This window comes from Cydia amplana, chromosome 6 (assembly GCF_948474715.1).
Source record: "Cydia amplana chromosome 6, ilCydAmpl1.1, whole genome shotgun sequence".
Taxonomy (NCBI): domain Eukaryota; kingdom Metazoa; phylum Arthropoda; class Insecta; order Lepidoptera; family Tortricidae; genus Cydia; species Cydia amplana.
The window spans coordinates 16,914,694-16,986,118 of NC_086074.1; the positions used below are offsets into that span (position 1 = coordinate 16,914,694).

Genomic DNA, 71,425 nt, shown 5'->3' on the forward strand with positions numbered 1-71,425 from the left:
CTTTATAATATTTGAACGATAAAATCAAAAGAATCTATGATTTAATGGGGCATACTCAGAATACTATGTTTGGATATCAGTATAAGAGCGTATTCACATTGTACGATCCGTTATCGGATGATCCTACGAGAAAATTTAGCTGCTAGTGAGTGCCCTATGACAACAAGTCCTTCGTTTTTGGTTTAAGATTATCTATTGGACCATAAACTTAACACATTCAGTGCCGAAAACCTGACTATCGGGTATTTCATGATTTCGTTCCCAGGCCGGACGACCCGATAGTCGGGATCGTGGTACTACAGCTTTATATGACGACATTTTTGTGGTCTGGCGCGGAGGTCTTGTTTGGCTGGGTGGCGAGGAATGTGTTAAATAAGGAATAGATTAGGTACTTCACTGGGTACTTCTTTTTGGTAGGTACCTACTACCGCGATATAATTTAATTGTTTTTACCTTTAATTCCGAAGTTTCAGCTGAGTTGTACCAGCATAAACAGCTGTTAGTCTTTCCGTGACCACAGCTGGTGCAACTCAGCTACGAAAGATTGTGCCTTTGTTCGTAAGCTCAAAATTTATTGTACTAAAATGGCCTACTACACGGTAAATGAGTTCCTGGAGAATTTAATGTGATCAAGTTCCCATGGTATATTAGATTAGATAAGATGTGTAATTGTATTGTCATTTGAATTAAACCCAATATGTTATTGTTATTAATCTCTTAATGAAGTTGAATTATGGAATTGTTGACATTATGTAATTTACAGCTTTGTACTTTTTTTTTAATTATTGACAGATGAATCTAAATCTATTATCATTTGTAACGAATTATTGTTAAATATGTAACTGACAGTGTATGATTAATACCAATAAAAATCTATCTATCTGAAACGTCGGAATTAAAGGTAAAAACAATTAAATTATATCGCGGTAAACCCGTTTGTGTAATTAAATATGTGTACAAAACGCGAGAGTTTAAAGTGGTATAGGTACCTACTATCCAACACCGGCCGCACCCGATACTTATCAGATCGGAAAATCTGAAAACGCTGTCGAGTGTCACGCATACATATGTCCATGCTAGGGATTGCTCCCGGTACTGAGTTTGTATGGCGAGAACCGGGAATTCCCGGGAATTACCGGTTCTCGCCATACAAACTCAGTACCGGGAGCAATCCCTAGTCCATGGCCGATGCACTGATATTAATATTAAATTGATGATATATTTTACCTTTTAAGTCTTTGGTAAAATTTGGCTGTTATTTGTCATTTTTCTTACCTAAAAATGAACCGGAATAGGTATATGGTAGGTACTTTTGCAAGGTTTCATGGTTTTAAACCAACAACGGGTTATCAAGAGATTTCTCAGAGAACAGCACAAAGTTATTTTATATTTCCTAAGATTAACATGCATAAAAAATCTAAAACGAAGTGCACTAAAAAAAATTAAAACATTTTAAAACAATCGGCATAAAATGTACACTAGTCTTAAGAAAAACAATTGGTAAACGTGGATAATAAAATAAACCATTTGACATTCCATTGTGTTTCATTTATTTTACTCAATGCGTAACCCAATTTTGTTTACATACCGTCAGGTGACAAGCAAAAGTCACTAAGTACCTCCACAAGTTCATAGCCATAGTGAACCATATTAGTACGAAAAGGTTGATTTTTGTTTAAATATTTTATAGTAATTAGTGACTTTTGCTTATCACCTGACGATACATACAGGTACGTAGTATACCTACATATATGTTATATAGGTACCTTAACTAAACATTATAAGGTGTATGTGGGTTTCCATCTTTCTATGGGAATTTCTGTTGGAATTTTAGATAAAAAGGTTCTTATTGCACTGCAAGACCCTTCTTTTGACTTTCGAGATCTCACGCGCTAGTGGCGCCACCTGATGGTAAGCAAGAATAGGGTTGAAATATTTTTTACAGTACATATGGGGCTACTTTTCCGCACTAGTGCGTAAAATAGCATCGTGCGTATGTCGAAACTTTAAAGTGCCATATGTACTGTAAAACGTTGTTCGATACACGTGCGAATAGGTCATTCGCAACTCGTGTCGATTTAAAACACTCCCTTCGGTCGTGTTTTAATTTATCGCCACTCGTTTCGAATTTCCTCTTTTTCGCACTTGTATCGAAAATAACTATTTTGTGATTATTGTATCTCAAATAAAACCCCAATTGACACGTAGAATGATTTATTATCTTACATTTAAATGAAGTGACACAATACTTCATTCTAGAGTTAAACAAATATAATGGAATCCAGTTTTAAAATGTATAGTAGAACTATCATAAATTAATAAGTTCAAGAGTTGCTAACGAATTAAATCGGGAAACTACAATAAATTGAGACGATTAAAGATTCTGCTGATTTTTAATCAGTAATAGTATGATACAGATGTAGTGCATAATTGTTTTCCATCGTATTTTCTCGGAAAGTTTCATATTTGTCATGCTACTTCAGTCAACCTCAGTAGTCTTTGTACCGAGACTGACTGAAATAGCAAGATTCGTACGTTTCCGTGAAAACACGATGAAAAATAAGTACGCACTAGTGTAGTTACAACATAATCATAAGGATTAACTTGTTGACTTGATCTAACTTACACAGTTAACTCATAAAAATTAAAATGATTATCAAATAACTCCTCTATATAATATTAAAGCCCTAAAGATCGGTTTTCCTAGGATAGCGGTGCCGTCATATAGCGGCCGTCCCATACTAAATAATACGGCTAAATATGGATGTCGTAGTATTTGTATGGAGACGGCCGCTATATGACGGCACCGCTTTTGGAGGAAACCAAAGCTTTAGTCTTCCCAGGTCCCAGATCCATTTCCCCAGTCGCCTCCGTCGTCGTTGCCGTTGCCTGCAGTCTGCTCATCTACAAAAAAAAAACCGGCCAAGTGCGAGTCGGACTCGCGCACGGAGGGTTCCGCACCATCAACAAAAACAAGCAAAAAAAAACGGTCACCCATCCAAATACTGACCCCGCCCGACGTTGCTTAACTTCGGTCAAAAATCACGTTTGTTGTATGGGAGCCCCACTTAAATCTTTATTTTATTCTGTTTTTAGTATTTGTTGTTATAGCGGCAACAAACACATCATCTGTGAAAATTTCAACTGTCTAGCTATCACGGTTCGTGAGATACAGCCTGGTGACAGACGGACGGACGGACGGACAGCGGAGTCTTAGTAATAGGGTCCCGTTTTTACCCTTTGGGTACGGAACCCTAAAAAATGGAAGCATGGGATAATAGTACATTACATACCTATTGCCTACCTGATCGCAGGTGTTTGTGCCATCTGGGGCCTTACGAATTACCGCCCGTGGTTTGTCTAAAGTTTTACGTCTTGCCTTGGCCAGGAAGTGAGATTATCTTCTCGAAGAAAATCCCACTTATGGGCCTAAGGGTGACGTAAAATAAATAAAATCATATGACGTTGTACAGCCTTGGGTTCTAAAGGCTCAGCGACGACATTGAGCGACTCGCAATGGCGGCAGCGATAACCATAGGTTGGAGCGAGACAGCGATCGGACCTTTCGTAACCTATGATTGTCGCTGCCGCCGTCGCAAGTCGCTCAATGTCGTGGCCGAGCCGTAAGCCTATTTTTACCCGTCTATAGCTATGACAAAAATAAGGAATATAGATAAAAATAGACAAGCTTTGATCACAAATATTTTTGTCACTTTTGATTTATGAGAGTTAAAACGTTCCGGTAATATTCGTGTGCGAGAATATGGAACTCTTATTGGAATAAAATGGCAAAGAACTGTAAGTTGTGACATTGTAAGTTGTTGTTTACCTGCAGCCTGTGGTTCTTCTTTAACCGCAATGTTGGTGATATTCTGCGACTCTGAAAAATAAATTAAATAATTGACTGAAGCGAAGCGAAGGTCTACGTTTTGACTCGGGCATTTTGCTTTTGTATGTCCGGATGTTCTCCTCTACAGGTCACAATTCTCAACCGATTCTTGTGAAATTTTGTGACCAGATTCTATGAGTAAATAATTTTTTTTGTCGATCCCGTTTTTGGAAGTTTTCAAGATACCTCGCGCTTAAACAAATAGTCGTATCGATATCATAAGAGTATTTTCTTTTTGAGACATATTTACATAGTAAATGGCAAAAAATGCAGAAAAATTGTATTGCTGGTTTAGGCGGTATTTAGATATTTAGTTTGTACTCGACAATGAGTAGCCGAATTTCGTCAGCTTAGCTAAGAACTATCATGGCGCATTTTGTAAACAATCGCTTTTTTTGTTTGCACACAGAAAGTCTGAGTTCGATCCCCAGTAAGAAATAACTTTTTGTATTTTTTTTTTCACTTAAACTTCGTATTTTTTTTTAATAAATTAAAATCTTTGTATTGTTGATTGATCAAACCGCTGTGTGGCGCTGTCATCGTGCACGGTCCCAATAAGCTATGCTCGCGAGGTCTACAGCTCACAGAGCCACTAGTTAATAATAATAATTTGAGCCTATATACGTCCTACTGCTGGGCTGGGCTGGAACAATAAATTAATCATGTAATTTAAAACCTATATGGATCTATTAACTGGCAGAATACAACTTTTTACCTCAGGAGGAAGTATAGGTACTTAATGAAAAACATACTCCCATTCACTCGTACAGCCATTTAGCCATTCACCCAAACACCTACTCACCCACTATCTAAACACCCACAAAATCGAATTTTGCTCACCGTTTTTAAGCATCATACTGATCGTAATATTCGTAATTAACTATAGCAGTCACCTATAATCGTAATTAATTAAAATTAAGAGGTGAAGATGATTTTATTTTGGTTTCACTGCGATCACGTTCGTGTGCAGTCACGCTCCGTGATTGTTACGCCAATTAGGGTTCTAGCTAAATTGGACATTCCATAGCGTAAGTATGGAACAACTAATTTAGCTAGGACTTTAAGTGGCGAGGTGACTGTACTTAGACCTGTCTTAGTGTTAAGTACTCTCATTAAGCAAAATGTGACGCAAATATAAATTTGATCAAATATTACAAATATTATACAGGGTGCTTCCTGTAATAGGAGCAATAAATTAAACCAAAGGCTGTACTCCTCAAACTGACCAACATTTGTTGAGCTACTTTTAAAAATTATGAATCCTTTAGACTTCCTCTTTTTCATACAAAATAAATATTGCCTTCAATGTACGCTGACATCAGTGTGTTTGACGTTGCTCGTCACGCTTTAAACAAAACAAAATTTGCAATACATTGCGTCTTCGAATAAACTTTAAAGTGTAATAAAAATCAAAACGAGTTATTTTCAAAAGTTGCTGAACAAATGTTGGTCAGTTTGAGGAGTACAGCCTACAGTTTAAGTTATTGCTCCTGTTACAGGAAACACCCTGTATACAACTTACGTTCATTCATGACGCGGATGATGTGCTGTTTCTCCTTCGACAGATGTTTCTTGCCGTTGAGGTGCATCGTCATCTGCTCCGAGCATGTCATGGAGGTCTATAAAAAAAATTAGTAAATGTCAACTCGTGGTACGGCTACTTTTTAGAAATAAGCCCATTCAAAAAGCAGCTTTGTTATCATCGAAGAGTGATCTGGTTATACCATAGAAAAATATAGTAAGACAAGAGTGCTCACTCCATACATCAGTTTTGGTACCAAAAAGACTATTAATTTCAGTGTCTACATCTAGCATCGAGTAGCGGAACTATCAGTACTGATACTTGACAATAGTTCAGCTACTCGATGCTAGATGTAGACACTGAAATTAATAGTCTTTTTGGTACCAAAACTGATGAATGGAGTGAGCAATCTATGTATTTTTTTCTCTATGGTTATACCTTGCATATATCGCAGTAGAGGTCGGCCTGCGGAGGCTTGCTGTCTCCCTCACTCACGGTGACCTTCGGCACGGTGATCGCCGGCAAATGTTGCTTCTCGCGGTTAATCAGTTGCTCACTGAAATATACAAACCACACTTAGCTAGTTTCTTTAAACCCGAACCCACCGCTTGTATAAGTGAAATATTTCCACACGCGTAGGAATCGAACAGTTGAGGGAATATTTAATTACACAAACGGGTCTACCGCGATATAATTTCATTGTTTTTACCTTTAATTCCGACGTTTCAGCTGAGTTGCACCAGCTGTGGTCACGGAAAAACTAACGTCCCAACAAATGTCAACGGAGATATTAATAAAACAACACTAAACTGCCGGGCTAGCACATGATTGGCGCGACAGTATCTCGCGGCGAGATAGACTACCCGTCCCTCTTTTATTATCACAGTTAGAAGAAGACGGGTAGTCTATGTCGCCGCGAGATACTGTCGCGCCAATCATGTGCTAGGGGTGCTGGACCCGAAATTAGTTTATAAAAAAACTAATAGCTGCAATTTCTTTGTCTACCCCGAACAATTTTTATACATTTTTATTTTTTAACTAATTTCGGGTAGTTTAGTGTTGTTTATTGTTGTGTTGTGTAATGTTTATTAATATCTCCGTTGACATTTGTTGGGACGTCAGTCTTTCCGTGACCACAGCTGGTGCAACTCAGCTGAAACGTCGGAATTAAAGGTAAAAACAATTAAATTATATCGCGGTAGACCCGTTTGTGTAATTAAATATGTGTACAAAACGCGAGAGTTTAAAGTGTTATAGTTGAGGGAATAACGTAAATAGGGTTTTGTAAATACATACGTGCGACCCTCCATTCCTTTTTGGAGTAGATACGGGTTTTTCGGCTTCTTCCGTCCTTCCACGATCCTGAAACGTCCATTATGATATAAAACAAATTATATTTAAAAAAACAGATAGTAGATAGGCAATATCATTGCTCCGTGTTTCGAAGCAAATTACGACGAATATTATTTTAAAACTATCCATCTTATACCTTTACGAGTAAACAAGCAATTCATACATATACATTTCGGGGATCTCGGAAACGGCTCTAACAATTTCGATGAAATTTGCTAAAATATTATCTCTGAGAAAACGCGCATTCTTTGAGTTTATATACATTTTCCGAGCAAAGCTCGGTCTCTCAGATATTAATAAGCAAAACGGCAAACTTGAAAATCCTCGGCGCGGAAAATTTCACCTAAAGAAATTTCGAGTTTCGCTATTTTTATTGACGCCGACGCTCCATTCTTGGGATCCACGCACCCAAAATCTAACTATACAAGTTGTTTAATAAAAAAAACATACAACCGAGTTGATAACCTCCTTTTGAGATTTGGAAGTCGGTTAAAAATATGGAAGAAGGCGTTATAAGAATAAGGAGAAGTAGTAACAATAATAAGGAGACTGTTGGAGATAGCTCATAACTACGAACACTGTGTGGCTTATAGCATAGAGAAAAAAATACATAGAGTGCTCACTCCATACATCAGTTTTAGTACCAAAAAGACTATTAGCATCTAGCATCGAGTAGCGGAACTATCAGTACTGCTACTTGACAATAGATGTAGCACCGACCGGAAAGTCTTATGCTGTTGAGATAAGACTTTCCGGTCGGTGCTACATCTATTGTCAAGTAGCAGTACTGACAATTCCGCTACTCGATGCTAGATGTAGACACTGAAATTAATAGTCTGAACTGATGTATGGAGTGAGCACTCTTGTCTTTATTTCTCTATGCTTATAGCCACAATTTGTACCTAAATTGGGATCTTATAACTTATAAACTATATAATATAAACTACACCAATGACTCCTATAAAATTATGTTAATTACCACACCCTCCTTGCTATTTAGTAATCAAATAAATTCTCTTTCTCGTTTCTTCGTTTCGTCTTTCTTCGTGACATTTTAATCTCATATAAAACACACGATACAAAGGTGTCATACTTATGTAAAAACATCCTTTCAATCGTGCACCATTAATTATGAAGATAAGATAAGCTGTAAACATAATATAAGATACCGCAGACATCTTGAAGTCTGTACAAGATACATTATATACTGCGATTACATAATCACTCCCTATACGAAATACTTATTATTTCCTGGTTTGGAACTGTCCTAATAAGGATATGATATAAAATAGAATAGAATAGAATATAATTTATTCGTATATGTACTAAATTTGCGATCGATTCAGTCATGTCATGTCCCTGGTTTGCCTTTCGGGCCTAAAAAGATATTTGCTGTATCAAATATACTCTGGCAAACCCAATTTGTCAGTAGAAAAAGGCGCGAAATTCAATTTTTTTTATGGGAGTACAACCCTTCGCGACTACATTTTTTAAATTTGCCGCCCTTTTCTAATAGCGGAAATTGCTTGCCAAACTATATTATCATTTATCAGTTTATCACATTCACATGTGACAATTATTATATCATGGAAAACTATTCTTAAATTAGTGACTATTCTAACATAAATAAGAAATAGTCACAATCATAAACATGTATACGATTTTGCACTTTATGCCACATAGAGGAATAAGGTAAAAAAATGTATGTATGTGTATAAATGTGACTGTTTCAAGTCAAGTTTAACAGACGAGATCATAAACATATATATAATTTTGTACCTTATTTGATTAAATAAGGCAAAAAATGTATAGTTGTTTATGATCTTCACTGTTCAAGTCTAACAGACAAGGCCATAAACATGTATACAATTTTGCACCGTACGCCACTCAGGTATAAGGTGAAAAAATGTATATATGTTTATAGCTTTGAATGTTCAAATTCAGTCTGATAGTGAAGGTTATAAACATGTATACAATTTTGCTCCTTACTTCATTGAAGTAAGGTAGAAGAATGTATATATGTTTATAGGCTTCACTGTCAGATTGATACATTTTATAAAACAACATTTAATAAAATGTATGTGATTATTTGTTTGTTGCTCACATCCAAGTCTGTACGGATCCAGAGTGACTCAGTCATGTTTATTATCGGCGGTACTTATTATTCCTAGCATATACTTATATTATATGTACTGATCACTTTAGTTCTTAAATTTAAGCGTCAATAAAAAGAGCCAAATATGTAAACGAATTAGCAATATGAAAAATAGAATTTTAATTTAGCACCATTTTCAACAAAAAGATTTTTAATATAACAATTACAAAGCCATTTAATGTATTTATATACATGTGTAAACGTCATTAAGATCGTACGTATATCGGAGTAGCAACGATCATTGTTTCATTTGTCAACAATTTTACATCTTTGGCGGTTTCTATTGATGTAAATATTCGTACAGAAATGGTGAGTGCTAGTGTACAATTCCGGTAGAAAATGCGGGAATCGATATACAACACGGTCGCATCGACTACTCGAATTGAATGTCGTAGTCCAACATTTAACTAAGAACTTGGAGCTTAAAGAAAGATGATATATAAGTGTAAACCAAATGTATATTATTTACGTTGAAGAATATTACAGAGAGAGCACACTCAATATTCTTTTAATTTAAATAAAAGTTGGGACAGTCACGGCCGTATATATTATATACACATTTTTACCTTGGGTAGTATTTAATACCTAAGGTAAAAAAATGTATATTTGTTTAAGGCCGTGGCTGTACCTATATAACGATCATGTTTAGTTGTTGACTAGAAACAAAAATAGTTACCGTTTTTTTTTTAACATTTGATGATATATTCAAGTAAAAGATGTGTAGTCAAATAATGTCTACTAGGTCTAGCTTTAGAAAGTGTTTAATCATTCTTAAAGCTCTCAAAGTACCCTAGCACTTATTACATACATACTATACTAGCTGTAGTTCATTGTGTGAACACAGCAGAGTAAGAAACAAACAAACAATCACACGAAAAATGGAAAACAGTGGATATCTTACGCTCGATGCGCTTTTCCTGAATAGTGCGAATCGGCGTGAGCCGTGGACGTTATTGTAACGTCGCACAGTTCACAGTACAACTCGCGCGACTTTATCGGTATCTAGAAAAATAATTGTACATCAAAAGGTTTCATTAAACTGTCCTATGTCTAAAAACCTGCTAACTTCTTCAGTTTGAGGCCGCGGACTGAACGCAGGCGGCGCGCGGCAAATCAAGGCCATTCATACATTGCGCTCGATCAAATGTATAGTCGCCATCAGATATATCGGAGCGGCCACGGTGTTCACAATATCTGAACAAGCACTCTAGTGCCTTGACAATAGAGGCATGCCCAGATATTTGTGAGCACCTTGGCCGCTCCGATATATCTGATGGTGATTGTACGAACGACCTCGATTCACCGCTCTGCCGGCCGCGTCGCAAGCGTCCAGTGCGCAGCCTTAAAGAATTTAGTGTTATTAGAAATACGACAGCGATGTTTAATATTGAAAATAAGCAATTTAGATAAATATTCTGCATATGAGACTTTGTGGAGAAACTTGACTTTTTTATAATTTATTATTTTAACGAATAACTACGTTCTATAAGCGTCTGGTGAGCCATTGCCCCAAGTTAACATACAAATGGAACGTGTTACATCCTGCACCATAAAAATATGTTATTACTCTGAAACTATATTCACTTTAGTTGGGGGTTCTTATTATAGACAAAATAATTTAATTGAGAGAAGTTAATCTACTCTGTCTGGTAATATGTCAATCTATAATTTACTTCATTAAATCATGGGTTTTATAAATACTGATCTCCGTAATCCATAGACTAGGAATCCTCTAGACTGAGTTTAGAGCAATTATTTCATGAAACCGATGCTGCCAAAAATACGGGGGTGCGGGGGGACGAGGTGAGCGAATCCCGTGCCGTGATTGGTCCGTTCAAAGACACGGACCAATCACGGCACGGGATTGACTCGAAGATCGAGTAAAACTACCGTATAAGTGGCAGAGGGGGTAGCGTTACTATGCTCAGTCTAAAGGATGTCTTGTCTGTGCCGTAATCTATGTCCATAGGTAATCAATTCCATGCAAAATTGAACCTTACCACTTTGAAATAAAGTTCGAAATCAGGTGGGAAATATATTCCCTCTGCCTTATAAAGATACTGAATGTTGTCTTACGAAATTCCTTTCAGAACGCCGAGGGTCAAGTTACCTGTTTCCCGGGAGTTGGTCTCTCAGCATTCAGCGTCAGCCATTTCTTTTGGTTCTTTTGGTGATTACGCGAAGTGTAATGCATCCGCGCTGCAAAAGCAAATCGTTTTAATTTCCTTTAGGATTCCGTACCTAAAGAGTAAAAACGGGACCCTATTACTAAGACTCCGCTGTCCGTCTGTCCATCCGTCTGTCTGTCACCAAGCTGTAACTCATGAGCCGTGATAGCTAGATGGTCAAAATTTTCACAGATGATGTATTTCTGTTGCCACTATAACAACAAATACTAAATACAAAATAAAATAAATATTTAAGTGGGGCTCCCATACAACAAACGTGATTTTTTGCCGTTTTTTGCGTAATGGTACGGAACCATTCGTACGCGAGTCCTACTCGCACTTGGCCGGTTTTTGTTTATTTTCTATACCTACACAATATTCTTTAATTGGCAGTCAGATATGAAACAAATGTCAGCCTATCTATACATTTTGGGGCAGTTAGGGTAGCGCTACCCTATATTTCACACAATGGCTGTAAATTTTCCGAAAATGCTGAGTAAAACTAACTAAAAGAGTTTTTCACAAATAAAATATGACGCCCAAATAAAGCTCTAAAAGTCTAGACTCTAGATCATAGTTCAAAGAATTATAGTACTCTTAAGTTAAAGAATCAGGTAATCAGACAATTTAATTCAGATAAATTCATCATGGCGAAACATCAGGGGAGGCCTTTGGCCAGCAGTGGGACACAATATAGGGTATATTTTTAAAATTTCCAATGTATTGTGATAAAATGCTCATTTTCTATCTATTTAGTTAAATAGATAGAAAATGAGCATGAAAAAATAGAAAATGAGATTTAGTTATAAATTTCAACATGGGGGTGTCAAATACCCTATTTATTGTGGGCACTATCTGGTTCAATCTGGGTAGGATAGGATGCGATTCTGCAATCAGATATATCTGTAGCGGCTCTTAAAACGATAAATAGGCAGAAGATTTCCAAAAGGATAACCAGACTTACACATAGTGAAGGATTCAAAGTCCAAGGCGCAAACGCCGCAGTGGTTAGCCTCCATGAGTTTCAGCAGCTTCTTGGGGAGACCTTTTAAGCTCTCCTGGGCAACACCACAACCTGTAGTTTAAACAAGACTGGTCTTAGCACCTTTCACATACTGATTTATAAAAAAAAATTATGTCTGCATGCAGGCAACCATACAATTTAGCCCTTTGCTCGTCGCGCCTAACGTGCGCGGCGCGGAGAATCGACGGTATTCTTGTTGGAATGCAGAAAGAATGCAATAGGGCAGCAGCTGCAGGCAGATGGCATCACAGGCAGAAAAAGGCTAAGATAAAAATCCTTTTTCCCAGACATGGCTAGACCTGGCCTTGATATGTCCAGACACCCAACAATCTACATGAAATTGCAAAACTAATAAAGACAAATGGCAACAGACTCCTGTCTTTTACCTTCAGGGATTCACAATTACAAATTTAATAATGAACATACATCGGGGTTTTCGGTGCGGGAATGATTTTGTGTATTTATAACTTTGTTTATGGGTGAATCAACTATTTCTTGTCACTCGTTGCCATGGTTACATTCTCCTGGGTCACTCTTTAAAACCTGATTTTTAGGCATTTAAATTTACCAAACACGCTTTTTTGTTATTCTAATAAACTCTTTCCATTGAGGGTCGTCTACCAAGCGTGTCAGAAGAAGGTGGTGTACAATGTCTTCTAACAAACTATGCTACTATTGTCTCTTGGCTGACCGGACAGAATAACAACAAGAAATAGTTGATCCACCCTTATTGTAAAATAATTACCAAACGATGAGTTAAACGTAGGTAGTAAGGTCCAAATGTGCTTAGAAATGTTAAATTAGTATCGTTTTTTTACAGTTTTTACCTGTTATTTGGCTAGTGTAAAACATTCCCACACCGAAAACCCCAATGTATGATAATGAATATCAAAAAAAACACAACACAAATACAGAGAGAATAAAGGCCTGGCCAAACACACGGCGCGACGCAGCGCCGCGTGATGCCGACACGATGCCTGTTCAAATAGGGCGCGCGCGGATCGCGCTCTCAACACGCCCTCATCGCGCGCGCGAACGCGGCGCGGCCGCGCGGGTGCGGCGCCATGCGCTCGCACTACGCACCGCTCGCTGCCTAACGTCCGATCCGACTGATGTGACCCAGCGCGACACTGCGGGCCGCGGCGTGGACGCAAGGGGCCGCGCGGCGCGGGGCGTGATACCGGCGGGACCCAATCTGTTTAACGTCGGTAACCTGTTAGCATGTGCAGCGGTCGCGCGGCGCGACCGCGGCGCTGCGTCGCGCCGTGTGTTTGGCCTAAGCATTAATAAATAAAATATAAAACATGTCCAGATTATAGTGTACTCACGAATAAGATATCTATAAGCTTGAGTCTCTGGAGCGACATTGCGGGGCATAGGCGGCCCCCCTTGTCCAAAACCCCGTCCAAACATTACCATGGGCGGTGGGCCGCGCGGCCCACGAGGGCCCATCGAACCCATAGGTGGGCCCATCATGGGTGGTGGACCCATGGGCCCGCCCATAGGTGGGCCCCTTGGTCCATACCCAAAGCCGCCTCCAGGCCCATAGCCACCACGGTAGCTGCCATAGGCATTGTTGTAGCGGTCATTGCTGGAAAAAGTATTTGTGAAGGTGTAAAGTAACTGTTTTCAGCAGATATTTTACAGATTCATATGAAACTGGGTCTCAAAATAAAACACAGAACACAGTATACTTACTTAGGCATTCCACGTTTAGGTGGCCTTATCGGTCGCATTGGCTTGTTCATTGCGAACCCGTTGCTGTTCCCAAAGTCTACATCTTCCACAAAATAACGATCTCCCATTTTTTCACTGTAACGTAAGTAAAAGTGGCGTAAAGGAGCGATCGCCAAGTAGTAATTATACAAAGTATTTTAGACTTGAGGCCATAGTAGCGCTTGAGTGCTTGTAGATTTATTAAATACTGATTTTTTGTGATAGAATAAGTAGTATTTACCTGGATTATATAAATAATGAATACTATTAGTAATTATAAATTTATTGATTGCAGTTTGCACCAAAGGTGTCGGCGAATCGGACAACTCGGCATCCGCCAGTGTTGCCAACTCGGAATTTGAAAAAGTGCCAGACTTATGTCTAGATTATGCCAGAATTATGCTAAGAAATTTTAAAAAGTGCAAAAAAAAAATGCTAAACAATATATAGGTAACTAAAAATGAGTGTCTTCCACATAAATCAAACAATGCTGTTTCTGAAATTTTTATAGAGTCAGACCAAGCTAACTTTGCACTGACTTGGTTAGCTATACTTGGTCAAGCAGATCTTGTCAGTAGAAAAAGGCGGCAAGTTTGAAAAATGTAGGCGTGAAGGGATATCTTCCCATAGAAAATTTGAATTTCGCGCCTTTTTTTACTGACAAAATTTGCTTGACCAGCTATAATGCCAAATTTCTTTGAAACGTAACGTTTATAGAGGCTCTCCACACTATGTAGCTGTTCTGTTGATGCAGAGAAGGCATAGCCCGATTCTCTCGATTTAATTGTGACAAGAATGGCATATATTGGAAAATTTTAAAACAATAAGTAAACAATTTAAAACAAGCCTTTGTGCCTTGGAGGATACAACTAAACGGAGTAGCCATTAACAGGCTTTCCCCTCTGTCGAAAATAGGCGGCCAACGGTCATACACAATGTATGGACTGACGTTTATCTGACATGGCTATTTTTACGTTACGCATACATTTGACGTTCCCCTCCCCCGCAAAAATCGGCAGACTGTTTTTGTACAGAAAATTACAGACATGGCGTCTCCGTTTGATTATATCCTCCAAGCTTTGTGCTGTCAAATGTAATGTGATGATGTGGCTCATGTAAAATAGGCACAACAAAATATATATAGATGGTCAACCAAATCTTGTCAGTAGAAAAAGGCGGCAAATTTGAAAAATGTAGGCGCGAAGGGATACCGTCCCATAGAAAATTTGAATTTCGCGCCTTTTTTTACTGACAAGATTTGGTTGACCGTCTATAGTTACACTCTGGCTGGGACACCCACTTTGTAAGTAGAAAAGGCGCGAGATTCAATTTTCTTATGGGAATTGAACCTTTCGCCTCATCATCACAAACCGGCCGTGAAAAAAGTAACAGATTTTGTTTGTAAACTAAGTTTATGAAAATTATGACTATACCAAATACCATAGATATCACAAAACAGATTCGAGCACCAACTCGTCATAATTCCTATAGGCCTCTACAGACGTACTGACCTTACAAGAAATGTCATGTGATTTTAAATAACTCTGCCCTGCTAACAGTAAGTGCAGTACTGGCATGAAAATCATCGTTCAAGTAAAGAACTTATTCAAAGAGAACAAGATAAACAATTGCATGACTTTTCAACTGCGATTACTGCGTATGTTGTTAGCACGGCAGAACTGCGGTGCGGTAGTCTGTTATAAGGTTCGTCGTATGTATAAAATTTCCTTTGACGGTTGTGCCATGAATTACACTGCCAAGTAGGTTTCAAATTTGGCTTAGGGACACAATTCACTAATTATGCTAAAAATTATGCCAGATGCTAAATGGATAATTTGGATGCCAAAGAGTGTGAAAAAGTGCCAGATCTGGCATCCATTATGCCAAGTTGGCAACACTGGCATCCGCATCCGTCACTTTTTTTTTCAACTAATAAGTCCCCTTCACACACGTGCGCGAATCGCGGCGCGAAGCCACGAACGCGAGTGGTGTGGAGTCGATTTGGAGAGATTTAATAAATTGGGCTCTACAAACCAAAGAATAGTGAGTTATACTTGGTCAATCAGATCTTGACAGTAGAAAAAGGCGGCAAATTTGAAAAATGTAGGCGCGAAGGGATACCGTCCCATAGAAAATTAGAATTTCGCGCCTTTTTTTGGTGACAAGATTTGGTTGACCAGCTATAGAATGAAATATTAAGTGTATCAAACGAGTTTCTTCTGATAAAGTCTAAATCATCGAAATCGAAGACAAATAAAATTATCATTACCAACCGTGTAGTAGAGACTTTATGAAATGCGTCTGACATATACTTAAAAAAAAACTATCCGAGTATCCGTATCCGACTGTCAAAATGACACTTTTCACGTCAATTAATGTCATATGTCATAAAATACTTTACTCTTTGAATTTTCGATTCACTTTCACACATTTCTTTCAATCTGTAAATTTTAAATCCCAGAGTAGATAAGTTAGATAACTACAAGTATAATGACACAGCCGCGACCCTGTGGATGCAAAGGATGCAGGACATGTCTCATTTGCGAAACCCAGTACGGGGCAGACAAGTACAAAATTCAGCTAGAGTTCGATAAGGCAAAAAGCTATGTTTATTGCCCGTTTTGCAACAAAGCGTGGCCGGGTTGGGACGGTAATGTCTACAAACAACATCCCAATCACGTTGGAACACCGATCGAGTACCCCGGCGTTTACATTCAATTGGACTTTATAACGGAGAAAGAAGAAAATGTGTTAATGAAAAACATAGACGAGGTACCTTGGGACATATCACAGAGCGGCAGACGTAAGCAAAACTATGGTCCTAAAACGAATTTCAAGAAGATGAAAATCAATGCTGGCAGTTTTGATGGCTTCCCAGCATTCTCCAAGTTTCTGCAAGATAGATTCGAAGATGTTCCTTTATTGGAAGGTTATGATGTGATAGAGCAGTGCTCTTTGGAGTATGATCCTAGCAAAGGAGCTTCCATTGATCCTCACATCGATGATTGTTGGATTTGGGGTGAAAGAATTATCACTGTCAACTGTTTGTCTGATTCCATGTTAACTATGACTAGATATCATGGAGATACTAAGAAATATAATCTGCATTGTGCAGAAAAATACTGCCCGATAGTTAAACCAGATGGCAGTATTAATTTGGAATGCAGCAATCTTGATAAAACGGCTTATGAAGCAAGTAAATCAGAAGATGATTTGGATGTTGTTGTCAGAATACCAATGCCTAGGTAAATATAATACTTATACTATTGTTTTATGTTTATTAACACATTCATTGCCACCCAGCCAAACAAGACATCGGTGCCAGGCCACAAAAAATTCGTTATACAAAGCTGTAGTACCATGATCCCGACTATCGGGTCATCCGGCCTGGGAATGAGATTATAAAAAACCTGATAGTCGGGTTTTTGGCACTGTATGTGTTAAAAGTGGGAAATAGGTCTTGTTTGGTTCTGTGGTTTCCTCACTATGGTTTTATTTATAGAATAGCTACTGGTAAATATAAAGTGATATTTCAGACATTATTAATTAAAAAAAATCTTGTTAACCCATTGACCGCCACAGTCGGCTGTGGCCGTGATCGAAAAGTCTTGCCACGGACACCAACGACGGCTACAGCCGACAACTTCGCCAATGTAATGCGATTTATGCGGGACTCGGTAAAGTTGCGATAGCCTGGCGTCGGGAGCATGGCATATTCCTTCGCCGTCTGGCGGTTAAAAGGTTAATCAAGAGTAACAGGGAGCTATTGAAACTTAACCTTTTAAAGTTCAGTTGGAAAGGTTCAAAATAATCTCCAGTTTGAAAATATTACCTTCATAATTCCACTGCCAAAGTAATTTATCATAATTTCAAATTTAGTTGCAAACATAATATTATCTGTAATTTCTTATTTCTTTATTACAGAAGATCACTCCTAGTCTTCTATGGTGAGCCAAGATACCACTGGGAGCACTGTGTGCTGCGTGAGGACATCTCGTCCCGCCGGATATGTATAGCGTACAGGGAGTTTACACCGCCATACATGCAGAATGGCTGCCATGAAGAGGCCGGCAACCTCATCAGACAGGCTAAGACATTTTGGGATCACAAGTTAAGGTATCAAATTAAGGCTTAAGTTGAAAAACTTAAAAGTCAATCTAAGGGTACACTGACATAGAAACAGAGTGTGGAAGCTCCCCTATAAACATAAATTTCCTATGAAAATATGACATTGATAGTGGCGCTACCACACATTCTTGCTGCTAAGTTGGCGCACAGTTATCTTAGACCATTTAGTGATATTTTATTCCAGTGACTTCTGTAAGTTGTAATATAAAAGAAATCAATATAATTTATTAACAAATTGAAACAACCAGTTATTATTTTGATGAGTTATGATTCTTAATTCTTATTTTATCTTAGGAATGTTAGCTTACACAAATATGTTATTAATAGATAGGTAAATACATAAAAAAACAGTTAATTTAATACCCTTTATTGATGCTAGAACCAATAAATCACGTAACATTCTCGTCTTGGATAGTAAAACTTCTTTATTGGAGTTTTAATTTTACTGTGGTAACTGTGCTCATAAATATTAAATGTTGCATATTAAGAAAACCACATTCTTCTTTTATTTCTAGCATAATTTGATTCTTGTTCACATATTTATGAGCAGGATACAATCTAAATGACCCTAATGCTACACAGAAGTAAGTACTACAATATTATAAAACTAATACAGAACTTATTTAATACCAGAATACAATACAACCTCATTTCCAAATACTGTATGTTATGCTGGTCCCTTGACAAGAACATCTGCAATAAAGGATTAGTCATGGCACTTAATTACATACTATTTACAATTCCATTACATTATAACTCTCCCTCATTTTGTATCGCAATATTTTTTACTACTTTAACATTTTTACAGTTGATTGAATCTAGTACAGAGTTGTAAATTAATACTTAAGTGCGACAGAGAGGCAAATCTTCGTTCACGGTTCACGGTATATAGGACCTCAGATATCTTGCTCTAGTTGTGAGTAGATTGTGCTAAATTCTGGTAGGTGTGAAGGTAATAATGTAGGTATAATGTTATATCGATGTATTGTCACCTTGTAGGCGGAGTGGAAAATTTCATTTACTCGGCGAAAAAGTAGACATTTGCGTTCCGATTATTATAAGCCTCTTACTAGAACATTTTACCCAAAGGTTACATTTAAAATTTAAATAGCAACGCCAAAGGTAGAGAGTAGCCACATATATCTTTGACATTGGTAATGCGAGTAAAAGCCATTTTATGTTAAGCGTAACTACATCGTTTTAGAACACTATGCGTTGCTAGAAGTGGGTTGCTCCAAAGACACCGTCATGACGCCCGTGTGACCGGCCTTGCACTCATCAGTGTGTTGGCGCGCGAGGATCATCTGCTCGCGGATCTTCCACTGGATTAGTGCGCGCTCGCTCTTACTCTTGCGTATGCAGCGGGCCAGAAGGAGAGCGAAGATGATGCCGAGGAGCTAGAATAGGAAGGTACATTCATTTGAGAATACGAAGTTCAGAAGCTTTTGTGAAACCAAATGAGAAAGGTCAGCTAACCCTTAGCTGACCTGTCTGAATTAATTTACTTGCCTCTGCCTTAGCTGCTCAGGCAGAGGCAAGTAAATTAAGTCATGACTAAGGGCTCATTTAGACGGTGCGAGAACTCGCATGCGAGTTTCATTACATTGCGTCATTTGATCGGTCGGCTGAATTGATGTAACCTCAATGGTCCGCAATGTAACTAAAATCGTATACGAGACGCGCGCCGTCTAAATGGGCCCTAGGGGTCAGTTGCACCAAACTGTTTGTCATCGTTAAAGAGTTCGCGAAAGTTTCATGCAATAAAACGCCGGGTGACGTTGATCAGTATGTCAAGTGCGGATGGTGCAACTCACACTAAGTAAATTTGCCACGTTTTTATCCAAGTACCACTGACCACTTTATGGAATACTTTACTTTATGTAACCCCAAACTTTTTCATACACTTTTGTCGGGTAGTTGCACAAATCTCTGTTTTGACATTTTGCTGGGACATCAGTTAGTCGCGACCATGACCAGTGAAACCTGTGTCGAAACGTCGGTAAAAAAAGTAATTGTAAAAATTTTCGCGTTAGACCCGTCTATAAATGTGAGTTAATATGTGTTTAAAACGCGAAGGTTTTAAATATTACACTTTATGGAACGCTACGCATTTGGAAATATGGCCATTATGGCCAAAGTATGTCAGAATGTAGACAGACAGTAGTTAAATAGGCGTTTATGCCCTATTATGTGGCAATTCTCATAGCAGCCTTACCTTGATAAACATCACAGAGACACCAAGAACTCCAATAACAGTCGAGTTCTGAATAACCATGTTGACCAGGGCATCCTTGCAACTATTGGTCCTAAGCCTAGTACATATAACATCAACGGCACTTGAGCAGCAAGAGGCAGGGACGACCATGGTGACGATGTCGCCGTCTGTCTCCTTGGTGGTGACGACGGTGGAGTGGTTGCCGGTGAACTCGGTGTTCAGGTAGTCGAGGTAGGAGTCGCTGCCGCAGCAGTTTAGCTGGAAGTGTGAGAAAATGTTAAACTCAGTAACATTACATCTCCATAGATCTGTACGGTTACCATCAGTTTGTCACTGACATAAACGCCGTCGAGAACGTAATTTACTTTCTATACATCTCGCTCGCACTCGCATATTAGTGCAAACGGGATGTATAGAAAGTAAATTACGTTCTCGACGGCGTTTATGTCAGTGACAAACTGATGGTAACCGTACAGTAGAGTTATCCAGACTGGATTAGGATCTCTGAAGATCATCCCTAAAGTTATCCAGGCTGGATTAAATGTGACACGATAAGAGTGCGGTAAATCGACTGTAAGTTAAGTACTTGCTTTGCCTGATTTAAATGGTGTTGTTTTTTATTGTTATATGTTATTATAACGACAAAAAACTTCTTGAACCTACTGACAATTGCAATTTAATTGTTTATTGCTTCAAGAAATGAAATGCTTTTGATCGCAAGATTAATATTGACTAATTTAGGAACTTTTCTTAGGGTAGACAGGGATGATGGGTTTTGACGTCATTAAAACCTTTGCTTCAGTAATTCCCATCTACTCCAATCTAGCCATAATAGTACCCAAAGAGAATATACCCACTACGTTTTCTAGCATCTACCTATAAAGTGTTAGCGGCATTTTCGAACGTAGCCCTAACTGACAGCGCATGCAGCTGTCATCGGGGCATTCTGTGAAGATGGCTTCCCGCGAAAACCATGGAAGCGTCGGTCGAAGGCATTGTCGTGTATCCAGTTAAAAATAAATCCTTTAATCAAGACCTAGTGCGTTTCACTGTTAATAGTTCAGAAGTGAGATTTTAAATATTCATGCTCACATAATATTTCGATGAAATAAGTTTATTCTCGTACGAAATCGTAGTGATGGAAGTAGCATCATTACATTCATTACGCTCAAAAGAGACGCGTACCTATTTTGGTAAAATGCACTAAGTTTTGGGTCGCAAAGTGTTTAAATTCCACAAATGCCTATTTAACAAATGTGTGAATTGTTAGAACTCATATAAATGAGGAAAGTGCGTAAGTACAATATTATCGACTGCCGGTAAGTTATGCGCTCGAGACGAGTCAACAAGACTCGATCAGGACTGCCAGTGGTAAATGAAACATTATTAGTAGTTGTAAACTATTTGGAAATGGTTTTTGCCATTCCTGAATGCAGGTATGTTGAATTGCTAAACCGACTGAACGTTTTGTGTGAGTAAAGTGCGTAATACCACTTAATAACCTAACACGTAAAATGATATTGGAATTTGGTCTTTATTGTTTGGACATTAAGTCCTGTAAATGAATACATAACACGAATGTGCATTGTATATCATTTGGTATGGTGTTGACTGCCTTGGTGTGTTATTTGTATGGAACTTATACTATAAAGTAATAATAATATTACTTGAATGCATGCACGACATGCATTGTTATTTTAATACCACACTAGGCTTAGTGTGGCTGTGGTGTGCTTGTGTTTAACTTGCAGAACAGAAATGATCACTCCAACTCCAAGGAATGTAGGTATTTGACTGTACAAGTCTGAAGTTAATGTGGAACAGGATATAGTCTGGTTGCTACGGCAGCGGCAGGCCCATATGTAACAAAGTGAACATATCTAACACCGGTATACCTTTCCAGCATGATGTTAGCCTACAATAGAGCAAAGTGGTTTGTTGATGATAGCAAAACAGGTAATAAAATACCTGCAGTGAATGAAATGGAAAGGTGTAAGTATACCTATTTGGATATGTTGTAGTGAATGTTTACCTAAAACCTGCAAAGTGTGCTATTGGATTGTTTGAGATTAGGCACATAGTCTAGTTTGTGCTGTTGAGAAAGTATATCAGTGATCAAAATTGTATTACATGACATTTATTTCAAGTCAAGTTCAGGGTCTTGGCGGCTTCAAACTTGAAATGTACTTGGTATCGTGAAGAAATGCTGAAGTTAATATTAATTATGTTGAAGACAAGCAATCATTTGTATTGAATTATTTTTTTGATGTTCAATGAGGTAATATTAAGTGCAATATTGCTAAAGCTGACCTGGCCTCACCGGGGTAATATCAGCTGAGTGATCGACTTTATTCCTAATAATTTGTTTAAAAGCAAAGAGTTATTGTAGCACAGTGATGTTACTGGTGTACCAACTGGTGCCTTTACCCTAGATTGTATGTTGAACTGTAATTGTGTCATGATCCATGATGATGATGATAATGATGAAGGGAATGATGTCCAGTAAGTAAAGTCTGAAGTGTGTTCATGTGATTTTAAATATACTTGTGTGTCTGTGTGTGCTTACATAATGTTCACAAATATTAATTATGATGGAATGTTGACCTGTGCAACTAATACAAGTATGATGCTAATAGTTGGTTGGTTCACGCAAGACAAATTAACAGCTACCTGATCTAAAATGAGTTTTACAAGCCAGAAAGAATAATGAGATGTAAAAGGGTTTTATTCATATACAATAATTGCAACGGGGTATGTAAAGTTGTGGAGATGAACTGTTTTCTAAGTATTATTTTTGTGTTGTGTGTGTGCTTACATTATGTTCACAGATAGTAAATGTGATGGAATATTGATCTGCACAACTAATACAAGTGTGTACTAGTATGTGTGTGTACTAATACAAGCGAATGTTTCTTATAGTTGGTTCACACAAGAGAAAGCAAGGACAAAATTGACCACTATCTGGTCAAGTGTTGTTAACACATCTCAAATGACTTTTACTAGCAGCGAGGATTGATGATATGCATAAGGGTTTTATTCATGCACAGTTTTAGTACAGTATGGTGATTTACTGTTATCAAAGTATTACTTTTGTGTATGTGTGTGTGTTCTTACATTATGTTCACAGATAGTATTTGTGATGGAAAATTGGCCCTATACACTAACACAAGCATGGTGTTGGCTGGTGGGTGTTGTGTACAGTTCACACAAGATAATCTAAGGACAAAGTTGGCAACTGAACTTGACTTTGTAAACACATTTCAAATAAGTTTGACTAATAGAAAATAATGGTGAGATGTATGACCTAAGGGTTTTAGTCATGTACAATTGAATCAGGTGAGTGCTTATTAGTCTGATTTTGACAAATGATTTACAAATCATTGTGGGTGTAAAGTTTAATATTTACCGAATGGATGAGTAAGGGAGGATAATGTTCATAATTTATAGAAGTAATGAATGGTGCTAATAAAACTGCAATGTTTTACATCATGGGTGGTACCATACACCTACTGAAATGAAAAAATAAAATACTATCTGCTATTTGTATTTTTCACAAGAAAATATAAAAATTGTGTGTGTGTTTATTGAGTGTTCTAGCCCTGAGATTATGTGGTTAGAGTAATCCTGAGTTTATGATTGAAATGTTAGTCCAGTAGAACAATTTGTATACAAAATTAGACTGAGTAAAATAATTGAATTGAAGTATGAATAAATGCTTTCATACTTTGGAAATTGTTGTTGTATGGTTACTTGGTTGAGTGGTATGAAACAACCATAAAGCTGCATAAGACTACTGGTGCTACACGATTGCATGAACCAATTACTGCCTTTAGTATGTTTTCAGAAGAACATATGCAAGTATGTCATGTGTTTGGCGAGTTCCTGCCAGCGAGCGGGTGCGATGCGGCATGATGTTAAGTGAGGCTACTCGGTGGCCTGAGCGCGAACACATGATTGCGGTTGGCAATGGGATGAGCTGAACAGTAAGCCGTCTACACGTGAAACTCGCAAGAGGATGAAGCCTGTAGTCACGACGCTTCTTGCGGTGACGTATGTTTTCACACGCTATTGGGCGGTGATGCCTGTAGTCACGATGCTCCTTGCGGTGACGTATGTTTTCACTCGCCGTTGGGCGGTGATGTTTAGTCACGACGCTCCTTGCGGTGACGTATGTTTTCACTCGCCGTTGGGCGGTGATGCCTGTAGTCACGACGCTCCTTGCGGTGACGTATGTTTTCACTCGCCGTTGGGCGGTGATGCCTGTAGTCACGACGCTCCTTGCGGTGACGTATGTTTTCACTCGCCGTTGGGCGGAGATGTCTGTAGTCACGAGTGTCACGACGCTCCTTGCGGTGACGTATGTTTTTACTCGCCGTTGGGTGGTTATGTCTGTAGTCACGACGCTCCTTGCGGTGACGTATGTTTTCACTCGCCGTTGGGCGGTGATGTCTGTAGTCACGATGCTCCTTGCGGTGACGTATGTTTTCACTCGCCGTTGGGCGGTGATGCCTGTAGTCACGACGCTCCTTGCGGTGACGTACGTTTTCACTCGCCGTTGGGCGGTGATGCCTGTAGTCACGATGCTCCTTGCGGTGACGTATGTTTTCACACGCCGTTGGGCGGTGATGCCTGTAGTCACGACGCTCCTTGCGGTGACGTATGTTTTCACGACGCCTGTGTGCGGTGATGCCTGTTGTCGCGACGCTTCTTGCGGTGACGTATGTTTTCACGACGCCTATGTGCGGTGATGTCTGTTTTCACGACGCCTATGGGCGGTGATGTCTCCAGTCACGACGCCTATGTGCGGAACCTGATGTTTATGGTTGCTGCGCTTTCGGGCGGAGGTGTCTACTCTGAGGGCCTGCCGCGGGCCACGTTCGGCGTGTTGGCTCTCTGTCGCACTTGTAAATTCGTACGTAAGTGTGACAGGGAGGCAGCACGTCGGGCGTGGTTCGCGGTAGGCCCTCTGCATGCTAGACTTGAGCGACGTGGATAACGGTGCTTTTCGCACTTGTTGACGAAGTGACCAGCGATTGCTGCCATTGAGTGGCGATGACGTCTGCGAACTCCCTCATTCCTATGGCTTGGCTTGAAATTAACATCGAGGAATGGTAACGAAATCGATGTTGGTAAGGCAAAATATAATGTAAAGTACAAGTAAAGTTAGATGACCCATAATCATGTTTGAGTAATAATTAGCAAAGCTAATGACTTAATTTGAGTGTTGATTAATACAAAATTGATATTATTGGTAAATCAGATCACTGATTTGTTTATGTGAAATGTTCCGCAGCCTGATGAGAAGGTGCAAATGTCAAAATTGTAATACCTAATATTTTACCGTTTAGGTTGAACTACAAACGACATGGTTTGTTTTTGAAGGCTAGTGTTCCTTGTTGTAAAACGGAACGTTTTAAGCATTAATACGTATTACAGAATTGGAGAGGCTGCGATATCAGGTTTTTAGCATGTGCTGCATTGGAGGCGGCCATGAACAATGGAGCTGTGCGCTTGTTGTTGGGCCGGTGCTCAGCGAGCCGAGCGAGCGCAACGTCTCCTGTGCTGGTCCTGCGTGGAGCACGCATCATCTACAACACTGACGTCATATGTGAGCCCGTTCCTTGTTTTCGTTAATATAGCAGTGTGGTGCATACTGCATACCTGTTCTGTTTTGTGGTCCGTTGATCACGCAAGTCATGCATCATTTCAGAAGCGTCTAAATTTAATGTTATGATAAATTCGTTTGACTATAAATAGTCCCCTAATATATGATATTTATTATTAATTGTAATAAGTCTTGAATTTGAATAAGGGAAGTTTCTAAAAGTATGTAAACAGTAAAGTGAATTGTGTAAGTCTGTTTTTATTATGATAAAGTAGACATCTAGAGTTTATCTCACGTGAATATTAATTTATTTGGTCACCTATTAGAGTCTCTTGGACAAAACAAAGTTCTCGTGGAAAGTTGGTGGAAAGACTTTTGAAACTAGAACGTAATGTACGAGCTACGCTTTCAAATTGATTTGATCGGTTCACAGAGTTGGCGAACTAGTGCGCTAACTACCGCTGATGAGCTGAGCTGCGAAGAGTGTCGTGGTGAAGTTCAGCAAGGCACAGGTGGAAGAAACCTTCGTGGGCGAAGGTTATGGTCAGGAGGCCGAATCTGTTAGCGGCATTTTCGAACGTAGCCCTAACTGACAGCGCATGCAGCTGTCATCGGGGCATTCTGTCAAGATGGCTTCCCGCGAAAACCATGGAAGCGTCGGTCGAAGGCATTGTCGTGTATCCAGTTAAAAATAAATCCTTTAATCAAGACCTAGTGCGTTTCACTGTTAATAAAAGCTAGCCCGGGTCGTTCTCAAATTATATGACTGCAGTGAGCCTCAACTCCGTCAATTTTTTCATACATTTACTTAGTACGATTTAAGAGAGTTTAGATGCAGGCACAAATCTGGAGAATACCCCCCCCCGCTCCCCGATTGGGCCAATAAGATGTTAACTTACCGAATACTGCAGTGAATCAATCTCAGCCTGGATCTCAGGATCAGCGGTGTACTCCGATATGGGGATGGATAAGTACTTCATCACGATTGAGGAGTCCAGAGTGCATGCCAGGATCACCACCACCAGCATCACGATGAGGATCAGACTCAGGAAGAAAGCGTACTGGAATGAATAAGATATTTTACTAGTATCAAACTTTTGCGTCACAAGAAAAAAATCCTACTAAGTGCAAAACGCCTGCATTTTGCAAAAATGAACACATCATTTTCACCGATTTCTACTGGATGATATTATGAAAGCTATTTGCATCTATGATCACGACACGTGTTGTGCGATAGGGTCATCGTAAAATAATAGATGAGTATCGACCGTTCAATTGACCTAGACTAGAAATAGGTAGCTTTTGCCAATTTACGTTTTAAATCTAACCGTAACCATTCCACTGCGGTTATCGTGATTAATCTATGATTATCAAAGGGCCTAATCGCACGTTTCTTTTCAACCACTTCAATTGGGCATTATTTCCATACTTCACTAGATAGTATAAAACAAAGTCGCTTCCCGCTGTCTGTCTGTCTGTATGTATGTTTAGATCTTTAAAACTACGCAACGGATTTCGATGCGGTTTTTTTAAAAATAAATAGAGTGATTCAAGAGGAAGGTTTATGTGCAAAACCGGGGCCGGTCGCTAGTAACTTATAAATGATTACTTACCAAATTGACCAAGCACGTGCTCTGCTTAAGACTGCCGAAGAACCCGAAGGAGGTGACCACCAGCAGCACCATGCCGATAAAAACCGACAGCGCTGACAGGGTGACGAACCGACCGCCCTTCGCGCCGTAGAAGAAGGAGAAGTCGTGGTACTCCGAGTATACGGAGAAGCCGAGAACCACCATCAGGCCTGCTACTATCTGCAAATGTAAATTGATTAGGTATTATTACGCATTCGTGTGCTTTTGAAATATTTTGGATTTTCAAAACATGAACTTAATGTTGACATGCTTAAGTTGAAAGTATAGGGATCACTAATCGGTGCTAAAACATACTAAAGGTTTACATAATATGTTTTCGAAGTACCTAACGGAAGCGGATGAGGTATGTCAGGGTCGTAGCAAATGGAAATCCGTGGTCTCTGCCTACTCCTCCGGGAAATAGGCGTGATTATATGTATGTATGTACAAATGTTTCCCGACAGTACGTATACGGGATTAAACTCCCTTCTCCCCACGCTGGCGTTGCCTTTGGATGTGTCGGACTGTCGGTCAGATCTGTCTGGCGGATAAATATGTTAATATTTGGCGGGAATCAGGCACAGAGATGTATGACGAACATCTGTCCGCAGGCATGTTAGGTATTGCTTACCTAGATTTTACGTACCTACCTAATAAAAGGGACCTTTAAGACCATAAGGAGCATGACGAGCTACTTAGTTTAGTTTTAGTCTATTTTGTCCGAAGATAAAGGCTATATGATGTACCTACTTATACCTAGATATATGCTAGACGTCATAAATGTCATTATACCTACTGTACTCATCAAAACATAAAGGACAGTTTCCGCTGACCTAGATTTTTTTATTGATTAAGGTATTGATTGAGTCGTAGTAATTAAATATGAATTCGAATGATATTAGAAACGAATAATACTTATATATTCAGATTTAGATTGTAAGGAGTGTAAATAATGTACCTAAATAAATACATCTACGCCTTGGTTATAACATGAAAATATAATAAATAGAAGATTAGATCCTATTGGCGTTTTAAGTATTTTATGCCAATTTCCTTCATTTTTAACATTTTCTAAAAAAACTATTTGACTATCGGACCTGCTCACAAAATTTCATGAGAATCGGTATCCCCGGATCTGGACATACGAAAGCATTTTCGCCTAAGCTGAAACGGAGACCTTCGCTAATGCTCGGTCAATTATATCGGTATATTAACTATAATTATTCCATACCTTAACATACGGTACAGGTACCTATGTATTTAGAACTACGGTGAACTACCTACATAATATTTTAGTGCCGGATCCGGATTACATAGATACACGGACCATCGAAGTGCCGGATTATCAAGATTTCACTGTAATACTTTTCTTATAAGAGTTATAAGATTACTCTATTGTTTAAATATTTCTCATTTCCTAATTAGAAAGTAGGTACCATAGAAGGAACCTGCATTCTGTAACTATAGTTTTTTTTAGCATTAGAAAGAACTTGAAAGAAGGTAAGCGATTTTGACATGTCTTTTAATTGAAAAACACTTTTTAAAAATCAATAACTATTACATTACTTATGAAAGCAGAAGACTATAAAAGATCGTATTAGATTCATAATTGTTTCATATTTACCGTAACTTATTTTTAAAATGTGTTTTTCAGTTGTTTTTCTATTTGTTATTCAAAGTTACCATGTAAATATTATACGTACGATAAACAAAAAAGAAAAAAAATTAAAAGACTCATCAAGATTGTTTACCTTATTTCTAATGCTAAAAAAACGAACTATAGCAATTAGGTACTGCGTTGCATGTTGTGTTGTCAATGTCATCACATCATCAAACAGTTCAAGTTTCATGGTCTAATTCACCTGTTTACCATCATTAATTGCTACGATCGTTATCTTCGCCTCTGTTTACTCGTCGACTCGGGTATTGTTTCACATCGTGCACACAAACTCAATCAAGGTAGGTACGTGGAACGTAGATACACAATAAACTGCACCAATTTACAGTAAAAACCCGCCCTAAAAAGGTAGCAAGGGAGTGCTCCCGGTACTGGTTTTCCATACAAATACAGTACCGGAACCGGGAATTCCCGGTTCTCGCCATACAAATTTGCTTACAACGCAAATCAAATTTAAACAATGTATCGCTTAGGGCTATGATATGAGCACCCCAGCCAGTTACGATTTGGCGCTCTTCGTTGAAGTTTAGTTTTGAAGCGTATTTTCCACCCCCCCTCGCCACACTCGCGTCATTTAAAACTTTTTTTTTCTCATTTGCCATTTTGGCGCCTCCCTTGTCATCCGGCGCCTAGAGCGGCCGCTCCACTCGCTCTACCCTAGATCCAACCCTGGTTACGGCTATGAGCACAGCAGCAAGCTAGTGGAAATTTGAATGACGTACCGGATGGTTGTAGATAAAAGGAGTTTTATAAAATACTTACAATAAACATAGTTGTGATGGTGAGCAGTAGAAACCTGATCGATTTCAGGTTATACTCCGCCTCCGTCTTCGTGAACTTCATATTTTGCATATTTACGCCTTGTGTTTGCTTTGTTTCACTGTTCATTTGCATCACTTGAAACTGTGAACGGCACCTGTTTTAGGGAACGATATCGAGGTGATAATGTCCTGACAGTACTGATAAGGGCATAAAGTGGATCGGTTTGCGCGCCGTGTTGCTATTCTAATTGACTGTCTAGTGCAGGCGAGATGAAGCTCAGAAATCCAGTATAAGAGCTATTTCTGACTACGCACAGTTAAAACGTCTTTGTAGATCATTTTATACTGGTTTTTCGACCATTCAAAGCGCCTCGACGGTGCCAGCACTGAAAATACACGACAGTGTAGTTCTTATATTTCACGATGGCAAGTGGATTCAACGATATTAAACTTTAGCACCGTAGTAATAAGACTTAGTCAACGGCTTTGTCGAATGCAAGAAATGACAAACAATAGATAATGGCCACTCAGACTAGAATATTCAAATTACAAAACACTCAAGAAAACTCGATGGCTACAAACTGCGTCGATGCTTCTTCACAGTTTAGTGTGAAATGTTCCAGTTCATTAGTTAGTGCGGATAATGGCGTTCGATATTTGAATTCCACTTAGCGGCAATAAACAAACAAGATTACCGCTTTTTTTCTTGAAATCCCTTTCGAGGTCGTGGATATTGAAATACTTCCGTAATGTCGGTGTGGCTTAAGAAGGAAAATACCTATGTAACCGACAACTTTAAACTTTATAAGTACCTAGATATAGATCCATTGAAATTACTGTACAAATTGCTATAATATTGCACGCTACAATTGTATCAAGAGCATAATATAATCGCTACGTTCTACATAGGTACAACATTTTTCGAAACAAAACTACCTACTGATTAGCCATACGCCATATTAAAATTCGGTCAAACACCGTATGTACCTTGCCGTTCTTTTTTAAACCGTTACAACTCCAACAGCCAATGTAAATAAATAAAATAGGTACATGTAGATTCTGTGCGGAAAAAGAAGAGTCGTGAAATGTATACCCAATACATTCCACGACTCTTCACAGACTACAAGCCGCGGATCACACAATATGTTATTTTCTTTTTTTTTCGCACGATAGTTCTGTCCACGAGTTCACGGTGCACTATGGGCCAAAGGCTATTTCAGCGTGACCCTGAACTGGCCCGCTACTGTGCCGCTACCTACGACCTCTGACTTTACGATATTGATTTAAAAATATTAACCAATATAGTCGCTGTGTGTCAATTAAATATTTATGACGGCGGTGTCAATGTATAAAAATATAGTAGCCTTCATTTTCAACATGACCATTTCGATTAGAGACAGACCAAGATAAGTCTGCAACTATGTTGATAGCACACGCAGTGCAAGTGTTATTTTAAACGTCAAACTTCTATAAAAATATGACCTATAAATAACACTTGCACTGTGTGTGCTATCAAAATCGTTGCAGACTTATTTCGATCTAACTCTAGTAATATTTTAGATCCGTTTTTCTACTGAGCAAACTTATGAAACATAATACTGTAAATAAAAGGATAATAGCGACAAAAAAAATTCGCTTCTGTCGCGCTTTGTCGAATTAGTACTTCCATAACAAACTTCAGAGCTCAGTAAATTCCACACTGCTATTAAGTCCCTAGAAATGTATGATTTTCGTGATAAAAAACTATCCTATGTCCTTTCTCGAGATTCCAACTCCTTATACATGTAGAGCTGAGCCATGCTAACTCTGCAGTCTGCGTCCATGGGCGACGGTAGGATTGCTTAATTACCATCAGGGGCCCGTTTCTCAAAAGCTGGAACTTGTAATACAAGTGGAAGTCCCTTTCTAACAAAAGCTGTCAAAAAGTGACATCCGCTTGTATTACAAGTTACAAGCTTTTGAGAAACGGTTCGTCGTCTGCACGTAAGAGGCATCCATCCTAAGCTATATCATGAAATAAAACCGGCCAAGTGCGAGTTAGACTCGCGCACGGAGGGTTCCGCACCATCAACAAAAAATAGAGCAAAAAAATCGTGTTTGTTGTATGGGAGCCCCCCTTCAATATTTATTTTATTTTATTTTTAGTATTTGTTGTTATAGCGGCAACAGAGATACATCATTTGTGAAAATTTCAACTGTCTAGCTATCGCGGTTCATGAGATACAGCCTGGTGACAGACGGACGGACAGCGAAGTTTTAGTAATAGGGTCCCGCGTTTTTTACCCTTTGGGTACGGAACCCTAAAAAAGTCTAGATTCTGCCTTTTTTTATTATAAATGGGCTTACTCATGGCCACAGACTAGCCGAGGCGAAGACGTGGCCTACGATGGAGCGAGCCTGCCCAGAAGATGCCAGGAGGCTTTCTTTATTCAAGAGCATTAATATTTACCTATCATTAATTATATTGAAGCACACCATATTAGGTATTTACTTAGACTGTCCCACATAAAGTTCAAACATAGTTTCACCACAAAGGGTTTAGTCTGATAAGTCATGTAAAGCCCAGATAACATATCGCTGCATTACTGCTATCAAGCTATTTTGCCAGGGTAAATTCACCTTAATTGCACTCATCTGAGATAACATAGCCTATAACTGTGTGAGTTATCACACAACACGTAGCCATAATACAATATTGCTTTCCGATGTACCTACCCACAGTAGGTATCTACTTAGAGTTAGACCAATATAAGGGTCGGTTGCACCAAACTGTTTGTCATCATTAAAGAGTTCGCTAAATTGTATTGTATGGAAAGTTTCATAGTACCTATAACTAAACTGCCGTGGCGCGCCGGGTGACGTTGATCCTGCGTTGATCAGTCTGTCAAGTGCACAGACATACAATTCGCGGGTGCAACTGGCAACTTAGTCTGCAACGATATTGATAGCACACGCAGTGCTAGTGTTATTTTAAACATCACTGACGTCACGTCAAACTTCTATGAAATTATTACGTATATATGTATAAACCAAAAATTTGCGGAACTTGACAGAGTTTAAGGCGAGGTATGCCGGGGGAAAATTTTCAGATTCTGTCAAATTACCCCATTTCACACACAAGCACACTTCACGCACACTACCTCACTTTAAGATGCAGATGAGAGCATTTTGAGTTTAGTTTTAACCACTAACCTCTTTAGAGGACCAGCCCTAGTAGCACGGTCGCATTTTTATCGTTTATCACCTTGCCTGTCACGTTCTAACAAGTATGTAAGTGCGAAAGTGAGGGGCATAGTGATAGTGGATAAAAATGGAACCGTGCTGAGCCCGCAGGAACTGTAAAAGCGTTCCATTGAAAGAAGAAAGAGAATAAATACATTGTATCTTGTTTTCCTTTTCTGTTAATGTCAAACGTGACGTACTTAAATGTAAATAATCTAATTCATTTGATTGTTGTTGAGTTGAGATACACATACTAAATAAACCGAATAAATACAGAAGTCGTCAGATGTCAGATTTACAACGTTATTTAGGTACTCTCTATTCTATACGGGTTTCGATAAGGCGCAAAATCAATTCAATGACAATTTCAATGAACTCATATGTGTATTCCGATGATGTTATTATTATATAACTTACCTTAGCTTCAATTTGTGTCTATTTAGTCATAGTAGTCACCTGCAATAATATGTTACACAACGAAAGGCCTCAATAATATCTGACACGACCTTATTTGTAGAGACATAAGAAAGTGTCACATATTCCTGATAACGATTTCCTTTGGTAGGGTCGTCACATAAAAAATAAAACCGCTTGACTAGGTAATTTATTTAATAAAAATATGTGATCATTTGTAACCTTAATTAGATTATCATTTAAATGTGTGTCTTGATAATTACGATTGAAATTATGATGTCTTCCCACAAATACTTTGGCCTCGATTCAAATTAAATTTGATTCATTTCCAATGCTGCTATCATTTCAATAGCTCATTCACAAATTATATCCTATGGCAATAGTTTAATCATAGAATAAAATGTGAATTAAGTAAAACCTTAGTTTAAAAATAGACTATTTGTTTTAGCGATATTTGTTTAAAAGGACGGAATGTTATAATTTACGCAGAAAAAAAACCTCTTTAAAAAAATATCGATAAAACAAAAGAAACTTTCCATTCAGCCATTATGCCGCGGTATCCGTCTGTCCGTAGAAAGGGACATAGACAATCGGCTTGATTTTTTCTCCGTCAGGGTTGAGTGAGGTGTGGGAGTTGATGACGCTGCTCTGGATCTCTTGACGCCTGCGCTCACGTTCGGTCTTGGCTTTGCGGATGGCGCTGCCCAGTGAGAACGAAAACACGATGCCAATCAACTGGAATTGAAAACAAAACATAATTATTCCATTATCTTATCGGAGCATAAACAGCATTTTTATAACGCCATCGGCATTTTTTTATGCATTATGGAGGTGGAGATAAAATATATACCAACGATACGATAGGGACTAATGATCAGAATAAAAAAAACAACGGGTTGCACTCCGGGAGTGCCGGCAGAAGTGAAAACTCAATGACATTGTAACAGTTTTTCGATCAGGTCACGTGTCCGTCTTACGAATTTTCAATCTGTCGAATCCGTCGATCACGTGACCTGCCGCGAGTTTAACAATTTTTCCCCATCACAAAAAGTGCACAGCGACGCTAAAGAAGTTTCCACTTCAAAAATAGCATAATACAGATATTTTCTATTGTGATTGATTCTAGTGTGATTGTAACTACATACATATGTACACATACACATGTATTATAATACATATAATCTGCATACTTAGTGCATGCAGCAACAGTGACGTCATCGAACACGGCAAAATGGTAGTCGGACCAAATTTACTCTGCATGGCATTTGCAATGACAAAATGTGGCCAGTACGGATATGATGGTGGTTCTTGTCTACGTGACAGCGTGATAAAACGGTGTCCGTCACTTTCTATCCCACGGTGTTAAACAGTGAGTTATTTTATCACGTGGATAAAGATGGATAAAGCTATCCATAATACGCCGGCTGGTCATAAAAATTTGATCCGCTATGGGATTTCTATGAAAATTTCTCGTTTATAATTACACTCTCTCACTTTGATCTATTCAAGTCGGTGCTTAGTCGGACTCAGTGCTATTCAGCGCAGCAGGTGTTAGGCACAATCATGCTAGTTTACTCTCTTTTTAAGACGGGTCCTAGTTACATATGTATACGAACCTGAATAAAAGCGATGGTCATAGCTCCAGCACCCAACAGTCCAGCGCTTTGATAAACTAGGTAGATAACCCTCGGCAGGCAGCCATTGGCGAACAACTTGGTGCACTCAGCTACAGTGACATCTTCGACCACAGTGTAGTGGGACTCGGCGCAACAGGAGTTGGGCACGGTGATGTTAGAGACGACGATTCCGGTTGCGCCCTGCGGTGGTTCGACCATATGCCAGTCGAAATACGTATCGACACCGCAGCAGTTCAGCTGGAAAGGAAAAGAGAAATTAATTATTGTAGGTCAGGTAGGTAAACCATTAGGTTCTATTGAGATGGTTTCTTGTACATCTGCGGGCTCAGCACGGCTCCATTTTTATCGTCTATCACTAAGCCCGTCACTTTCGCACTTACATACTTGTTAGAACGTGACAGGCATGGTGATAAATGATAAAAATGCGACCGTGCTACTAGGGCTGGACAAGAGATGAAGTATGATGATTTGATTTCGTTTTTGATGTTTCAGTCAATGCTGCAATGAACAAAATGGAAGGTGAGTAGAGTCATCTGTTGAAACTCCATAACAGTTTTCAGGAAAACCAACAAATTCAAGGATGTCAACTCTTGAATTCGCATTGGATACCGAGTATATCCCTATCTAATTTAAAAGTCAGTACCTAAATCCGTTCTGATTAAAATACATTTTACGTTATCAGCTTTGCCTCATTATCAATTAGCGTGACTTTTTGATTACGAGGACATTAGCAGGTAATAGACGAATGTAGTATGTTTTTACAAGTTGCACGTTCGATTGCATGAAACGACACTTACATATGATCTTAGATAGATTTCAACGACCAATTGGCACTGTTATAATTTGGCGAAGCTGTTCTCACCCTGTTCTGAATGAAGTCGAAGGCATCCGTGACCTCCTGGTTCTCGTAATAGTAGGGCATGGCGATGCGCAGGCGGTCATCCACCATGTCGATGACTTGAGAGCGGAGGCTGTAGGCGGCGATGGCCGCTGCAACCTCCAGGATGAACACCAAGCTCAGGATTACTGCAAACTGAGGAAATATACGTGTAAATAATAACTTTAGTTTAGTTAGGATATCATGGAGATTTCCAGGTGGCCTTCTGTCAAAAGTACGCTTACGTACGTTAAAAAAAACTTATAAGAAAAGTTAAAATGCTAAAAAGACACCTGACTAAAAAGCCGGCGCTACAGACGCGCGCATTGCCAATAGCATTTATAAAAAAAACAACGGGTTGCACTCAGGGAGGCAGAAGTGAAAACTCAATGACTAGTGCAAAATGCACTATGTATAATTGAGGTTAACTCCATCTAGCGTTATTTCGTCGCATTACTTGAAACCCCTAAGCACACCACGGTTAGTACTCGAGTTATATTAATACCAGTTAGAGCGGAACTCACTAGATGGTATTTAAATCAATAAAATTACATGTAACAGTTTTTCGATCAGGTCACGTGTCCGTCTTACGATCACGTGACCGTCTTACGGTCACGTGATCTCTCGCGAGTTTAACATTTTTCCCCACCTCAAAAAGTGCACGCCGCTAAAGAAGTTTTCACTTTAAAAAAAATGTTTTTGAACCCGATTCAGATAGTAAGTACGATTTGTTTTGGGTTTGAACATGTTTTGATACGACTTTGTAAATCGCTAACGCTAATAGGCGCATGCGAAATGAAGTGAAAGTCTTGCGCGAGATGTACGCCAATCATCAAGACGTTCATTACCAAAACCAAACATTTTAAATCCTTATTGAGCTCCTTTTCATTTATAATGAGTCCCTTCCTTTTCTTAAATCACAAGGTGTGTAAGGGCTCTTACCGCTACGAGTCGTAGCATTATATTAATCGTAGCGGTGCTACACTCGTAGTGGGAGCGAGTCTACGAACACACCCCCTTCTACAAATTACAAATTTTCGCTCAATATTATACCGAAGACTGTTATTGCAGACTATACTCTGACTAGGTAGGTATACCTACTATATACATGACTAAACTGTGGATTTTGGGCATGGTAACATTTATAAGGGTTTCAATAAACTAAGCGCAATTTTGCTATCACGCGAAATACCAGTTTCTTTCGTTGGTTTAATGCATCTCGTACTGGCGTAATATACCCATGTAGAGTAATTCATATCAAAACAAAATCAGAATTTAATAGTTCAAATTCTGCTTCAAGAATCGAGGACTAGAGACCAAAGAGTGAAAAATACTTACAATGTTGACCAAACACGTGCTCTCCCTCCACGCCCCAATACACCCGAACATGGAGATGAACAGCATCATGACCCCAATGACGATGACCAGCGTGGCCGGCGAGAAGAAGTGAGGGTCCAGGAAGAAGGACACGTCATGGTAGATCGCGTAGATCGTCGTGCCCACGGAGATTATGAGGGCTGATGTGATCTGAAAGGTAAGATTTTGTTTGTAGTTAATTAAGAATTACAGGTGGTCGAAAATACTCGTACATATAGCATTTTGCTATTAGTTTTAGGCCGCTCGCCCACGGCGACTTTGTAGCGTGGGCGAGCGGCCTTATAATTCGCTCAACTTCTACTGAACCAACATTAGGGACCAAAACTGCTATCAACTTTAATGTGGTTGTGTAACTTTTCGTATAATTAGTAAGTACATAATACTTATTCTAGACGTTTCCTCGTAACGAAAAGGCAGAAATTTCAGGAAAATCCCTATCTCGATGCAAATAATAGTTAGGTATCAGTAGGTATAACAACTATATACTTGACATCGTAAAGTTTTTCAATAGATAATCTCAATGTGACGCATAATTTCACAAAGCTTTGTTTTTAAACGATATCTCTTGATAACGTTCCACATAAATATGTTATCTTATCTAAACGTGTCTCGATCGATTCAGTCCCAGGTATATTTTTGTACTTTTTTTGGATAAGTAGGGAGTTATGTACATGAACTAATCTCAAACTCCGTAAGAAACTATAAGAACTGCCTTTGCTCGAGTATAACACGCCTGCAAAGCCCTAGGCGAAAGGTACGCAATGAGATCGACAGCCTAGGTTGTAGGTACTGTTAGGTTAGTGGGCGTTTTTTTTTGTTGTCCCCTACACTTTTTTTTTTCAAATTTGGGATTCTTTATGTTATTTCTACTCAGAATCACGAGCTCTTTCTATCCTAATAGGAGAAAAAAAGTGTCCCAAAATTCCCATACATTTTTCGATCTTTCCATTGCGCGACCGCCATACAAAGTCTATGAAAAATGGTGACGTAATGGAAATAAAAACCTTAGGACACTTTTTTTCTCCTATTAGGATAGAAAGAGCTCGTGATTCTGAGTAGAAATAACATAAAAAATCCCAAATTTGAAAAAAAGTGTAGGGGAACAACAAAAAAAAACGCCCTTGTGCTGCTGCTGTGGTCTGAACACTTAAGGCCCCAGTACACAATGGGCCATCGCCGGCCACTCCAAGGGACGCAGCCATGCGGTAGAATGAGATAGCAATATCACTTGCTCCCTCTAACATATAAATGAGTCCCTTGGAGTGGCCGGCGATGACCCATTGTGTGCCTTTAGATTGCGTCACGTCATAATGCGGGGTTATCCTCGAAGGCTTTACTCGACGCTAACCTTCACCTTCACGTATTTTTAGTTTAGCTTAGCAGATAATATCGAAACGATAAGATTTGATGGAAAAAAAATCCCTTTATGCATGACATTATATTACTGTTACTTACTTTAAACTAAGTATTTACGAATTTTACAATGCCCTGACAGTAAACATCATGTACCTCCTACTTTACAAAACACGATTGTAATTTACCTGATTATGCAAATAAATTAATCATCTTCCTCACGTTTGTCCCGGCATTTTTTGCCACGGCTCATGAGAGCCTGGGGTCCGCTTGGCAACTAATCCCAGGAATTGGCATAGGCACTAGTTTTTACGAAAGCGACTGCCATCTGACGACCTTCCAACCCAGAGGGTAAACTAGGCCTTATTGGGATTAGTCCGGTTTCCTCACGATAGTCCCTGGTGCAGACTTAATTATACGGCAAATGATGATGATGGAATTTCCTTTTGCAGAGTTGCTCCTTTTGACTCACAGATTGATTTAGGAAGGGGAGCCAATCGAAATTTTGATGCAAAATTTTGACTTCAGGGGGGGTGCCCCCCGAAATTTGTAAAAAATAAAGTTTTGCTATTGGGTCAAGTTTGGTATCATTTTCATGTAACTCAAGGATGCTAAATTCATTTCTGATATTTAATTTATATGGTTTCATATAAATATTTTGATAAAAATGAAAAATAAAAATTTGCTATTTTATTTTTTTCGGAATAAATGCCAAAATATTTCTTATTTTAATATAAACACTAAAAATATTTTTTTTATCAAATAGCCCTACTATTCCTCGTTATAAAAAGTATACACATGGCATATTTATTTCTAAAAAATGTGAAGTAAATAAAATAAAATGTAGACCTACTTTCGACCACAAGCTCACCGAATTATATACAACGATGTATGTTACAGCTATTAGAATTACGGCGTTTGATGAGATACCTTTTAGCATAACGAGTCCTTAGAAGCCTTAGATCATTTTAGGAAGGAGAGCCACCTTGATTTTTGGTACAGTCGGGAAAAAAAGGTTTGGGTGATTTGTCACATACAATCATATATTTATGCAAGCACCTGTTTAGGTTTCTGCAATAAGTTTGGTGACATTCTTGAGTAAATCAAAAGGAAGAAATCATTTAGGTGATTAAATCTTCAAAATACAAAATAATGTAAATATTGACTAATATTTACATTATTTTCCTCCGTATAGCTACGTCCCTTAAATCGGATTAGGTTGTGCACCGAGCATAAGCAATGTTAAAGAGTGTAAACAAGTATATAGGTAGTAAAATCTTTAAAATACGAAATAATGTAATTATTAGTCCATTTCCCTTTTTTTTTCTTTTAATTTTCTCGATAATGACACCAAACTTAATGCAGAAACCTAAACAGGTGCTTTCATAACTTTATGATTGTATGGGACAAATCACACCCCACCCTTTCATCCATACCGCACCAAAAATCAAGGTGGCTCTCCTTCCTAAAATGATGTAAGGGTTCTAAGGACTTATTATGCTAAAAGGTATCTCATCATCATCAAACGCCGTAACTCTAATAGCTGTAACACATATTGTTGTATACTATTCGGTGAACTTGTGGTCGAAAGTAGGTCTACATTATTATTTTTTTCTTCACATTGTTTAGAAATAAATATGCCATGTGTATACTTTTTGTAACGAGGAATAGTAGGGCTATTTCATGAAATTTTTATTTTTTGTGTATATATTAAAATAAGAAAATTTTTGGCATTTATTCGGAAAAAAATAAAATAGCAAATGTTTAATTTTTTTTTTTAATTATTTATATGAAACCATATAAATTAAATATCAGAAATGAATTTATCATCCTTGAGTTACACGAAAATGATACCAAACTTGACCAAATAGCAAAACTTTATTTTTTACAAATTTCGGGGGGCACCCCCCTTTGAAAGCAAAATTTTGCATCAAAAAATCGATTGGCTCCCCTTCCTAAATCAATCTGTGCGTCAAAAGGAGCAACTCTGCAAAAGGAAATTCCATCATCATCATTTGCCGTAAATCGCACTTTTTTGTCGTGTGCGCCAGGGACTACGATGTTTTCCTTCACCGAAAAGCGACTGGTAAATATCAAATGATATTTCGTACCTACATAAGTTCCGAAAAACTCATTGGTACGAGCCGGGGTTTGAACCCGCGACCACCGGATTGCAAGTCGCACCCTCTTACCGCTAGGCCACCAGCGCTTATGCAAATAAATTAAATGTAAATAAAATCCTACTTTTCTTTCATATGAATTTTGTCATGCAAGGCATGCTTGCATTGCATCTAGGTAGTTGGGATCATGTTGGGATGCAACCCGCCGTGGCCCTTAAATTCAAAAACTTAATTATAAAAAACTGCTTAAAAAGCGCTTAGATATAGAATAGCAGGTTCTACCTACTTAGAACCTTTTCAAGCATGCCAAGTGGATTGTTATCGATTTTCTCGATCAAGCGCTAGTGGCTGCATAAATAATGAGTGAAAATCCATAAATATAACTTCATACACCTTTGTAGAGGTGACCTTGCTTCGTTACGTATACGTGTTTCGTTTGTTTGTATTGGTTATTGTCTTAATTTGAATGCTGCTAATGACGGTTATTAGCAGGAATTGTGCTCTGATTGTATTTTGAGCACGTTTTAAGTGACATAAAAACATGCAACTAATAATCCCCCACCGAATGTCATCGGCATACCTAATACCTCTTCTCTTATTTCGTTGACAAATGATCCATGAATTGATTTTCCTTGTATATCTATCTAATACCTTTAAACGAGCAATTCTTGTTTATTTATATATAATATCTGGGTGACCGAGCTTCGCTCGGAAAACATAAAAAAACTCGAAAATGCGCGTTTTCTCAGAGATAAGACCTAGCTAGATCGATTTTTCGCCCCCAAAAACCCCCATATAGCAAATTTCATCGAAATCGTTAGAGCCGTTTCCGAGATCCCCGAGATTCGATGAAATTTGCTATATGGGGGTTTTTGGGGGCGAAAAATCGATCTAGCTAGGTCTTATCTCTAGGAAAACGCGCATTTTCGAGTTTTTTTATGTTTTCCGAGCGAAGCAGACCCGCCGTCTGACCTAGTGATGGGTATCTATATAGTTACTCTGCCTGTGAAACCGATAGTCTTGGGTTCTAATCCCGGTAAGGGCATTTATTAGTGTGCGGTTTTTTATATCGCTGCCAACTTTATCTAACAGTACTTAGCTGCGAGTACTAAAATATATGTACATTATGGGTAAGATGTTTTTGTTTACCAACATTACGTGTAAGGCGAAGGTCCACCTACACTGTAAAACTACGATCACGTGGCGTATTATTTTGTCTGATGTAATGGTTGAGCTCACTCATCGTTTAAGCCTGTTAGAAGGTTCTAGACGTTTGAAAGACGATTTATGGGAAGGAAGGCGAAATCATAACGCTTTATGTAAATATACAGCTATAAAATTGTTTTCCTTTTCACGAGTACCTAACTATTAGCTACTTAAATTGTATGTAGGTACATGGGGTGTCTCAGCCAGTACATTTGTCAGCTAATATTTAAGCTATTTGACCTATTTACTGATATTTTTCCTGCAAATATTGTTTACTGCCGTAATGACGTTAGTTTTACCGGTGAACTTCCTGATAAGGAACCCGTATTAGTCACTAAAATAGTGGTTGATCAAGTTTTCTTATCGTCTTCAAGTTTCGCTACTTAGGTATTATTCTTTACTGTGTTAGTTTTTCTTGTGAAACGTATTTATGTTTTTTCGCAACTGTTTTATCGATCAGGAAAATACTATTGGCCTTGTGACTTAAGGGGCCCACTCAGTTGTTCGGAGCTGTCAATTTTTTGTTCTAACTGACAGGCCGATATCGTCCGGCGGACTGTTAATCAGTGGGCCCCTTTAGGTAAGTGTGTTCCATGGCATAAACTTATTTCTAGAGTTTAGTCTATAACTAGGAACAGGAAGTTTGCAATACATATTGCCTATTGCGTAAAGAAAGGCACAAAATAGATACCTAGACTAGTTCTATACACATGATTGTGGAGATATTTTTACACACTTAGATATTGTTCTATGTACAGTCACCTGCAATAATATGTTACACAACGAAGGCCGCAAAAATATGTGACACGCTCTTATGGCTCTAGAAATAAGATCGTGTCAAATATTTTTGCGGCCTTCGAAGAGTAACATATTATTGCAGGTGACTACCCTGTAAATTGTAAATGTAGATATGTAGAGACCTTATTATGTAGATACCTATCTAAGGCAAATGTTCCTCTATTGGTCAGTATAGGTACACTGAGTTCTCGAATTTGGCAACGCGCAGGTGTTACCTTAAATCAAACAACTCATCCGCTGATGATGTGACATTTACAAATAACAGAGTAAGTATCAATATTAAAAGTGTATCTCATTATTAAGCAAACGTGAATCACAGTTAAAGATAAGATGTATTTCTTTTGTCATATTATCTTTATTCATAGGTACGTTTGCAATACAAAAATTCACACTAATTTAGAACAAAAACGTTAAACGACACGTTTATATTTAAATAACTATTGTCAACAACACACAACACAACAGTCAATTTTCTACCAGCCATTAGCGAAATCACGTGTTTCAGTAGGTTTATGTTTAGTACCTTGTCAAATTAGCATAATGCAGCAAGTAACTAAGGAATTCACCGTGAAATTAAAGCGACAAGGTAGGTACTTTAAACGGTAATGCGGCAATGGTAAAGGCATACAAATATGGCGCAGTTTTATAACATACCATAAACTACATACTATAAAATATATAGACATAATTAAAAACTAAATAATATAAACTGTAGGTACAGTTCCAATAATTACGTACCTACTTTACATCAAAATTCAAATATGGAACTTCAAGTTTATCGCTTTCCGTCAATCAAGTCAGTTTTAATTAATCTTACTGACCATCAACCTTGTGACGTCACTATGCAGCAGACACTTTTCCAAATATGAAAAAGAGCGTCTTCGCTTAGTCCCTTTCGATTATATTTTACAGCATTAAGTTGTACTTACCACAAAAATTGCCGTGACACAAAACAGCATATACTTAATGCACTTCATGCCCACTTCTAAATTAGTTTGGGCCACCATTTTGGCGCACTGTCTTACTTCACAGGTGTGCGAATAAGTACTGGCACTGAGTGTATTTGTTATCAGTTGATAAGTTATCACTGTGCTATCGGCCGTTTGGGTCGGGTTCCGACGAGCGACTAACGCGAGGAAAACGAGTGGAAATGTGGCGATCCGCGCGTTTATGGAAAATCCTTTTTATGGTATAAAAGTTGACAATAAATAGCCGTTTGTAGATATTAATGCAGTAAAGCATGAGAGGGGGAGAGTTATTTAGAACGTTTTTAAATTAATTGTCTTGTTATCGTTCGACTTAATAGTTATATATAGATACCTATGTAGATTTAAGTTCTGAAATTCCCGTTTATACGAGTAAGTAGGCGTAATTAATATGGTCGCGTTTTCCTTAGCATGACATAATTCATCTACCTAACCAAACCATTGATAGTTGACACTATATTTGCTTCCAAAAATAATATCCGATTACTTTTCAGCACTTAAATTATTAATGGGCTCGTTTGGAAATGCTTTTTTGCCTCTAGTCACGAATCGTTTACGCTAGAACCCTAAGCATAAAAAGTGACTCGCGCTTGACCAATTTTCCATGAGCCAATTAGCTATTACGTGCATGAGTTTTGTGACTTCGCTAATTTAAATGCTAAATGCATGTCATATTTGGCACTTACACACATGGTAACCAACTATTTATATGGCCGTTATATATTATGGTTTATTTTATATGGTTGTTGTGCGGTATGATAGGGTGTGGTTACTGTGGTTAGTGACCATTGAATGTCAATGAGTTGGACTCGCGGTCCTAGGGTTAATATGGACATCGCCATATTTACTTTTAGTCCAACGACGCATAAACCGTACATTACCCAATTTTTAATAATGTATTTTTTTATGGGGACCGTCAATTAAATGTCTTTATAAACCCATAGGGGTCGGATCAAAAACTAATTAAGTCCGACTCACGCTTCACTGCACATTTCTAATAGGTGTTCCTGTCATCTATAGGTAAATAACGTTCAGTTAAGTTAACGTTCAATAAAGTTCAGTCCGTAGTATTACTGGGTTTTCAGTCGGAATGGAAACCAATTTGCTCTGGTGTGCCTCAAGGTTCTCATTTGGGACCTTTGCTATTTTTACTATAGGTACGTCAATGACATCCCGAATTGCATTAAACATTCTAATTTGTTGCTATATGCGGACGATACCAAAATCTTTAGGATCATTAGAAATAAAGATGACTGTGTTAAACTACAAGACGATCTGAATAACCTTGTCACCTACTGTAGAGCTAATCACTTATTTCTAAATTTGGATAAATGTAATGTTATAACTTTCACAAAAAAGAAAAAGAAAATTGAATTTAATTATAGCCTTTTAGGTAGAACATTGAGAAGAGTTACAGAGATTCGCGATCTAGGCATTCTAATGGATAGTAACCTTACATTTGTCCCACATATTGACAACATCTTAAACAAGTCTTTTAGACAACTGGGTTTCATCTTACGGGTAGGAAAACCTTTTAAAAATCCTTTAACATACAAAATCCTATACAATAGTTTTGTCCGCAGTCACCTAGAGTTTGCATGTTCTGTCTGGAAACCATACCACGCTATTCATATTAATAGAATTGAAAGGTTACAAAAGAAATTTATTAAATCACTCGCGTTTAGGACTGGGCAAATTTATACTAATTATACGGACACATGTACTCATTTTAGGATGCAAAAGCTAAGTGACCGCCGTGATGCAGTGGACTCTGTTTTGCTTTTTAAAATTATTCACTCTGTACTAGACGCCCCTACATTGCTTCAAAAAATAGGTTTCAGAGTTCCGCGAAGACGAGAGCGCCAGTGTCGCAAAAAAGACCTTTTCTCTATCCCTCGCAGTCGGACTTGTTATGCTGGTAATGCGTTTATTAAGCGTGTTTGTAAACTATTTAATAACAATGAAAAACTCACACACGTGGATATATTTAACTGTACAACTACTTTACTGAAAAAAGCATTCACATGATATAGGTGCATAAATAATACCTAATAAGCATGTATTACTTTTATAATAATTAAGGTATATGTCTTTGCCTGTTTATTTACCTTAAATTTTGTAATTTACTTTTCTTTCTAGATGTTAATCACTTTAAACTTCATGTAGACAAGCTCACAGCTATTTGTTTAAAGCATTGTAAAAAACATTTTGCATTTCACGAATTTTCTTGTTGTATTTAATGGTGCATTGGCTACGTATTTTTGATATGTTAATTAAGGAAACTATAGGTCTATTTACTGCTGCTCAATCTATTGATTAATGTTAATGAATGACTGTTTGTTTCTCAATAAAAAAAAAATAACAATTTGGAGTATTTTTTCAGAATTTTAGACACAGTAGATAAAGGGGGGGGGGGGATGATCGGACAGACAGACAGACGCACGAGTGATCCTATAAGTATAAGTAAATGATACTTATCTACAGATCTTGAAACCGCCCGCAATGAATTTGATGAAATTTTCAGTCAGATTCAGATGTTTATGAAGAAAGCTCGAAGCAAGCTGGCGCCTGTAAATGTTTCACTAGCAATTTCGATGAAATTAACCTTTTGGACGCCAATGACCGATATATCCGCACCGTTGGTTCAACGCCAAAGACCGATTAAACGGTCTCAGACCACAGAGCAACATCGACCTAAGTGCATAGGTACTTATACATAAAGTTCAACTTCAGTTTTGACACTTCAATTATGTGGCGTCTGAGTGACAGCTTTTGTGTTTGACACGGCGTGGAAAAGGTTAACATATATTCGACGGTCAACCAGATACTCGTAAATATACTTAACTTTGGGAGTTGGAAGTACTGATCAGGGATGTTGCGGATGCCGATTTTTTGACATCCGCGGATGCGGATGCGGATTTTTAAAGGCTCACATCCGCGGATGCGGATGTCAAGATAGGTACATAAAGAACGTCAAATATTACATTTTAGTAATTTAAAAAAACCGGCCAAGTGCGAGTCGGACTCGCGTTCCAAGGGTTTCGTACATTAATTCCCACTCACGGTTGACTGCTAATTTCTAATAGGTTTTTTGGCTAATGAGTAAATTACCTAGCAGTCTAGCACTTACGCCGATGCTAAGACGTTCCTGTACCGACCTGTTCCACATCCGCATCCGCATTAAATCCGCATCGATTTTATGCGGATGCGGATGCAGATGCGGATGTTGAAAATAATGCGGAAGTTCCGCGGTTGCGGATGCGAATGCGGATATTCGCATCATCCCTGGTACTGATACCTACTAATACTTACTGATACACGACTAGAATACAATTATAAGACCACTCATAATTAAAGTAGGTACCGTAAAATGGGGTGAGTAGGGTTCGCAGAGAGAGTTGGGTTATGAATGGGGAGAGAAGGGATGAAAGGGGGGTGAGATGGGATTTTAAGGCACAAAAATAATGTATTCCAATTTAAAATGGAGCTATAGTAATACTCATAATAAAAAAAATCGATCCAACAATCTTCCAAAATCACCTTTGTATGAAATTCCATCTCACCCCAATTACGAGGGACTACGGGGTGAGGAGGGATTTCCTGTTTATCGTCTAAGTTATGAAATTGAACTACCCAAAATAAACTAAAATACAAACGTCCGGAACACTTATTATATATGACACCGTAAGATTATGAACCCGTTAGTTTACAATCTAACGTAGGTTAGGTTAGGTTAGATTATAATCTCCCTACCGTCAGTTTATAATTTAACTAGCGAGATTATAATCTGACGAGTGTTTTCAATTTTACGATGACATATACACCATTCAGTTTTCATATGTAAAAATAAAATGTTATCGAGGTTTGAATGTCAGTTTTGCCCCTACTCACCCCATTTTACGGTATTTAATCCATTACAGTCATTATACATTGGTATTATACTTTTTACTGGTTACTCTGATAAAATCAAACAAAAATACCTATAACATTATTTATTAATCTGCAATAATATTACTTAACGTAATTAAAATACTTAGTTCACAACAACAATTGGTAGGTACACGTCATTCTTCAAGGAAACGCATTTTCTGCTCTGGATATCTTGGCCATCCACAACGCCCCGCCGACAGCCAAGGCCTGAAAAAAAAACATTTATATTATTATTCAAACTTGTATTGCCAAGTTTATAAATTATAATTAATATGGTTTTCATGACACTTGCTCGAAAAAGATCTTATTTCATGCAGGTGTACTAAAGGACAAAGGCCTTTATTGTTCCCGCGGGAGTTATGGTTTGTGAAAAAAATAGCTATAACTCCCTAGAAAGTTATGTCGTCTGAAATATCTCTTCGACCGTTTCCCATAAGGCATAAGACTATCAACGACGCAGTACAAGGTAGACATACTTCTATCGTGTTATGGCCAATTAAGAAACTAAATTGCACTCGTGCAAGGTCAAAATGAATCAGAATGGTGATGGTCATGGTCAGAATGGTAGAAGTTTAATTTAAGCGACCTGAAGTGCTAAGACAACCAATACCGCTTACGCTAACACATAATTAAGTACGATCCATTGGTACGAGTGAGATATACTGCTACAGTATCAAAATTAGATCGTAATTTAAAAATACATCTTGCTTTATCACTGTTAAGCTAATTTCGTAGCGCTACGCCGTATCTCGTAGTATCTCGCTCTTGTAACTCAAGCGTGTTGTTAGACCCGGAAGCCTATTCAGATAAGTAGTTATTTCTTGTTAAGAAATGGTTATGGATATGATACGTGATACGTCTGCTAACAGTTCATAATCATAACCGTTTCATAACAAAGAATATAAGTGCTTATCGTGCTTCCAGTTTACAGAAGAAAAATTATTTCTCACTTGATGGTCTGTCTCATCGGAAGATCAGCGCTGGAAGTCGCCAGCAACATGCTAAGATAATGCATTTCGAGACACTTTATTTTTAATAAGTACCTATGTTCTTTTCGTGTAATTATGTATATTCTCTGTGTGTCTACGAATAAACTATTATATTTTTAAAATGTAGGTAAGCGTAAAAGGTGAAAATGCAAACCTACCTGAATAAGAACCAAGAAAACGCCAGCGGCCCCTATGGCCCCCGCATGACTTTGCGTCCACGCACCAAACGCCTCGGCACACCCAGTTCTGTATGCACTCGTCACATTGCACGTAAATGTGGTGACGACACCAAACACCCGATTGCAGCAGCTGACGGGAAGACCCTGGCTGTCGTGGGTGTTGAGGTGCTGGAGCCAGTCGCTGGCGTTCAGGACCCCACAGCAGGCGAACTGGAAATGCAGAAGAAGATACATAGGGGTAGGTGCCTACTTAAGAGCCCATCAATGTGCACACTAGCGCCACGTACTGCTAAAAAATCGTGATTATTTAAATTTAACGAAATATATTTAAAAAAGGGGGCCGCTACGTACTGTATCTCGTATTAAAGTACCTTTTGAATACATCAAACTAGTTTCTATGTTGCTGGATTCGTCAATCTAAGTATGCGTCCAAAGTTAAAACGGCCGTTTTTGTTTTGAGTTTATTGATTGACGAATCCAGCAACATAGATAGATGGAGAGATTTTCGTTAGGTTATCCTTAAAGGTAGGTTAGGTTAGGTTTGTTTTATGGCAATCCTGAAAAGTTACGCGTTTTTAAATCAAACAAATTATGACTAGCGGAAATTCGGACAAACAATACATATAACACTTTAAACTCTCGCGTATTGTACACATATTTAATTACACAAACGGGTCTACCGCGATATAATTTCATTGTTTTATTTCCGTGACCACAGCTGGTGCAACGCAGCTGAAACGTCGGAATTAAAGGTAAAAACAATGAAATTATATCGCGGTAGACCCGTTTGTGTAATTAAACAATACATAGGCAAGGTAACAATAGAGACTAGAGACCCATTTGAAACGCCTTAAGCAACTAAATAGCAATCATATGAGTATAAATTCCGTAGAAACTGAAATCGTGTAAGTATTGAACTGCTAATAATGAGGTTTTCGGTGTCCATATCGTTATTTTTATTTATTTATTATATTTACTATTGGCGCTGTACACCTACAGTCTCATGGTATTTTGGAACTGCGTCAGCACTAGCGACATAGCGCCATGTCTCACACATGTTTCACTTACCTATTTTGAATAGGTAAATAGATAACATATATGTACTTTGTCCCACAGCTTGGTAACTTCGTAGTTTTTGTTGGGGACGTACTTACATCCATGGTGTTTTGCCATTTTTGCTGCAGCTGCGTTTAGACTAGAATAGTGTGGTTTGGTTCTAGAGCGCATTAAGCTAAGATGCTCGCAAACCATATTGCGGAAAATCGCGTCATATACTCGTAGATTAGGAAACGCTTATTAACAATTATACTAAGTATAGGTACTACGATTTCGATGAAATTTGCTATATGGGGGTTTTCAAGAGCGAAAAATCTATCTAGGCCTTATCTCTGGGAAACGCGCAATTTTGAGTTTTTATATGTTTTCCGCGACGACTTGACGCGGGACGACTTGGACGCATTCTACCCCAAATGGTGGGAAAATGCCGATGACAGGGTCGAGTGGAGAAAACGAGGGGAGGCCTTTGCCCAGCAGTGGGACACCAAAATAGGCTAGAGAAAAAAAAATGTTTTCCGAGCAAAGCTCGGTCTCCCAGATATTGAACATTGAAATAAAACCATACTGACGTCTTCCTGCACTTCGTCCCACAGCTTAGTAACTTCGTAGTTCTTGTTGGGTCCGTACAGGTCCATGGTGTTCTGGAGCTGAGTTTGGACTAGAACTGTGGTTTGGCTCTTGAGCGCGTAGCCTGCTATACACGCGGACAGTTGGAAGATGAACATTAGCACCATGGCGCCGGCAAACTGGAATGTGAACATAATTGGTACATTTTAGAACTGTGATGGGAAAAAACCACCAAAGGTGAACAAAAAAAGTGACTATTAGTCAGTTAGTGTCAAACAATTATTTGCTTGGGTTGGCCGGTAGAATACGAAAAGTGACAAATTATTGTTTTTTTGTTTGGAATTTTATGAACAAATCTAGAGACCGGTAAAATATTATGACCTTTGACAGTTGCCGACTCCGTTTTGTCCAGTGACTTGTTACGAGCCCAGGGTTGAAGATTGTTAATTCAGTATTCGTATGATTCGGAAAATTATCTAATAATGAAGAAGAATACGGAAGAAGATTGGAGAGGGAACGGTCAGAGAGTCCCGTTTTACCACGGCAATACCTCACAGTGACAATTCGCCATATACAGGGTGATTCAGGAGACGTGAGCAGGATCAAGCCTACGCATACAGTAAGTTATATACAACTGTTTCGTACCAGTATTTGTGAGATTAACTTTAATTTATTTTATTGTTTAAAAAAAGTTTAAATTTATTTACGACATTTATGGTCACCGTCTTTGTTTTATCCATAACAAGTGCCAAATTGAATGTCATCGGAGTCTGGTTACTTTTGAAAAATCGTATCTCACTCAAGTGTGACATTTTATTTTCTTCATACTCAAAGTGTTAAAACTGTTAAAAAGGTTTTATCTTTGTTAATTTAATGTTGTAGGGTATCCATGATTGTAGATAATGAAATTTGTCCTTACCAAAAAGTATAACAACACAAAAAAAGCGTGATTGTTTTATTTAAATATTGTGGCGAACGATTCTTTTTATTTAGTTCTGCTCACGTCTCATGAATCACCCTGTATAGGTACATTGCTGGTCTCCTGGTCTGACAAGAGAATATTATCGTTGTTTATCGTTATCGACCCGTAAATGGAAATCGAGAGGGGAAAGCACATAATATGTGATTTTACGAATCGATAAGGCAGATAAATGCGTCATTTCTTTGTGTTAGTATCTACTCTAATTTATCACAAAGAGATATCGAATGTATCATCAATGATCATGAATTATCATATTGATGAATCACCAGAGTAAATGTACTTAAGACTCGTACCGTAATTTATTGGTAAAAGTACCTAATTATATATTATATTTAAAACAAGCAACAACGATTGCACTCCGGGAGTGCCGATAGAAGTGAAAACACCTCACTATGTTACCGACGATACGATGTGTATGACGATATGTTACGATACATACGTTTAGCGGAGGTATTCTATTTATTTATTATATATTAATGATACGGAAAATATTATACGTTCTTATGTTTAGGTCTGTCATCATCTAGTCCTTACTCGCTCTCCTACACCTTTCACACACAAACACACACACATACACACACACACACACACATATTCACACCCTAAAAGCATACACCTTATACCCTCTTTCACACATCATTTTAATTAGGTTTAGTTACCGTATGTTACCTACTCTTTTGTAAGCCCCAAGGCTCAGCCTAGTTTGGTGCTTACCGGACACCTTTGTGATTGCCTAGCTATTTTATTATAAATAAATTATTCTTATTCTTATTCTTATATTATTATCATTCTCAAATAAGATCACACTTTTTCATTGACATGTTTATTTAGGTACATACATACTGCCATGACAACGTCAAATTATTTGAATATAGGTAAAGAGTCTTGAAAAGGAGTCCGCAACATAAATCTCAAATAACATTGAGTTTTTCTTTATTGATATAAATGCCATTTAAATTATGAGTGGCCACCTTACGGGGCTTACGGTCACGTGATCGCCTTACGCCCCTTATTACGGTCACGTGATCGCCTTACGCTGTCTCAAGTTTATCATTTTTTCCCCACCTCAAAAAGTGCCCAGCGCCGCTAAAGAAGTTTTCACTTCAAAAAACTAACTTATCTACCTATAAAAGTTTTAATTATTGTCAAAAAAATTATTTTCACCTCAGCAGCTCGAACAAGGGTACTTTACTACTTAAAAACAGTGAGCAAAATCGCATTAGTATAGAATCTTTCGCTTGCACGGGACTCAATATAAGCACTCGAAGAAATATCAAACTTTGATCTCTTGTTGTACAAATAACTATTTATCCCTCCAACAGAAGGAAAATACCGATTTTTTCCTGCTAAATAATAATTATATACTTACGAGTATAACTACATTTTGGTAGGTGGTGGTCTGGTGGTACTGTAAAATCTATTTTTTTATTCGGTAGACTGAAATGACAGTTAATAGTATGAACATGAAATGTCATTTCATACTATTAACTGTCATTTCAGTCTACCGAATAAAAAAATAGACTTTAGATACCTATTTGTTACACATTTAGAGCACGAGAGCACGAGTAGAGTAGATACCTACCTAATATTAGTAATTTTAGTAACTAATTTTATTAATAGTGCTAAAGCAATGCAAAGGGGATAGAGTGCCTAATTGTTTGTCTGTGAACAAGAATTATCTTATTTATTTCCAAAACGGAACTGAATTCGGACCAAAATAATAAAGATGTTTCCAAGCGTTTGATTTTAGATTTAACCTAGTTATTATTAATTTAGTTAAGTACATATTTGTACATGCAGTTACTGTAATACCTTTTCTGCATATAGGTATCTATTATGTAAATAAATGATTGAAGCCTTTGTATGGTGGGAAGTAGTTTTATGTTAGTTTAGTATTTACTAATTTAATAGGTACTCAATGTTTCGTCCACTACTTATTGTATTGAAACAGGATTTTTTGTGAACTAAGTATGCGTTTATGGTAGGAGTTTATAGCCTAAAGAAGGCATGCAATTTTAGCTAGACCAATGAACAGTGGCGGATTTGCAGTCTTTGCCGCCCTAGGCTCAGACCCTGTAGCCGCCCCTTTCTCAGTATCAGCACCCATCATACTGACTGCATTTAGGTCAGGCAACGAAAAGGTATAGAGGGAAATGCTTGGACACATTTTTTACTAAGTAACTTTGTTTGGACTCGTTAGGAGGTGAAAATATCAAAAGTCGCCGGCCGTAGCCCTTGAGCGGGGGTGGGGGGTTTGATTTAAAGGTCCCATTTTTCGGTTTTTCGCTTATAATATCTTAGAAACTATGCGTCCTTGTGACATGATCATTATACAAAATGAAAGCTGATTAAATTTGCTACAAGTTTTATACAGTCGAGTTTTTCGATAGGTATCTTGTTTAGTTTTTGAGAAAGCCGCTCTTGAATGTCTATAATTTTGCATTAAATTTCCATCAATAATATTCACAGTGCTCACGAGGAAAGGAACCCGAAAGATTTTAACAGTGTAGCAGATCTGCAAAATTGACTCCACACTCGCGTTCGCGGCTTCGTGCACGAGTGTGGAGGGCCCTATACAAGCCCCCCTTCAGACTATTGCGCGTGAATCGCGGCTCGACTTCGCGGAGCGAATATATCGCGACGTTGACGTATGACTCCACACTCGCAAAGTTCTCGGTGATTTCGCAGTTTAGTTCGCGCCAAGATGGCTGAAAAGCATCGACTTAACTGTAATTTATCTACGGCAATGATTGCTGATGCTTATGATATCGAAAAACTGTACTAAATAAAACTTGTAGCAAATTTAATCAGCTTTCATTTTGTACAATGATCAGTCGTTAGAACGCATAGTTTCCGAGATAAGTATAAGCGAAAAACCGAAAAATGGGACCTTCAAATCTTCCTCTTTCCCCGGCTCATTAGCTACGGCCGGGGACTTTTGATATATTCACCTCCTAAGTAGTTCAAACAAAGTTACGAAGTCAAAAATTGTGTTCCAAGCATTTCTCTCTATACCTTTTTTTGAGAATTCGTTGCCTATATATGAATAATTTTGTGTTATTTCTTGTTATCATCAGCGATTTTTTGTCACAATTTGCCGCCCCTAATATCTCGCCGCCCTAGGCTCGAGCCTACTGTGCCTTATGGGAAATCCGCCACTGCCAATGAAAAGATAAAAGGTACTGTCGACAACAAAACTGTGTACCTATCTAAAAAAGTTGACAGCAACTTGTTATTATGTGTGTAGACTGCGTACCGGGTAAACGTTACATACTAACTCGTAACAGCACATAAATAACAGGGTGCGTAACCAACATGCCAATAGTGAGAGCACAAAGCGTTTCGTTGTCGTAGCGCAAGCGAGTCACCTTGGCTAGGCACCCAGGACGGTCAACCATCATCGAGCATCAGCGTTACGTCGCAAGGTTACCGCAATTACGTTTAATTATACAGCTCTAATGAAAGAATGGCGTAGGTACATGTGCAGGTACAGACAGCATTTTCTAGCTTTACAAACAGAGACAGGTACTTCACTGCATGTAAAACAATTAGAGTGTGACAAAAGCACTTTATTTAATAAAAACACTTAAAATAAAAACTTATACTTAAAAAAAATTTGACCTAGGTCGTGGTCGCTCGGTAGGGTACCCAGAAGGCTGGCCGCATTGCCCCGCTGGATAGCAATGCTGATCCGCTAGGCAAAATATTGGCCAGCCCTCTGGTCACCAGAAGCCTCTATAAGGCGCTTTGACAGCTCCTGAGGCCACGCGCGCTAGGTCCCCACGGCCCCAGGGTTTCCACCCCAAACGCCGCAAATATGTAGCTACTATACCTAGTGTCACATATTTGCGACGTTTGGAGCTTTGGCTGAGGATGCGGCCGCACTAGCGCCAACTTTGGTGCTTGGAATATGACGGCGCCAGAGTATCTACGCAGGTAGCGTCCCAGACAAGTGGTCGACCCATACTCCAAGGCACTAGCGTCATTCCGTCAGGCCTCTTGCCATCGACCCTGGCCAGTCCGTTGGGCTCGAGGGCCGACGGTAGGTAGGTACCTTGGCACCTTCGGATGACGTCGTTGAGGCTGGCGTGGCGAGGGATCCTTCCAGCGCTACGGCTGCATGAGAGGCCGTGGTGGCCCAGATTATCCACCATAACTCCGCATTGGCACCGGTGGGGCATGTTCGTTGATGCCCCTATTCTAAGACATGTGGCCAATCGGAATGTAGTATTGTCCAACAATGTGCCCACCTTTGTGGATGGTAGTGTCTGCAACCACAGACCCGACTCCCATTCCGCAGTGGCAAGAAGACGAGCTCGATCTGACGGACTAAGGCCGTATCTAGGAGACGGTTCCTAGTTAGACGACAGAGAGGCTCGTCCCACTGCCTCTGCGAACATGGGTTGACAGGCGGGTCTGTGTTAGGGCATGATACAAATATTTATAACCGACTTCAAAAAAGGACAGGAGATGTTCACGGATTACTCGGAGACTATTAGACCGACTTGGAAAATATTTTTTTGTTTGAAAGGGTATGCTTTCTTGTTGGTGCCATTGTCAGGATCTGATGACGGGATCTTGGAGAAATCGAGGGAAATTTACAAATTTCAGTCCACAAAATGATGGTAGACAAAAGTCGCTTCTTTTGTTTTGCTAAAGATTATTGAAATGTCATTCAATAGAACTTGCTAACTATGTAAACAAACCGCCATGCTAAAATTGACACTAAATGTCAAATTACTAGTAACTTTTGTTTACATAGTTCGCAAGTTCTATTGAATGACACTTTAGGCAAGGTGAGTTCGACTAAGATCGGACACCGGGTAAGATCGTATGATTCAAATTTCTGCCTGTTGCGGGGCTTTTTCTTAATGCTGGCAAGGTGATGCAATGCGCTGTTTTGTCCCGGGCATTGCATCACCTTGCCAGCATTAAAAAAAAGCCCCGCAACAGGCAGAAATTTGAATCATACGATCTTACCCGGTGTCCGATCTTAGTCGAACTCACCTTACATCTACCCGTAGTGATTTAATTCTCTTTGCATATCTACCTATTTGTAAAACTGAAAGAAGACACTGTTGGCGCGTTGTTCTAACCGTCACTGTCAGTGTCGACTGTACTTGTTGTTCGGTGGAGGACAAAAGGTCGGTAGCGGTAATATTTCCGATCTCAAAATAAGGAAAGATAAAAACGGTTGTGAATAAAACCACGTAAAAATTATGTTTAAATCAAAAACCAATGTGCCTCCATAGGTACCAAATTTGATGTAGGCCTAAATCAGAAAAGGTTACAGACTGACAGAAAGACAAACAGAGTTATTTTCGCATTTATAATATTAGTAGGAATGGTAGAATCAAATTATTGCGATGATGAAAGAATATCGGTTATAAACAAGCTCACGAGACTTAATAAGCATATAAATAAAATGCGAAATACATTACAATTGAATGCTTTTGCTGTCTCTCTCTACACAACTTTCATACCTACATAATGTAAAATAATTACATTAGCATTACGTGTCGTACAGAGATCGTCAGATACATTTGTAAACATAAATAATTAAAATTCTATTTAATATTTAGGGGGCTAGTTATATATACAATAGTATGTACCTTAGTAAAGCTAATACAAAACAATCTCATATAATAATCCATATAAGGCAATATTTAGCATCTACGTAATTTTATGCCTTTCTTTCCCATTTAAAAAATCTACGCAAAACTGCTTAAATCTCGGTAAGATTGGGGCAATAAGGACGAACAAATGTAAAGAAAAGATAGATATAAAGGCTGTATACGGGCGTGTGGGTGAAAATTACGCGATTCATGGCCACCATTCTCATATCGTCACTATATTGAATGTCAAGCGGTTATCACGAGACAAGTGGTTGAACGTGATGAATTGTTTATCATTGTGTGCTCAACAGTCATCTTTCTTTATATAGGGGCAGTCGATTCATAAACTATCAATAAAAATACAGTTATTTAATTAATTTATCCAATTCATAACATGCACAATCTTAATTCTGTGCGAAAAGAAACTTGAGTGGGACCTTTTTAGATGAGGTTGCCAGACGGGAATTTTATGACAACCAAACAATTGCAATAGCGCGATAATGTTTACATTATTTAAGAAATTATTCAAATATCAACGATATAACCGTTGCATAAGATTGAGAATGCATCGCGGTTATGAGCACAACACGGCATAATTTAAAATAGATAGCTGACATTTCGTGATGAAAAGAGGCCAGTGTTTCCGAAATAGCTGAAGCCGATTGTTTAATAAGTTGTGATTTTAATTACTTACCGCCATTATTAAGTAATAGTTTTCCGAATAGGCTCCATAGAACCCGAAGAATGCGATCAGGAAGATGATGACTCCGGTGGCGATGCAAAATGCGGGTAGAGAGAAAAACCTCTCCGAGAGGAACTCGTGGTACCCATTGTAAGCTGACTGCACGGAACTTCCCACCGACAGTATTATTATTCCACTTATCTGAAAAACCACTTCACGTCAAATTGCTTTCAACAGTTTCAACACTTCATCCAAAACTGCGTGGTTTACCTAACTTACCAGGAACAGGAAATTCACTGTTATCAAGGAATATTTAACACTTGTATATATTTTGTTCCACATTTTGTACGAGCGGCAGCGGCCGTGCGTCGTGACAGTCACTACACTAAACTGCCGTATAGTTTTAGCTAGGTCTGGTATTTTTATCACTATAGGTAAGTACCTGATCTGTTGATAAGGAAAGCAAGCGGATTTATCTCAGTCCGAGCTCCTGTCGGATACTTGTTTCCACATATTATGCATAATTCATCAATTCATTTTTAGCGAAGCGGTTTTTCAAGTTCAAAATGTCACTATGACGCGCGGTGCACTGGATTAATAGGCAATTCAACTTAAACTGATCACGATTGTATATTTTTAACTGTTTGTTTTGAATGCTGCAATACGACTGGCGTTTCAAGCGATAAGAAACTCCTTGGTAAGAACTAACCAGTACAATTTGCATAATTATCTGCAATACACAGTATTAGCAATGGCACGTTCGTTCGCATGAGTAGGTATTAAGTAAGTTTTACAGGCTCTAATACTTCAGTAAGTATATGAAGAGACACTTACCTAGATGGAAGCGGATCTTATCGCATTGCAATAAGGATCACAAATTGTCTTCGAGGAAACACTGAAAGTTTATAGATACCGCCACGCCATAGCTGCTTTTAGAAAATTAGCTCACAGCGCACATGTCGATGTTGTCAGCGTGTTTACAATTGTAACTGGTGCAATGCATCTGCTCAGCTGTTCCTCAGTAGCGTTGACATGTTTCACTGCTAACGACACAGTATAATAGCTGTCCCAATTTGCATATGAAATTTTAATGGCTCGTGCAGTCACTTAATTAACAACGAGGATAGATTAAGAGCATATTTAGTACCCCTAGGAGTAGGAGGATAAAGGTTTCAACAGAAAATCTAACTTGTGTCCCTTTAAAATATTTGATTTGGGTAAAAACGTCCACAGGAGAGGCGTTAAATTACCTCTCGTATTAGGGCTTTTTCTAAAATAAATATCGAAAACCCGATTCTTTCAAATCTGGATGTTCTTGGGCTCATTCTACTCAGAATCGACAGCACTCTCCATCCTACCATTAAAAAAAGATGTCCCAAAATTTTGTATGAAAATTGTACATTTCACTACGTCACGTTAAATACAAGTGAAAATTTTTCTCATACTAAAAACGTGACGTAATGGAATGGACATTTTGGGACATCTTTTTTTAATGGTAGGATGGAGAGTGCTGTCGATTCTGAGTAGAATGAGCCCAAGAACGTCCAGATTTGAAAGAATCGGGTTTTCGATATTTATTTTAGAAAAAGCCCATTACCATCCATGCTCCGTGAGAGACTGCAACGGTGGATCACAGCGTTCAATTAAACTATATTTATTCTATTTCGGGAAGTGTTATAAATTAATTTCATTAAATAGATATATGTAGGTACCTATTGTCAAAGATTATATTAAAAGGGTTTTATTGTATCCCCCGGGTATTTTTAAATATTAAGTGCTTGTTTTAGTTATTTTATATTTATTAACATTTCTAGCAGGTACTAGTAGGTATAGTTAAGTACTACATATTGTCGATACGTCGTACAATTTATTTCAGTAAGTACTTACAAATGTTCCACTTGTACAGTGAAGTAAGTAATGTCAAACATCATACAACAATTTCTTATCTCTAAATTATTTACTTACAACATTTCCATCAAATACGAAAACCGAAAACTGTAATTTACGTAGATAACATTGTGTAGGGCTTAGTATGTACCTACATTCTACCGCATAGACATTATCTAATTACAAACTGAATAGTCTAAAGCAAATAAAATAAGTTTTAGCTTTAAGTATTACATTTTCTTATTCCTAGAACAGTCGTCACTTCACTCATGAACTGAAGTTTTTTTATAAATATGTTTAGGTATGGGATTAAAGTTCATACCTACTTACATTAACAATTAATATAAGTACCTAACTGTCTAACAACTCATACATATACTTAAGTGGTTTACAAGAAGTTGACTTTCCTGTTTCTAACAATATGATAAAGTTTAAAGATTTATTTGTTGCCACGTATGTTAAGTGCTACCACAAAACGCGCTACATTTATTAAATCCAAAATTATTTTTAGCTGAAAACATAATTAGGTAGGTATAATTATGTTTTCAGCCCAAATATGTATCGTCATTAAGCTATAATGAGTACAAAGTAGGGAACTATATGTATAAAAAAATAGGTAAATGATAAACTGAAAAACCGATGGTGCCGAGCGGGTGGCCTAGAGGCAATGGCGTTAGCCGCGGCAGCTGAAGACGCCGATTCGCTTCCGGCCTCGGCCACTGAAGACTTGGTCACGTTTTCTTTAGTAAAATGGGTACATCGGTACATCATCACGAGCCGTTATTAAAACTCTAATTCTTACATCTACATTATCTGATGCTGCAAATGGGGACACCCGCGATCCCTAATCCGTCATGACTGTCATGAGGTCATGACGAGTTCATGACTATAACATGACGTACGTTATGGTAATTATTCGTTGTCAAAAACAAGTATTTAATTAATAAGTATGCCCTGAAGCCTTGAATGCTTCACTTGTTATGACTGGCTGTCATGGTCGTTATGTCGTTAATAGAGGCTACTAGGTACTTATAGTTTAAATATTTCATGGGGAGTTACATTTATAAATGTATAAATAATTGTTTATTTACAATCTTATTTGTAGAAGGAACTAGGACTCCAGTTCGACTGATTCGAACCTCGACCGCCACGTGAGCCACGAAGCGATTGCAGCCAGCACTATCTGAAAACGGGTAAAGAATTAAAACAGAACTGCCATTATCATGAAGACTTGATACTTGTAATATTTAATCCCATCAAAAACATAAATGAGAAATGAGAGCCAAGTTCAATATTAAGAATATTCGTCGTTGTTGACTTCGCTGGAAAAAGAATTGATATCTATATGGGTGCCAAGTTCTAGTTTGCTTGGGATGTAATTAAAGTTCAGGATTTGACTTGACTAGTTTTTACGTACCTACATGCTATATTATATTTGTCTATATTACCTACTTTTCTAAAATTTAGTTTGTTGGTATAAAATAGCCAAGCCAAATCCTGAACTTTAATTATATCCCAAGCAAACTAGAACTTGGCACCCATATAGATATCAAAATTCTTTTTCCGGCGAAGTAAACAACCTCTTCTCTTTCCACACATACTCTACAATGTAAATACAAATTCCGTATGTATAGCCCATCGATTCAATAAAATAACCGTGCCATTCAAATTGCAGTGCCTTTATTAGCGATATATGCCTGCCTAATGCCTATACATAGCTAAGTAGGTATATAGTGCCTGTTATCGGCCTCCGTAACCATGGCATTGCAATCATTGCATGCTTCGATCGATGCACCATTGAAACTGATAAAATGTTATCCAAAAGTTAAAATATACTATACCTACTTGCCTTTTCTGTAAGTATCAAAAAGTTAGCAATTGGTAATAAAAAATTTGACACTCCCAAAATCACACCCAGACATTCCAGTACTTAACTTTCGGGTTAAAGATAGACACTTATTGGCTACTTACCAACGAAAGAGAGACAAAGAGTCGAAGTCTATATATCTGCAGGTGGCTCCTACCTACAGAAACCGTCAACACAAACACGTGGCCAAAGGCACTCGTCCAAAGACACCCATGCACCTGTTGTCTTACACGAGCGCCACCGTACAGTTGAATGGATAGATGGTCCCGTAGTCGGTGTGGCAGCAGCTGATGGGTACCTATGTGTTGAAAGAAGACACACGTCCCGTAGACCATTAATTACCTGTATACAATAAGTGACCACGAGTGCAGAAACCGCCAATACAAACACATTGTAGCTAGGCTTAGCTATGCATGCTATGGCTATGCACTCGGCTAAAAATACAATGCAACCAGTGTTGTACGCGAGCGCTACCATACAGTTGAATGGAGAGATGGTCAATGTGGCAGCAGCTGATGTGCTGATGTTGCTGATGATGGTATGCGTTGAAACAAGACACAGTCCCGTAGAGTCCGTAGACCATTAATTACCTGTATACAAGTGACCACGAGCGCAGAAACCGCCAATACAAACACATTGTAGCTAAGCCATTCGCCCAATGATACAATGCAACCAGTGTTGTACGCAAGCGCCACCGTACAGTTGAATGGAGAGATGGTCCCGTAGTCAATGTGGCATCAGCTGATGGGTATGCGTTGAAAGAAGACACGTACAGTCCCGTAAACCATTAATTACCTGTATACAAGTGACCACGAGCGCAGAAACCGCCAATACAAACACATTGTAGCTAAGCCATTCGCCCAATGATACAATGCAACCAGTGTTGTACGCGAGCGCCACCGTACAGTTGAATGGAGAGATGGTCCCGTAGTCAATGTGGCATCAGCTGATGGGTATGCGTTGAAAGAAGACACAGTCCCGTAAACCATTAATTACCTGTATACAAGTGACTACGAGCGCAGAAACCGCCAATACAAACACATTGTAGCTAAGCCATTCGCCCAATGATACAATGCAACCAGTGTTGTACGCGAGCGCCACCGTACAGTTGAATGGAGAGATGGTCCCGTAGTCAATGTGGCATCAGCTGATGGGTATGCGTTGAAAGAAGACACAGTCCCGTAAACCATTAATTACCTGTATACAAGTGACCACGAGCGCAGAAACCGCCAATACAAACACATTGTAGCTAAGCCATTCGCCCAATGATACAATGCAACCAGTGTTGTACGCGAGCGCCACCGTACAGTTGAATGGAGAGATGGTCCCGTAGTCGATGTGGCATCAGCTGATGGGTATGCGTTGAAAGAAGACACAGTCCCGTAAACTATTAATTACCTGTATACAAGTGACCACGAGCGCAGAAACCGCCAATACAAACACATTGTAGCTAAGCCATTCGCCCAATGATACAATGCAACCAGTGTTGTACGCGAGCGCCACCGTACAGTTGAATGGAGAGATGGTCCCGTAGTCGATGTGGCAGCAGCTGATGGGTATGCGGGTGGATTGCCAGTCGTTCACGCCGACCACGCCGCAGCATTCGAACTGTTGGACAAGGTTATGTTCTGATCTGGGTTGCGAAAACACGTAGTAGAATTTAGAGTTATTATAAGTACAGTTACTATTAAGGCGCAATCTGTATCTATATGTTTATTATAAAGTCACCGTCTTGGCCGAGAGCAAGTACGGAATGGGGCGGAATTAGGCTCCAACAATTTCCCATATCATTGTATTAATTTAACTTACAACGGAGGTCGGTTGCACTTTAGACCGTCTGTCACTGTTAAAATATTAGCTAATATTAAGTTTCATAAATTCACAGTTGAGTGTTGAGTGACGTTAATAAATTCATCAAGTGTGGTTGGTGTTGGTGCAATTCATCTTAGGGGCAAAACTTATCCTCACTTATCCGCTCCTTCAACAAAAACAGGCTTATCTAATCATAATAATATACCTAGATTGTGTACTTACTTCCGTGTGTAATTCGTCCCATAGCTTGGCGATGTCCAGCCTGGAGTCATACAACAGTAAACTGCTGGCCATGGGTGCTCTAATCTCGCTGTTGACATCATTCACCAGCGAATACGCGGCTATCGTGAGCGCGCTCTCGTCTATTAAGATGAATATCAATCCGGCCAGGTACTGAAGCAGAAAAACGTTTATTTATAGTATTTTTATTCAAGAAAAACAGTGGAAGCGTGCTGGGCCCATAACCTATTGAAACAAATATTCCTTGGACATTTTTTTATTGAAGTCTGTCGAAATATTAATCTGAAAATACACAGTTATATAAAAAGTTGTACCTGATGGCCAGTTTCAACAATATATTGGGTCTGCTCTGACAATATGTCAGCGGTTGCGTCTATGTCTAATTGCCACATAGACTAGGAATCCTCTAGACTGAGTTTAGAGCAATTATTTCATGAAACCGATGCTGCCAAAAATACGGGGGTGCGGGGGGACGAGGTGAGCGAATCCCGTGCCGTGATTGGTCCGTTCAAAGACACGGACCAATCACGGCATGGGATTGACTCGAAGATGGAGTAAAACTACCGTATAAGTGGCAGAGGGGGTAGCGTTACTATGCTCTGTCTAGAGGATGTCTTGTCTGTGAATTGCCACGACACTTTTTATTTATATATTTTCTATGGGTCGCGGGTCGCGGCAATTATACCGCAGACATATTTTTTGAGAATGATCCATTATATTATTATAGCAACAAGCAATACGCAAATATGTATAGCATATCTGTTAGTGTTAATTTAAGGAATAAAATAAAAGTTTTCCTTATACAACGCCTTCCAAAATTAAATAGCACTGATTGATTTCAGCATTTTTCCTTCAACCTTTATTATGAAAGTCAGGCACATACCACAGCGACAATGAAGAACTTTTCCGAGAGCGCAGCATAAAATCCGAGGACAGATATCAGCAATATCAAAACGCCAATAGCTGTTGCGAAAGCTGGTACAGTGTAGAATCGGTTTGTGAGGAAATCCTCGTATTGTATGTTCTCCACAAGGACCACTACGCCAACGATCAGAAGCAGTGCACCGGTTAACTGTAAACAACAGGAATAATTTCCATTATTACAGTTGTAGGGGGTAGCACTCCATGGAAAAGATGCTTAGAATCAGGCCTGGATTTAGAGACCTAGGGCCCCTAGGCACTTGGTATGGCACTTAGAATTTAGGGGGCCCGCTAATAGTCCATCTCAAAACCATTGCTAGTTGCCCCTAGCCCGGCCCTTGTGGGCCTAGGCGAAAATCCGGTCTAATCTATACAAGTCCTTCTCTGTAGAACTTTTCTCGTATTTTCGCAAACGCATTCTCCTCTTCACCTCCCTATGGCTCTTGCATCTTATCTACTAGGTACCTACTTGACTTTTCTAGTCGTTCCTACTCAATGATTATTTATATTTACTACACTAGTAATAAGTACCTAAGTAATTGTTTAAAGATTAATGTTTTTAAGTAATGTTTTAATTGCATATTAATCTCTAAGTACTCCAAAATTACTCAAAAACAACTTACCACAAAAAGTCCATTAACTGCAGCAAGATTATACCTCACTGATTTCAAAATATTAGGTAATTTAACTGACGGAATTTTCATCTTGACCACTTTTTAAAAAATCTGTCGATTTCTCGAATGAGATAAGTAAACTGAGCGCGGGATAGGTATCTTACGAACTATCTGAACAGTCAATGTCTGAGTTATCTTGACGCAGTCTTGACGTTATCCGTATCTGAGAAAATTTATCTCCCAAAAAAATATACAGTTATAGTTCAACGTTGTTTTGGAGAATGTTTACTCTTTATTCGGGGTGCAATATTTTTCTCTGGGACAGTGCATCCTATTTACTTTTGTTAGGTACCTAGGTAATTTATGTTGCAAAAGAGCAGTCACAATTTAGCTTCTCTAAATTTTATGAAAGCAATACTTTAGTATAACATTTTGACTTGGTTTATAAATGGTAATATCACATATGATCCTAGTAAAATGAGATAAGTATTACGTAAAACAAAAACACGTCAACCGAGCGTTAAACGCGCACGCGCACGCGCATCGTATCTACACTCTGTACAAAGGGCTAGATGGAAAACTTTTTAAAATCTCCCGCCTTTGAGGAGTTTGTTATTTATTTCCTGGCAACATTTTTGCGCGTAGTTTTTAGAAATTGTTTTAAACCTTTAGTCATAAAAAAACTTTATCGTACTAGTTAATTTAGTCTAAGAAGTCCTTTTAATCAAGTTTATAATTCTAACCTCGTTCAATGGTCAATGCTACTTTTGTACGAGTGGTGCGTGAAGCAAACAGCTGAGACGGGAGCGGCTGTACTCGGGCCTGGCAACACTTGCATTCGCATGTTTGCTTGCTGTAGCTGGTGAACGCTCCGTTGTTTCGTCACTGTTGATTTATCATTAATTTTATCTGGCTCTTCATTGTTTGGCGGTAAGATTATTTTTAAATAGCACGCAATAAAATTTAAAACTGATTTAGACATTTTAAAATACAACATCACGTTTCACATTACTTTTGAAGACTACCCCATTGTCAACACGACAAATCGATGTTTTTAACTTCGCACTTGTGTTGGACGCGTAATTACTGTATAATAGCTGTGTTGTTTTGATTCCAGGCAGTGATTTTGTAATTGGAACACTCCGGATTTCAAAAATGGCTCTCGGGATGGGGATGTCGTGTGTTAAATACCTGCTTATAGCATTCAACCTGCTGTTTGCGGTAAGTGCTTTTCTCTAGCCCTTTTCTCTTTCCGAGCGAGGTTTCTTGAACATTATAGATAGAACTTTTCTTTTATAGATCTATAACAGAATGTTTACTTTAAATTTCGTTTAATATCCAAATAGATTTCACGTAATGCCTACCTTCCATTACCTACCAAAAAATAAGCTGGGTTTTCAATATGTTACACTTAAAATGACTCATTAAAGACATTAACGATTGCATAATGTTAACTGATGCATGGCTGTTTCTTCGACATAAGTATGTTGCACATGATTTTATTTGCAAACTCGAAAGTTTAGTTTTTTGACAACATTCTTTCAACTTTTTCGAGGTCATTCTGTGAGTTCGTTGAATACCATACGATATTTCGTTTATAGCATACGATCCCCAGTTCAACTTCAGTTTATCACTTATTATTTTATTTACTCACACAATAATAAAATAGCATTGTTTTGTCAACAATGCACACTCAATTCAGATAATTTCTTGGATGTTCATAATGAGAGAACTTAGAGAACAAAAGCGTGTTATCCACAGTTTTCATATCACATAAAATAAATTTGACCTCATTAGAAAAACTTAATATTTTTGTACAACTCTTATGTTTCCACACAAATTTCTCTCTCTTCCTTTCCTGCTTAATCTCGGATAACTCCACACAAAACTGATTTTAATATTATTTAGCTTTATGATATTATACCTTTTTCCATGAAATACCTATCTATTTAATATTCTGTTCTTGTGTAAACTTAAATTAAGAAAACAATTGCCCTTCTAGGGTCCAAGAATTATAAATAACTTGCTAACTATGTAAACAAAAGTTACTAGTAAATTGACATTCAGTGTCAATTTTAGTATGGCGGTTTGTTTACATAGTTAGCAAGTTCTATTGAATGACAGTTTATAATTACCACAATGGTGCAATAAACAATATTAAGATTAAGAACTGTATTTCAGATCACTGGGCTGATCATCTTCATAGTGGGCATCAAGGCGGAGATGCGCCTGTCTCCGTACATTGACTTCACCGACGGGCACTTCTGGTCTTCGGCTCCGGTGGTTCAGATCATCGTTGGAGTTGTCATCTTCATTGTAGCTTTCCTCGGATGCTGCGGTGCCTTTAACGAGAACCACTGCATGATTATTACGGTGAGTTTATGATATACTGTGTAAATTTCAGTTTTGCTAAATTTCTTTTTTAGACATTCTACAATTTTCTGACTTATTTTCAGGTTAATATTGTAATCCTTATGTTTTAATTAATTTGATGGGTGGTATTTACATATATCAATAATAATGAGCTACTGTTTCTTTAGGATTGTTCTTCTTATTTATATTTTCAATTCACCCGACATACCTTTTTTTTTATTTTATTTTAGTTATTTATTACACAATAGTTACAACTTTTTTGTTAATGACAAAGCTCCACAAAACTACATTTGTTTGACTGTGGAGTCGCATTATTCTATACTTAAATAAATTTATGTTATAAGTAATAGGCTTACATTGGGAGTTATAATACTAGGTAATGTCATGAATACTCTATAGGGCAACACATTCCCCTATAGTGTATTCAAGAGATACATTTTAAGACTCTTTTTTAATCTACTTTTTTTGGGTTCTTTTACTATGTCTGCGGGCAAAGTATTCAGTAAATAGGGTAACCGTTTCTTAAGTGTCCTATCGCCATAATAATTATACACCCTAGGTACTTCATATTTGCCCGCCGTTAATGCTCTGGTGTTATGACTATGTTTGACTAGATCCCTGTGTTCTTGGCTGCCATGACTGTTTATAGCTAACATATATTTAAGTTTTAATCCCACTGGTAAAATTTTACATAATTTAAATAATTGTCTGTAGTCAGTTTTGCAACTGTGTTTTATCTTTTTATTAACTAGTAGTTTTAGAAAACGGATTTGTAACAATTCTAATTTATCTATGTTAGTTTTAAACGTGAGGCCATAGCAGTCAAGACCATAACTAATAATAGACTCTACTAAACAAGTATAAATACATTTCAAAGTGCTAACAGGAACTTTAAAACTAAGATGGTAAAATATGCTTAAAAGTATTCTTAATTTATTACAAATGAAATCTACATGAGTTGTCCAGGAGAAGTTTTCGTCGATTTTCATGCCAAGATACGTAAAACTGATAACTCTTTCTATGGGCTGGCATTTACAAGTTACGGAATCAATACTATGTATACAATGGAAACTATGTGTGAAAATGGACGGGATATCGTTTTTAGGTACTAAGTATGGAGAATGTATTAGCATAAGTTTTGTCTTATCGGCATTTAACTAACCTAACCTAACCTAACTGATCGATCTGATGAACTGAACTAAAATACACATCAATACAATTAATTTATTAAGAACTGTGTGTTTTCCTCTATCCTTCATTCCTGCAATTAAGTATTTACTTAGTATTTATTTAACTGTGTAGTATACTAGATATGACATGTGAGAGTACTAGGAGAAGATCAATTTATTACCTACTAAGACCTACTAAAAGCACTGCAAACTAATAGGTAATATAATAATAAGCTTAACTTTAGAATAACAACAGTATGTGGTGGGAATATTATTCATTCTTATGTTTTTTTATGGTTTAACATTGTCATAAGAATGCCATGCAAATTTTATTTTTAACGAATAACATTTTTATAGCACTGATAAATATCTAACCTGCTTATTCAGGTCCAGTTATGTTTTATTTTATGATTTATTATAACAACAATAACAACTAAAATTGAGTTAGGTACCCAACATATGGTAAACTGTTTTTTAACAGAACGCAACTTGATATTGATAAGCCCTATAATTTGATTAGTGTTGTAATTAATGCCTAACTGTGACTAAGCCAAGTGACAGTCATGTTTTTAACACAATACGTAGAAGAGTAACTAAGAATGTTACAAAGCATGGCTAATTTTACAACAAAGCTAACTTGGGAACGGCGATTTTCCGCACGTAAAGACGGAAATACACGTTATTTACATTCAAAGATTAAAATTAACACAAATATAAAAAAACTACAAGGTAGTTTCTACTAGGGTGTCAAAGAAACGGAAAAAAATCCTTTCTCTGACAAAGATCCTTCGTTGTTCTTGTTAAAAAAAGTGTAAGGGACGGTCATCTCGGAGGTAACTGAAGGGAAAACGGTCATCACATCATAATCTACATTTGACACTGAAAAGTGAAAGGGTTACATGCACATTTCAAGGGTGTATTCCCATTTGTCCCCGCCGGGCACACAGAATAGGCTTCATGTAAATCATTCCCAGTTGTCCCCGCCTCATGTATGACGGCGGTCTCGTGGGGTGGGGTGGGGACAAATGGGAATACACTATATCAAGCCCTAGTTGGCAGCTTATTGGTCAGTCGCCCTCTATAGAACTTCCAAACTTATTGTCAACGACCTCTTAATACGCCAAAGTACGAAAAAGGTGAAACGATATCGTATTTTCTTTATCAGACAGTAAACACGGTTTGTTTACCCTCGCTTGGCATCATTCTACTAACAAGCGCACTGGCTAGCCAACTAACGCAGATCCCTACATACTACATGCAACATACGAGTCACGGTGTCCAAGCGTGCCTTATTCGCGGGCTTTGTAATTACTTTACAAAGCGATGTCTTAAAGGTGGTAGTCTATGCAAGCTACACAAGTACGCAGCTACATATATCGACTGTCTTGCGCGTGTTGATTACATATACTATTATTTCTGTGGTTTCTGTTCTACTAACTAACATGACTGTCCTTGCGGTTGGCGTTTGGTCTTCAATGAAGCGTGACTGAAGGTCTGATGATGACACGCTATTAACTGACCAATTTTAAACTTTATCTCGTTGTAATACGGATTACAAATGTGTCGTGGAAATTGAAAGTGTCTGAACCAATGACAAACCAAACCGTCACAAAACAATTTTTTATGCACTGAAGAGGAAAATACTGCATTAAAATATGAAAAGTTTACGCTTTGCAAACACGTAAAGTTTTGAATTTGTTGTTGTATACCTACAGTTATTTATTTCCCTGAAATATGAAAAATACATTAACTAATAATGATCCCCATTTTAATAAAAACCAAAATCATGTCGGGAGTCCCGAGTAATTGATTTTGATAGTGTCTATAGTCTATGTATCTAGTGCAAACAATTAAATATTTACAACTGCGTCAAATAGGTTTATAAAAATTTGATTCATGAGATACAGCCTGGTGACAGACAGACGGACAGGAGTCTTAGTAATAGGGTCCCATTTCGTTTTTACCCTTTGGGTACGGAACCCTAAAAACCAGGGGTTTCAAACAGTCTCTCACGCTATGTGCGAATACCTATTAGCACGTTGGAAATTCATCATTTGTTAGGTACTAAAAAGTCCAACATTCCATTCAACGATTACCAACTTATTAAATCGTGTTTTTAATTTCTTGCAAATCAATCATGCAAAATGACTCAATTTTGTAAAAGTACATCAGTTAATGGCTTTAATGAGTCATGTCAATAGTTGGAACGGAACCAATAACAACAGTGTTCAAGTACGCCATACAAGATAACGAACGTTATCGTGAGTGCGTGACCGAGCTGTATGACAGTATACCTAACCAGACCTAAGGGCCCGGCCACATGTCAGCGGTGCGGCGCCGCCGCCGCCGCGCGGCGCGGCAACGCAGAAATTTGCGGCACCGCAAACCGCTCTGCGGCGACGCCCGCCGCAACGCAAAATTTTGCGGTGCCGCGCGCGGTGCCGCAAAGCGGCGAGTTTCGCCGCGCGCGGTGCCGCCGAGCGGCGTGCGGCGCCGCAGATTTCTGCGGTGCCGCGCCGGTATTTTCTTTTGAAATGATTTGCATCTTCATTCATTATACGAAGATATGGGTTCACCCAAAATTTTCTTTCCAATTGTTTTTTTTATTTCTGTGCCTTCTTAATAGCGCTGGCAGTACACCGAGAAATTCAGTAAAATGCTGCAAATGATGTTAAAGGTATGAAAATCGGTACGATTGATATTTAGG

General features: G+C 38.4%; 7 protein-coding genes across 7 annotated transcripts in view; 2 read left to right on the forward strand and 5 right to left on the reverse strand.

Annotated features, from left to right (window-relative positions):
* Positions 1–2,830: 2,830 nt before the first annotated feature.
* Positions 2,831–13,928, reverse strand: LOC134649161 (zinc finger protein 346-like). Its single transcript, XM_063503875.1, has 10 exons — positions 13,810–13,928; positions 13,440–13,702; positions 12,052–12,162; positions 11,030–11,118; positions 9,821–9,921; positions 6,708–6,773; positions 5,850–5,967; positions 5,412–5,508; positions 3,830–3,880; positions 2,831–2,904 (listed from the first exon to the last, which is right to left on the reverse strand). The coding sequence occupies exons 1-10, from the start codon at positions 13,914–13,916 to the stop codon at positions 2,831–2,833; spliced, it is 1,077 nt and encodes a 358-aa protein (XP_063359945.1). The 5' UTR covers positions 13,917–13,928.
* Positions 13,929–16,305: 2,377 nt separating this feature from the next.
* On the forward strand, positions 16,306–17,983 carry LOC134649271 (alpha-ketoglutarate-dependent dioxygenase alkB homolog 4). Its single transcript, XM_063503996.1, has 2 exons — positions 16,306–17,072; positions 17,752–17,983. Exons 1-2 carry the CDS (start codon positions 16,318–16,320, stop codon positions 17,960–17,962), a joined length of 966 nt encoding a protein of 321 aa, XP_063360066.1. The 5' UTR covers positions 16,306–16,317; the 3' UTR covers positions 17,963–17,983.
* A 1,176-nt stretch (positions 17,984–19,159) lies between these two features.
* LOC134648920 (23 kDa integral membrane protein-like) lies at positions 19,160–30,846 on the reverse strand. The gene is made up of 6 exons (XM_063503531.1): positions 30,833–30,846; positions 29,847–30,000; positions 27,389–27,586; positions 26,675–26,836; positions 20,171–20,428; positions 19,160–19,352 (listed from the first exon to the last, which is right to left on the reverse strand). Exons 2-6 carry the CDS (start codon positions 29,976–29,978, stop codon positions 19,164–19,166), a joined length of 939 nt encoding a protein of 312 aa, XP_063359601.1. The 5' UTR covers positions 29,979–30,000; positions 30,833–30,846; the 3' UTR covers positions 19,160–19,163.
* Positions 30,847–33,658: 2,812 nt separating this feature from the next.
* LOC134648956 (CD63 antigen-like) lies at positions 33,659–43,993 on the reverse strand. Its single transcript, XM_063503625.1, has 5 exons — positions 43,779–43,993; positions 37,334–37,522; positions 35,981–36,151; positions 35,098–35,355; positions 33,659–34,216 (listed from the first exon to the last, which is right to left on the reverse strand). Exons 1-5 carry the CDS (start codon positions 43,854–43,856, stop codon positions 34,028–34,030), a joined length of 885 nt encoding a protein of 294 aa, XP_063359695.1. The 5' UTR covers positions 43,857–43,993; the 3' UTR covers positions 33,659–34,027.
* A 3,819-nt stretch (positions 43,994–47,812) lies between these two features.
* On the reverse strand, positions 47,813–58,529 carry LOC134648964 (tetraspanin-4-like). The gene is made up of 5 exons (XM_063503633.1): positions 58,115–58,529; positions 57,848–58,036; positions 50,559–50,735; positions 48,913–49,143; positions 47,813–47,972 (listed from the first exon to the last, which is right to left on the reverse strand). The coding sequence occupies exons 1-5, from the start codon at positions 58,175–58,177 to the stop codon at positions 47,907–47,909; spliced, it is 726 nt and encodes a 241-aa protein (XP_063359703.1). The 5' UTR covers positions 58,178–58,529; the 3' UTR covers positions 47,813–47,906.
* Positions 58,530–60,760: 2,231 nt separating this feature from the next.
* LOC134648982 (CD63 antigen-like) lies at positions 60,761–65,472 on the reverse strand. Its single transcript, XM_063503652.1, has 5 exons — positions 65,186–65,472; positions 64,525–64,713; positions 63,624–63,794; positions 62,988–63,197; positions 60,761–60,905 (listed from the first exon to the last, which is right to left on the reverse strand). Exons 1-5 carry the CDS (start codon positions 65,264–65,266, stop codon positions 60,834–60,836), a joined length of 723 nt encoding a protein of 240 aa, XP_063359722.1. The 5' UTR covers positions 65,267–65,472; the 3' UTR covers positions 60,761–60,833.
* A 596-nt stretch (positions 65,473–66,068) lies between these two features.
* The window catches only part of LOC134648981 (CD63 antigen-like), a 16,960-nt gene continuing 11,603 nt past the window's right edge, over positions 66,069–71,425 (forward strand). The window contains exons 1-3 of the mRNA XM_063503651.1: positions 66,069–66,106; positions 66,294–66,397; positions 67,358–67,549. Of these exons, the coding sequence (XP_063359721.1) occupies positions 66,332–66,397; positions 67,358–67,549 (258 nt within the window). The 5' untranslated portion in view covers positions 66,069–66,106; positions 66,294–66,331. The remainder of the gene's footprint in view (positions 66,107–66,293; positions 66,398–67,357; positions 67,550–71,425) is intronic.

Excerpts from the sequence above, each read along its gene's own strand:
- LOC134649161 (XM_063503875.1), bottom strand. The coding sequence starts at position 13,916 with ATGGGAGATCGTTATTTTGTGGAAGATGTAGACTTTGGGAACAGCAAC. Across the intron at positions 9,922-11,029 it reads GACCAACTCCCGGGAAACAG|ATACCGATAAAGTCGCGCGA; the intron begins GTAACTTGACCC and ends TTATTTTTCTAG. Across the intron at positions 6,774-9,820 it reads TCAGGAAAAGCGCATCGAGC|GATCGTGGAAGGACGGAAGA; the intron begins GTAAGATATCCA and ends TGGACGTTTCAG.
- LOC134649271 (XM_063503996.1), top strand. The coding sequence starts at position 16,318 with ATGACACAGCCGCGACCCTGTGGATGCAAAGGATGCAGGACATGTCTC. Across the intron at positions 17,073-17,751 it reads GTCAGAATACCAATGCCTAG|AAGATCACTCCTAGTCTTCT; the intron begins GTAAATATAATA and ends TCTTTATTACAG.
- LOC134648920 (XM_063503531.1), bottom strand. The coding sequence starts at position 29,978 with ATGCAAATGAACAGTGAAACAAAGCAAACACAAGGCGTAAATATGCAA. Across the intron at positions 20,429-26,674 it reads TTGATTCACTGCAGTATTCG|CTAAACTGCTGCGGCAGCGA; the intron begins GTAAGTTAACAT and ends TCACACTTCCAG. Across the intron at positions 19,353-20,170 it reads TCTCTGTGATGTTTATCAAG|CTCCTCGGCATCATCTTCGC; the intron begins GTAAGGCTGCTA and ends TTCCTATTCTAG.
- LOC134648956 (XM_063503625.1), bottom strand. The coding sequence starts at position 43,856 with ATGGTGGCCCAAACTAATTTAGAAGTGGGCATGAAGTGCATTAAGTAT. Across the intron at positions 37,523-43,778 it reads GTGTCACGGCAATTTTTGTG|ATCACATCAGCCCTCATAAT; the intron begins GTAAGTACAACT and ends CTTACCTTTCAG. Across the intron at positions 34,217-35,097 it reads TGACCATCGCTTTTATTCAG|TTGATTGGCATCGTGTTTTC; the intron begins GTTCGTATACAT and ends TTTCAATTCCAG.
- LOC134648964 (XM_063503633.1), bottom strand. The coding sequence starts at position 58,177 with ATGTGGAACAAAATATATACAAGTGTTAAATATTCCTTGATAACAGTG. Across the intron at positions 49,144-50,558 it reads GGGACGAAGTGCAGGAAGAC|TTCGCCTGCTGTGGGGTCCT; the intron begins GTCAGTATGGTT and ends CTGCATTTCCAG. Across the intron at positions 47,973-48,912 it reads TTTTCTTGGTTCTTATTCAG|GCCTTGGCTGTCGGCGGGGC; the intron begins GTAGGTTTGCAT and ends TTTTTTTTTCAG.
- LOC134648982 (XM_063503652.1), bottom strand. The coding sequence starts at position 65,266 with ATGAAAATTCCGTCAGTTAAATTACCTAATATTTTGAAATCAGTGAGG. Across the intron at positions 63,795-64,524 it reads AGTTCTTCATTGTCGCTGTG|TACCTGGCCGGATTGATATT; the intron begins GTATGTGCCTGA and ends TTTCTGCTTCAG. Across the intron at positions 63,198-63,623 it reads GGGACGAATTACACACGGAA|TTCGAATGCTGCGGCGTGGT; the intron begins GTAAGTACACAA and ends CTTGTCCAACAG.